The 58,159-nt window shown below is 48.8% G+C and overlaps 1 protein-coding gene across 1 annotated transcript; it reads left to right on the plus strand.

The window, feature by feature from the left end:
• The first annotated feature begins 1,153 nt into the window (after positions 1 to 1,153).
• CRKL (CRK like proto-oncogene, adaptor protein) lies at positions 1,154 to 39,397 on the plus strand. Its single transcript, XM_036758651.1, has 3 exons — positions 1,154 to 1,501; positions 21,220 to 21,685; positions 35,329 to 39,397. The coding sequence occupies exons 1-3, from the start codon at positions 1,191 to 1,193 to the stop codon at positions 35,461 to 35,463; spliced, it is 912 nt and encodes a 303-aa protein (XP_036614546.1). The 5' UTR covers positions 1,154 to 1,190; the 3' UTR covers positions 35,464 to 39,397.
• The last annotated feature ends 18,762 nt before the right edge of the window (positions 39,398 to 58,159 follow it).

The raw sequence follows: 58,159 nt of genomic DNA on the forward strand, positions 1-58,159 counted from the left end.
TCCTCCCTGAACACCCCACACATCCCGAGTGTTGGCCAGTGAAGCCCTTGGGCCACCCCAGGTTTGATTTGGGGCCCATGGCTGCTAATAAATACTGCTGCCCAGGGACAGGGCTGGGGGCATCTTAGAGCTGATCCTGGTGAGGATCGTTACTAATAAATACGGTTAAGGAGAGGGCGGGTCCTTGGGTCTCCATAGGTCTGACTACTAATATAGATGGCTGAGTTACTAGGTGAGGCCCTCAGACACCTTAGGTCTGATCTTGTTGAGGATCAACTTAGCAGCAGATGGTGGGGAGGGGGAGGGGGTCAAGGATACCTTAGGTCTGATCTTGGGGTGGATCGTTACTAATATATACGGCCGACGGGGAGGGGAGCGGGGGAGGGGGGCCAGAAACACCCAAGGTTTGATTTTGGTGCGCATCTATACTAATACATATGGCTGGACAGGGAAGTAGGAGGGCCGTCGTTACGGACCACTACGGCCCAGACGGGGGCCGCCCAGCCCCGCCCCGCGCCGCGGCCTGGACTCTCGCAGAAATTTCCCCATCTCGGCTTGGCCTTTCGAAACCCAAGGAAGAACCGGGCGCCCCGCCCCCTCCCCCCCCTCCCCCCGCCCCGCGCCGGGCACGCGCGCCGGCGCTCGCTCGCGCGGACGGGCGGGAGGGCGGTGCCGCGAATGGGCGCGAGCTCCGGGGCAGCGCGAGCGCCGATCCTCATTGGGCGCGCGGAGGCCCGGCCGGCCAACCAGCGAGGGCTAGGAGGGGTGGGGCGGGGCCGCACACGCGCAGAGGACGCCCCCGGAGAGGCTGGGGAGGTGGCCGGTCGCCCGCCATTTTGTTGCTGTGGCTCTCGGGAAGCAGGGCTGCGGCGGAGCGGTGAGGGCCGGCGGGCGGCGGGGCGGCTAGGCGGCGGCGGAGGCGCGGAGCGGCGGGGCCCGGGCCCCGGCACGCGATGGTGCGGGCGCGGCGGCGACGGTGCCGCGGGAGAGGGGTGGGCCGGGGCCTCTGAGGGCGCGAGGGCGGCGGCGGCGGCGGCGGCTGGCGGGCGCGGCGCGGGGAGCGGCCCCCTCGGCGGAGCGGCGGCGGCAGCGGCGGCGACCCGAAATCGCCCGCGGGCTTCCGTAGCCGGCGCGCGCCCCCGGCGCCCGGTGTCGCGCGGCCCCGCGGGCGGCCCGGAGCGGCGGCGGCCATGGCGGCGGCGCGCTTCGACTCGGCGGACCGCTCGGCCTGGTACGTGGGCCCGGTGTCGCGGCAGGAGGCGCAGAGCCGGCTGCAGGGCCAGCGGCACGGCGTCTTCCTGGTGCGCGACTCGTCCACTTGCCCCGGCGACTACGTGCTGTCGGTGTCGGAGAACTCGCGCGTGTCCCACTACATCATCAACTCGCTGCCCAACCGGCGCTTCAAGATCGGGGACCAGGAGTTCGAGCACCTGCCGGCGCTGCTCGAGTTCTACAAGATCCACTACCTGGACACGACCACGCTGCTCGAGCCCGCGCCCAGGTACGACCCAGCCTGCGGAGGGGGCGGGGAGCGAGCCCGGGGTGGGGGTGGGGATGGGGGGGTCCTCCAAGAGCCTCCGGGGGCTTAGGGGGAGTTCTGTGTAATTCTGCGGTTTGGATTTTGTGCATTTGAAAACGTCTTTCCGAGACAGCTCCAAGCCTCCACTAAGCCGGAAAGGCTCGGAGCGTCTTTGTGCGGCCAGGTCCCTTGGTTTGTGTGGGGGGGGCAGCGGGCTTGCCTCAGAGATCTGGCCCAAGGGGCAGGTGGTCAGCTGGTCCAGGTGCTCGGACCCCGATCCGGCCTCCGTTCCCTCCGCTCGGTGCCCCTGGGGTGACCTTGGGCAGCGGTGACTCGCCGTTTGTGCCGAGTGGGATCCCCATTTCACAGGTGGGCAGAGCCAGGCTGGGGCGGCAGAATGCTGAGAAACGCGGGGACCCGCGCCCCAGTCCGGTGTCCAGGGAGCCGCTCACGTCCCTTCTGTGCACACAGGTGACCGAGCAGGGCAGAGGCCCTGAGCCTCCTGAGCGGGAAGGGGAGGGGGAGGGGGAGGCCTCTGCTCCGGCCCCAGACCTGGCCATCTGCGTTCAGACTAGCTGACCTCTAGGAGTGCCGAGTTCTGCTCTCCTGCTGCCCCTGAGGGACCCCAGCCTGTCAGTCTCCTTGGGGCTTCCAGTCCGCCAGCGTTCATTATAAATTGCCACTCTATAGCACACACTGCCAGGCTGGAGATACAGAGAAGCAAGAATCAGTCCCTGCCCCCTAGGAGCGCCTAGGCTGATGGGTGAGGGACAAGCAAACTGAATGGACATCACATACAGGGTAAAGGGGAATTCAACTAGAGGGGGAGGCTTTAGGGGGGCTGGGAAGGTTTCTTGGAGGAGGTGGCACTTAAGGGGGGGGGGTCAGTAGTCGAGTGGACTGAGGAGGGAGAACATTCCAAACTTGGGGGAACTGCCAGAAAAAATGCCTGGAACCCAGAGATGGATGGTCTTGTTCATAGAGTAGCATGGAAAAGGCTGGAACAATGGGTGCAATGGGTGTTGGGGAATAAGGTGTGAGATGCCCGGAGAGGTCAGAGGGGGCTGAGTTATGAAAGGGCTTTGAACACCAAACTGCATTTTATGTTTGCCTGGTGTGACTGAGACAGGCAGACCCTTCCCTCCCCACCCCCAGCAGCTATGGCCATAGTTCAGACCTGAGGTGATGAGGCCTGCACCAGGGTGGGGGCAGGGTTACAGGAGAGACACTTCGGAGGTGAACTCTATAAGCCTTGGAAATGGGGGGTGAGAAAGAGTGAGGAATTGAGGTGACTCCTGGGGGGAGGGGGTTAGCGGGGAAGAGGATGAGTTCAGTTTTAGACGTGACGGCCAGTTCCAGTTGTCTAAAGAGCAGTTGGAGATTGGAGGTCAGCAGAGAGATTGGGGCAGGAAAGGTAGATTTGAGAGTCGTCGACAAGAGAGTAATAAAATTTGTGAGAGCTAGCGGAAGAGGGCCCAGGCCAGAGCTCTGAGGGACACCTGTGATCAGGTGTCATGATCTGGAGGAGGACTCAGCCGAGAAGATGGAAGGAGTGGTCAGAGAGGGATGGCCAGAAGAGGAAGAGGGAAGAGAATGCCAAGGAGGAGAGAGTGGTGGGCAGTGCCGAGGCTGCAGAGAGGCCAGGCGGAGGAGGACGGAGAAGAGTCCTTTGGATCAGGCATCTAAGAGATGGCTCGTTGGTCACTTTGGAGAGAGCAGTTTCCATTGAAGGATGAAGTTCCTAAGGAAAGTGGAAGGGGAGGCCGTTAGAGTGGGCCCCTTTGAGGAGTTTAGCTTTAGGGATGGAAGGATCTAGTGAGGACTTTTTTCAAGATGATGGAGATGTGGGCGTGTTTGTAGGCAGAAGGAAAGGAATGGGAGCTTTGAGGAGTTAGAAGAGCTGCCTTGGAGAGTGGCAGAATGAGTTGGTAAGGCAGAAAGGTTGTCTGACAGCAGTGAGGGTCCACATGAGGTCGTGTAAAAGAGTTGTAGTGAATCCAATCAGAGCAGGTTGAAGAATTTTCTCCACCTTCATTCAGCAGCACGTGTGTAGGAAAGATGGTGGCAAATGGTGAGATGACCTTTCCTCTCTTGTAAATGAGGATTTGTCAGATCTAGTCTTTCCATATCTGGAAAGGTTTTTCCCAGTTCTAAGTTTTTTGAAAGTTTTGATTTTGGAGGGCGACTTGGAAGTCCAGTGTGTTTGGACCAGCTTCCTTGGAAATGCCCTTTTCTGGTGCTGATATCTTGTCCATGGATCTCTCCTGGATTTCCCCCACTACCAGTTTTTGGAAATGAGTGAGTGAGTGATTGAAGCAAGGTTTGCTGCTTGGCCACTGACATAGATTAGATAATTGCCTGGCAATCTATGCCCTCATTTACAGGGAGGAGGTTGATTTTCAGCACCTCAGACCAGTCTCCTGGCTCCCCCCTCCAGCACTCTTTCCATCACCTGGCTTGACGTCACTACATTTCTCTGATTTTTCTTGAATGTGGGGCAGGAGAAAGAACAGTCTTTTGAGATAGAATTGAAGGGGCTGCATCAGTGCAAAGGTGCTGCTTGATGTGCTAGGGAACTGCCAGTCTTGCTCCAGGAAAGCCTTTTAGGATTTTGACCTGACTGTGGAGCCTTGGCTAAGTCCCTTAGTCTTTCCCAGCTGTGAGGGGGGGGGGGGCTCCATGGGGCCCTTCTGCCCTCTGTTCTCTGGTTCCTTGGGAGTAAGAGTGCTCCTTGAGTATTGTTTGCTGAGTGGGTTTCTTTGGGCTGGGATGGGAACGGCAGAGGCCTTCCTCAGATGAATCTCCTGCCATTCTGAAATTTGCTTTGCTGTCGTGGCCAGTACTGCTGGGATCTGAGGTATGGGTGAAGTGCTCTTTAGACTGGCAGTTGGAGACTCCACTGTCTGGCCAGTCAGCAAGCATTTCTTCAGTGCTTACTGGGTGCCAGGAAAGGTGGTGCATTGGATAGAGCGTTGTGACCCTGGGCAGATCGCTTCACCTGTTTGCATCAGTTTCCCCCCCTGTAACACGAGGATAGTAAGAAGCCCTACCTCCAAAGGTCTGGTGAGGACCAAATGCCATAAAGATTGTAAGCAGCTAAGTGCTAGATAAATGTTAGCCATTGTTATTTTTAAAGGCCAGATCCCACCTCAGACACTTACTCAATGTATGTGACCTCATCTGTGAAATGGGGATACTACTGACACCTCCCAGAGCTCTATCAGTGCCAGCTATTGTGGTTATCCTTGCTAGGGAGATAGTTAGCATACAGTTACACAGGATAGAGTGGGGAGGCCCTGACATAGGGGGGTGGGGTTTGGAAAGGCGTCTTGAAGGAAATGGCTGGACTTGGGCTGGACTCAGAAGGAAGCTTCGGGTTCAAGAGTTGGGGGGGGGAGGCAGAGAGCATTGTGAGCCTGGGGGGCAGGATGACCAGCAAGTAGAGGGGCCAGTTTGGCAGGAGGAGTAGAAGAGAGTGGGTTGGAAGCTAGGGTGTTCGATCAGCTAGGAAGGAAGGACCTGAAGACGAGTGACATCTTCTGCTCTGAAAGAGGGGAGCCTTTCAAATGGTGGTGCTGGACTCTGTGATTTGTGGCTTTGTAGTAACCAAGTAACTACTTGGTTAAATCAGATTCTAATTGTCCTTCATCACTTTCTCCATTTGGATCCCTGACTGGAGAATTTCCAAATAAAAGTAGATGTCAGTGTGCAGACACAAAATCTGGATTACCCGCTTCTCCCATCGAATTTTGAATTGGTGTCTGCATTAGGAATTTGCTCTGGGCTGGCCTGTCTGGGAAGGGCTTCCCTCTCCAGTCTTACTCCAAAAGTGCATGGCCTAATGCTGTGGCCTAATTAAAAGCTTGTTTCAGAAAACGGGGTTGTTGCACAGGGAACCTTTTTGGCAAGCCAGGTTATGGTCGGAATAGTGTAGTGCTTGTCAGCTTTACAAGACCTGTTTTCTTCACCAAAAACCCAGTGTTGTGGGGAGGGAACAGAAGGCCAGCTAAGGGACCCAGCTGGCTTCGGGGAGCATTCTGATGCAGAGGTTAGATTGCCTTGCCTCACTTGGGGTGGTTCATTTATCAGTTAGAATAGTTTGTTTCCAGAATCAAAGTTAGGTTCTTAGGGGTGGTCTTATCCAATCAGTTCCCTCCTCAAATTAGTCCAATTACCCATCTGGTGATGGGGAGCTCACTACCTCTGCATCCTCTGGGCCAGCCATTCCAGCCGGTTTGGGAGGAAGCTCTTTGTTTCAGGGAGCTTCCTCCCTGGACTTTGTATTCAATTTCAATTCAGTTCTGCAAACATTTGTCTAGCACCTGCCATGGTGAGGGAGGACACAACAAAAATGAGCAGGCCCTGGCCTCAGGGAGCTTTCATTCTACCCAGAGGAAGAACATTAACCATGTGGGGGGTGGGGATCAATTTGGGGAGGAAGTAGTTGAGACCCAGCAGCTAAATGGCAGATGAAGGAATGCCCATGGTGGAGTAGGGGGACAGCTCCTAAGTAGCTTAGTGTCTGGGGCAGGGTTGGGGGGGGAGGGTGGCAGAAAAGGGAGGTTGGAGCCAGAACATGGAGGGCTTTGAATGCTGAGCAGAGGAAGTTGGAGCTTATCCCAGAGACAATAGGGGCTGCTCTTTTCCTCTCTCCCTCACTCCTACTTCTGGCCTCTGTGGCCCTTCTGCTCTTGAAGACAGTTGTTATCCCTAAAGCTTCTCTCGAGACTCAAACAGCCCTGGTTTATTCAGGGAGACTGCAGGATCCCAGTTGGGAGCTGTCTGCCTGCTGTTCACATTGGATTAAGTATTTTCCTGACTTGTACATCTGAGTCTTACCTCCAGGCAGGCCTGGGATTGGAGCGAACCTGCTGTGGTAGTTTAATGTTACCCTGATTGTTGTCCCCAGAGCTAAAGCCTTGAGCCTAGAAAGGACTTGGACCTGGTGCAGGGAAAATATCCCAAGTTTGATGGGAGCTCAGGTGCTGTTGCATCTTTATTTCAAGGCTGATGAAGCAGAATTTTACAGAGAGCTTGTATTGCTTTGTTCTACATGTTTCCTAGATACATTAGTCAGTGAGCTAACATTTGGGTATAGAGGTGTGAAGGCCCCTCTCCTCCCTCTCACGCCATTTTAGTCTTTAAAGCCATTGCCTCAATTAGGCAACAGGCCTTTATTTATTTTTTGTTTTCAACATTCACTTCTATAAGTGTTAAATTTTCTCCCTCTCCCTCCCCCTGCCCAAGACGGCCTGCCATCCGATATAGGCTCTACATACACATTCCTTTTAAACATTTTCACATTAGTCATGTTGTACAGAAGAATTAGAAAGAATGGAAGTAACTATAGAAAGAAAAACATAAAACAAAAAAAGAAACTGGTCTGCTTGGCTCTGCGTGCAGACCCATAGTTCTTTCTCTGCATGTGGATGGCATTTTCCATCATGAGTCTTTTGGAATTGTTTTAGGTCCTTGCATTGCCAAGAAGAGCTACATCTGTCAGTCATTGAACAGTGTGGCTGTTACTGTGTACAGTGTCCTCCTGATTCTGTTCCCCTCACTCAGCATCAGTTCATAGAAGTCTTTCTAGGTTTTTCTGATGTTCACCTGTTCATCATTTCTTACTGCAAAATAGTATTACATTACCTTCATATACCACAACTTATTCAGCCATTCCCCAATTGATGGGCATCCCCTCAATTTCCAGGTCTTGGCCACCACAAAAAGAGCTGCTAGAAATATTTTTGTATGTGTGGGTCCTTTTCCCATTTTTATGCTCTCTTGGGGATACAGCCCTGGAAGTGGTATTGCAGGGTCAAAAGGAATGCACAGTTTGATAGCCCTTTGGGCATAGTTCCAAATTGCTCTCCAGAATAGCTGGATCAGTTCACAACTCCACCAACAATGTAATGTTTTCCCATATCCTCTCTAGCATTTATCATTTTCCTGTTTCGTCATTTTAGCCAATCTGACAGGAGAGATGCGGTACCTAAGAGTTGTTTTGATTTGCATTTCCTTCATCGTGATATCTTTAATTTCTTTCTCTGAAAACTGCCTGCAACAGACTTTTATTAAAGACCTACTTTGTGTGGGAGCTCTGTGATGGGGGAGTGGGGACAGAGAAAAAAGGAAATGGCCCTTGCCCTCCTTTGGGTGGGGAAGAGAATCAGATGAGATGGAACATGGTGTGATATGAATGTTTGCTATCACCTCATACGTTTACAAGGAAATAGAAAATAAACCAAATCATTTGGGGAAAGGACCTTGGGAACTGGGGAGCCAGGAAAGGCTTCGTTTTGAAGGTAGGTGTTTGAGCTGAATTAGAAAAGAAACAAGGAATCCTAAGGAATGGAGCTTCTTAAGAGAGGCGCTGCTGGCCCCCCCCCCCCCCCCCCAGGATAGCAGCTGAGGAGGGCAAGACAAAGGTGTGGTGGTGGAAGACAGAGCAGCAAGGAGGCCAGTCTGCATGGAGCGGGGATGCGGGGACGGGGGGGGGGGGGGGGGGGGGGGCCTGTGGGCAGTGAAGTAGAACATGGTGGAAAAGTTAGGTTCACCTTTTTTGGGAAAGGTTTTAAAGGCCAAAGGAGAGTTTTTGTTCCTTCCTAAAGGAGGCTGGGAGCCATTGGGAGTGAAATGGCCAAACCTTTGTTGGAGACAGTCACTTGAGCAGCTGAGGGGAGACCAGTGAGGTGATCTCACTTGTTGGGAAGAGATTTCTCAAGGATGATGGTGCCCCCTCCAAAAATAGGATGAGCCTCAGTGGCCTCATCTTCAAAAGGATACCCTCTTCCTGCTTTAAATTCCTGAATCTGTGCTCTCTCAGCTGGTATTTCTTGGACAGTTACGATGCTTTGTCTCCACTTTGAACCTCTGCAGAGAGATGCCAGAGTCTGAGGGCTACAAGATCATTACTACCACGAGGAGAAAAGGATGCAGATCGAGTTCTGAGACAACAGAGATGATTAGAACACACATGTCTGGATACCAGTCATTTCTAAGCAGCAGCAGATGGTGTTTACTTCAGGCAGGGCTGGATACAGTGTAATTCCAGCACAATCTAACAAAAGATTAGGACAGTGGCTTGGAGTTAATGAGATTCCATCTGTATCAGTGTATAAGTAAATCAGTTCACTGATTAGTGAAGGTATGTTATTATGATGGGGGTGGGGGGCGTCTATTAAGCCCCAAGTGCCAGACTCTGTGCCTTTGTATTATATACTATGCCCAGATCTTGCCCCATCAAAGGGAGAAGTTGTATGGTTTTGATAGCTGATAGGGAACAATTGTAAAAAATGGAGCGAGGTCGTTCTGCAGGTCCCAATGGCACACTGACATGAAACATTTATTAAGGGCTTAGGGCTTACTATGTCATGTTAGGCCTTGGATGCTGAATGAGCCTGTCTTGTTCAATGTTAGCAGTGATTGAACAGTGAGAGAGGCGTATTTTTGTGGGAGACACAGAACTGGAAACAGGGCTAACACGGGGGACATCCAGAAGACTCAGAATCACAATGATGCCAACAGGCTGGAGGGGAGTTCAGAGGAACCAATGTGATTTTGAAAACTCTTCTGCACCCCTATAGAGTGGGGTAGGCCTGCCTTGGTAATAGTTCTGATGGAAAAATGAAGAGGTTTTTGTGATGCACCAGTGATACGCTGTTTAAGGAGAGCCAGAGTTGGCTTTAGTCCGTCTCGTTCAGGGAGATCAGCGACGGTCGGCTGTATGTTGCTCTTGTTAAACCCCATCTGGCGGGTCCCATACAGCTGCAAAGGCCTTTTGAGTAAGGGCCTGCCAACAGTCTCTGAGGAGCAGTTCAGTGTTGGCCTTGCATCTTTGGCATCATCCTGGACTCCTCATTCCTCCCCCCCCCATGTCTAAGGTCTGTTGATTTCACCTTTGTCCCATCTCCCTAATCCCCTTCCTTCTCTCTTCTGCCATAGCCTCCATGCTCTGGTGCAGGCCCTTATCACCTTATCCCTGGACTATGGCTATAGCTGCCCCGGGTGGGGGGGGGGGTCTGTCTGCCTCAAGTCCCATCCCGTCCCCCAGTCCATCCTTCACTCAGCCACCAAAGGGATTTCCCCTAAATGCAGCTTCGGCCATGGTGTCCTCCTGCTCAGTAAACCCAGTGGCTCCCTATGGCCTCCAGGAGCAAATATAAAATGCTCTGGTTTGCCTTCAAAACCCTCCCTAACTTTGTCTCCTCCTCCCTTTCCAGTCTTCTTACACCTCACTCCCCACAATGTCCTCTTCAGGTTGTTCCATGAACAAGACCCTCTACTCTTAGCTCCCAGCTCCAGGCATTCTCTATGGTGCCCTCCAAGTCTAGACCACTCTCTCTCCTCTGCTTCACCTATTGACTCCCTTGGCTCTTTTAAAGTCCAAGCTAAAATCCCATCTTGTACAGGAAGGCTTCCCCACCCCTCTTCCAGTAATTTCCCTCCATTTCCTGTTTCTCCTGTCTGTAGCTTGTTTGTGTTTGTTTGCTTATTGCTTCTTCGGGGAGGGAGTGGGGCAGGGGTGGGGACTGTCCTTAGTCTCTTTGTATCACCAGCACTCAGCAGAGTCTGTGGCATGGCGTATAGTGGGTGCTTAATCAGTGTTTGTTAACCATTAATTGATTGGGGTAGAGAAACTGTCACAGCTGGGCTAGCCGTTAGCTTATTCCTCCTGTAAGGAATGGTGTTTGAGTTGAACAACCATTTTTAAGCCCTTCCAGGCATGGGAGGGGCCTGTGCAAAGGTTTGGAGGTGGTAGATGAAATGTGTGTGTGGGACAGCAGGAAGGCCAGAAGAGGGCTTTGGAAAGGTAGACTGGAGCCAGGTTGTGATGGAATTTCAATGCCGAACAGTGGGTAGAGTTTGATCCTGAAGATAGAGGTGAAGGATCGGGGAAGTGACCTTCCGCCCTCCACTCTGGGTAAATAAGTCCCTTGGGCCCCTGGGGGAGGATGCACTGGCTAGGTTGGCAGAGCAGTAGGCCAGGTGGAAGGTGCAGGTATGTTTTGGAGGGCCTGGCCAGACAGGGTGCCTCTGGGAATGGAGAAAGGAAACAAATCAGAGAAGACATGAAGAGAGGTTTGACAGGACTTAGAAGCTGAACTGATATATGGAAGGAGTGAGTGGAGGAGGCTCTGCCCTAGGTGCCCTCAACAGAAGGCCTTCCAGCCTCCAGTTCAGGGAGGAGGGCAGTTAGGTATCCCAGTCACTCTTCCTTTCACAGCTGAGGACACTGAGGCACAGACCTTTGTTGTGGATTCAGCGTATCCAGAGATCTTCCTACAGCACACTCAGGTGTGGCCCTACCAAGCTGGCAGAGCATTTGGAAGGAATAGTGTTGTCAGCGTAGAAGACGAGGCAGGGAATTCTGGGTTGGTAGAATCTGGCAAAAGCCATTTGGCTGTTCGATCTTGCTTGAGGGGCCTGCCAGAGATGGGGGCTTTTAGTAAATATTTATTGAATGAAGCTGGGGGTGTGGGTGGGCAGTGACTGAGTGGACATCTGACTCCCAGCTTAGCCGTTCTTTGCTTCTCAATTGATTGTCCTTTATGGGCATCTCTTCACCTCCTCGTGGATGTGCTGACGTCTGATCTTAAGCAGCTTGGAAGGGAAGGCCCTAAGTCTATCATCCTATTAATTGGATTGAAGTCCAGAGCCCCAGACAGAAGGTGCCCTCAAGGCCCAAAGGAGAAGCTGAACTTGGGGCCAGGCCTCTTCTGGGTGGAAGGAAGGGGAACCCTCTTACTGACTGGGGGCCAGCTGGTGCTGGCTATTAGAGGGGAATTGTTGTATCTAGGAAAGGGCAGATGCCCCAGTGGGGAGTCCTGTGGTAGGTGGGAGGAAAATTATGAAGGGCTCCCAGTGCTCACCTGAGGTTCAGACAGGTGAAGTGACTTCAGACAACGTCAGGGCTGTGATGAAAACCAGGATTTCCTGAATTGGTCCACTAGTCTACCCTGCCAAGAGTTGGAGAATTTGTTTGCAGACCTTTGAGCGCCTTCTCAGCTAAGAAAGACATTTATCTTTTTAAAGCTGGGGATGGCAAACTACCGCCTGCAGCCACGTCTGGCACTCTGCCCACGAGTGAAGCATGGTTTGTATCATTTCAGACAGGAGATGTTCTTTCCAAATGCAGTTTGCCAAGCCCTGTTTTTTTTTTGTTTTTTTTTTTTTTAGTAATTTTTTTTTTCTTTATTTATTTTTAGTTTACCACACACGGTTCTACATAGTTTTGAGTTCCAGTTTTTCTCCCCTCCCTCCCCCTCCTCCCCAAGATGGCATGAAGTCTCATATAACTGTCATGTATAACTTCGCATTGAATTAATTTATGCTCTAGTCAAGTCGTGGAGAAGAATTTTGACCAATTGAATGAATCATGAGAAAGAAGAAACAGAACCAAAAAAAAAAAAAAAACAAAAAAAAAACCCCAAAAACAAAAGAGAAGCAGAAAAGGCGAGCATGTAGTGTGCCTCAGTCTGTATTCAAACTTCGCAGTTCTTTGTCTCGATGAAGATAGCATTCTCCATCGTGAGTCCCCTGGAGTTGTCCTTGCCCCTTAGGTGCTGAGAAAAGCGCAGTTTGTCAAGGTTGGTCCTCACGGAATCCATATATCTGTGGCTGTGCACAACGTTCTCCTGGCTCTGCTCCGCTCACTCAGCATTATGTCGTGTAGGTTTTTCCAGGTTGTTATGAAGTCTGCATCATCCCCATTTCTTATGGCACAATAGTATTCCATCACCTTCATATACCACAGCTTGTTCAGCCATTCCCCAATTGATGGGCATCCCTTTGCTTTCCAATTCTTGGCTACCACAAAGAGAGCTGCTATAAATATTCTTGTACATATGGGTCCTTTTCCCCCTTGCGTGATTTCTTTGGGATACAACCCTAGAAGTGGTATTACTGGGTCAAAGGGTATTGCCAAGCCCTGTTTTAAAGTAGTGTGATGTCATCAGCCTGGATGTTGCTTCCGGGTTTGTACCTTACCCCTTCTCCTTTGGGGCTCTGCCCCCATTCTCCCAAAAGTTAGCCAGGTTAGCAGCACATGGCATCCACCATGGCCTGCAGAGGTGGGGAGTGGGGAGCTTTCCTGGCTTTCTCCTGACTGTCAGTCACAGGCCATGTGTCCATCTGTTATCCCTGCTTCTTGCCACCTGGCAGTCCCAACTTTTCACATCTTTCCTCTCCTTCTAGTCTCTCTTTGTCGTGTGCAACATCACGTTCTCACCACATTTCCTTCCAATGCCTGTTGTCTGGGCCATGTACATTCTCACCTCTCTGGAGATGGTAACATTTCTTGCAACAATGCAGAAACCATTGATATCTTAATAGATGCTCTTCTTTCCAGGGAAGAGATTGGGGGCCATTAAAAGAAATAACATTTTTCTAGTCAGGCACATGGTCGTTCATGGCCTTCAAATATTTGAAGAAATGTTGCCGTATGGAACAAAGATGAGATTATGCTTGGCCTCCAGACAGCTGGTTCTAAGGTTAAAAGTCACTTGGAGGTTGACTTGGGCGAGGAGAGACCTCCTGACAACTGGAGGTGTCCAGGATCACTGGAAGAGGAAGAAGGAGAGGGAGTCAGCCTCGAAGCTTTCATTGAGTGCTGACTGTGCTAAGCCTGGGACTACAAGGGAAGGGCAAGGACCCCTGCCCTCACAAAGTGGGCACTATAAAAGTTCTGAGGGGAAGGCTTGCTCCCAAGATGGTAATTCAGAGGGAAGTCATGGTAGTGAGCTCCCTGGCAACTAGAGGTCTTACATTAGAGGCTGGACAGTTACCTGGGAGAATGTTAAGGAGAATTGTGCTTTAAGAGCTAATGGACTTCTGTGGGCTCCAGGGTCCCCTGCTGCTCTGGGGTTCAAGCTCACAAAAGGGATTGGGGTAATTTGATGATGTCCAGTTTTACTTCAGAACTTAATGCTTCTGTCCTTTTACACAGAGCCGTGGTTGGGGTCTCATGTCTGTTCATTCGGGGCAAGCTTTCATTTAGAAAGGTTGGCCTGTGCTTGGGGAACCTGCCTCCTCCTTCTTAGCCTGGCCTGGTTCTTGTCCAAGGTTAGCAGTCAGGATTCTGGGGAGCTTAGTTCACCCCTTGGGCTATTAGATCTTCAGGGAGAGGTGCTATTGGTCATTCCAGGCCCGTGAGGTCTTGGAAGGGACTGCAGATTTGGGAGGCAGGACATTCAGGGATTAGAATCCCCGTGACTTAGTGCCTTGGGTGGGAGTTTGTCCCTGTATCTTCTGTCACTGACATCTAGCTAGTTCTGTTCCCTGGACCAAGCAGAACCAATCTAAGCTTCACCTTTTTCTAAGGGACAGCTTTTCAGATACTCTCTTGTATCTGTCTCCCCCTCCCAATCTTCTCCAGACTACACGTTCCCAGTTCCTTCATCCAATCCTCCTGTGCCTTTAATTTTCTCTTAAACAAAAGTTGCTATTTGCTGAATGCTGTGCACAGGAGGCCGATGGTATGATGTGCAGTCCGTTCAAGGGCAATATAGGCCTGGAATCAGGAAGATTCATCTTCCTGGATTCAAATCTAGCCTTAGACACTTTGTGTCTTTTCAGGCAGGAAGTGAGAGCCACTGATGGTTTTTGAGGGTGTGAGTGAATGTTGCTGCTGTCCTTTGCATTCCGAAGATGACTGGCTACCTTGTGAAGAAGGCCAGAAGAGAGGCTTTAGAAAGAGTCCCTGAGGAAGCTAATGAGGGCTGAAATGAGCTAGTGGGAGACATGGCCCTGGCCCTGGGAATGAGGGGGTACCCGGTGGTTTCAAAGGGGAGAAGGAAGAGCCAGAGTCCCCCACGGCTTCCCGCCTGGGGCCCTGGAGGGAATGAGAAAGAGCCCAGCAGGGGGAGATGAAACCAGTTTCTGTTCTTTTTATTTTGTTGGGTTTGTCTTGTTTTGTTTTTGTCAGTATTTTACATATTGACTTCTATTTAGCTTATTCCTAAATTAAATCATAAACTTCAATGGATTTTTTTCCAAGTGTATAATTCCTGGTTTCTTCAGATTTAGGGGGCAGATTTTCTAGTGTAGTAACAAAGTAATGAAGTTAATCATAGACTATGGATTGGAAGGGACCGTAGTGGTCAGCAAGCCCAACCAGCTCCTTCATCTTACTGTTGAGGAGACTGATGTCCACAGGAGGAGGTTGTGACTTGTTCAGGGTCACTCCCAAGAGCGGCAGCCAAGGGCCTCTGGCCTATTCCATTCATCTCTGAACTCAGGGACCCACGGATCCCGCCATACCTGGGCACCCTCTCTCCAGTCTTCTTTTCAGGATATTTTTACCTGCCCTGCTGCTGGTTCCTCTGGCTCTCCCCACTGGGTCCTACTTCTCTGGGCTGCATTCACTCTAAACATACTTGAAGACCCCACAGTGTGAGACCTGCCTTCCCTTCCAAAGGGCACATGGAGCCACATGTCCACCCGTTTGCTCCCTTTGAGTCCCAGCAGCCTTGCCCTCAATGGGCCTCAGCTGCTGGACTTGTGCTTTCACAGCTTTAAACTTCGAGGGCCCTGGGGGCCGCACGGAAGAGGGGCCCCGCCCTGGGGCCTCTCACTTCATTCCAGGCTGAGGGAGCTCTTTCAGCCAGGGCTTTCTCTTGCCCCAGCCCTCCATGCTGCTTATGGAGGTGATTCTCCATGCATCCTCCTCTGTCTCAGCTTGTTGGATGCAGCCTGTCTTAGCCTGTCAGGGAATGTGGTCTGGAATGTGCTGACCTGGACAGGAGAGTTTCCTAGAATTTAACCTTTTACGTACTAGATTTTTTTCTTACAAGAAAAAGTTATTGCCATCTTTTGTTTTTGCACCCCCTTCATTTTCTGACACCCGTATCCTCTGCCTCCTCACAATGAACATCCGTTTCCATGCTCCTTCCTAGTGGCTCAGCCCTGCTGTTGTCTCAGAGCCTCGTGAGGCCGTCCTGAGGCAGACAGCAGTACACTGTGCCGGCTCTCCTGGGGCCCTTGGCAGCTCCTCAGCTCCAGCAGTGCTAGGTCATGGTCTCCTCCTCTTCTCAGATGTTCCTCGTGTCTGTGCAGCTGTGTCCCAGGACCTGGTCGGCCCTGCCTTTGCAGGCTGCATGACTGGTAGCTTCTGTTCCCCTCAGTTCAACAAAGAACAGTGGGAATAACTTGTGATTTCTGCTACCTTCTTCTCACATCCACCCTGTTAGATATAATTATAGTCCTCTTTTCCCAGAGGCAATTGAGGGTCTGTGAGATGAGGTCCAAACCCACCCAACTCTTGAGAGGTTCGAGCTGTGATTTGAACCTAAGTCCTCCTTGAATTCAGAGCCCTCAGCCTGCGTGCTAGGAACTGTGGGATTGGCAGCAGGGGGTGGGCACAAAAATGAGAGCTCAGCGGGAGAATGTGACAAGTGCCTGAGAAGGGAGGAAAGAAAGGAGAGACAGGAAGGTGGAGTGAGTGGACTTCAGCAGGCGGGCAGGCATTGTGGCACCTCTGTAGCTGGCACACCCAGAATGGCTGCTAGCACAGGTTCTTAGATCTGCTTTACTAGGAAAGACAACTGTTTCAGGGGTCAACAGTCTCCTTTAATTACATAAAATACAAACAGAGAAAATACAGAGAAGAGAAATAAAGACCAACCATCAGGGCTCTATTGCCTGAATCAAAACAATGCTGTTACATACTTTACATCCACCACTAAATTGGGAGAGCCTGAGAAGTCAGGGAGCTCTAAACATAAGGCCACTCGACCAGGGAATCACAAGATCCTTCTCATAAATGAGCCCCCAGAGCCAAAGCTCACCTCTCAAAATATATACTCTTTCAGCTAACAGGCTCAGAGCCGGAAGGAATCACAACCCTCCTGACTCAGTGCCAAGGCGTGGAAGCTTTCTGGCAAGCAAGCAAGCTTCCCTTAATGGGCTCCACACTAGGCCTATTGATGGGTGGGGAAGGTCTTATTCCCATTATCCTTATACTCAGCTACAAAGGAAGATCTGCTTTTGGAGAGGACATTTTTTAAAATTTCATTTATTTTTACTCTCAGCCTCAGAATACCCGAGTTTAAATTAAACCTCAGGCACTACTTAGCTCTGTGACCCTGAGCAAGTCACCTTAAAATAAAAACAAACCCAAACCTGTTTGTCTCAGTTTCCCCATTTGTTAAAATTGGGATAATCACAGCATCTTACCTCCGGTTTGTGAGAATCAAGTGAGATAGTAATTGTAAGGCACCTAGCACGGTGCCTGGTGTATAGTAGGTGCTATATGAATGTTACTGTTATTTAGCCACTAAATAAAATGGGCATTTCCGTATACATAGAACTGAGCAGGAGGACTTTGCAGGTCTCTTCTGTACTTGCTTTTCAAATATGTTAGAACTTCATGTAGTTTTCAAAGCTGTCATACTTTCCTATGCTTCGTTCTGGCCTTCTCTGCTTCTTTGAGGCATCTTATTTGTTTTTTAAGATGCCTCAATAAACCACTTTTCTTTCCTTTTTTGAGGGGAGGGCCTCCCTAACCCTGTCCTCCATCTTTCCTTACCTTTCTAACCTTGCATCCCTATTGGGGAAAACCAAGGGGCCCTGCCCTGCCCCATAACAATCTATATCTGACATTGGCTGTGTCCCAAATTGCATGTGTTGTTCTGCTCCTTGAGTCCAGGCCTCTGTCTGTCAAGGGGGTGGGTAGGAGGTGTGGGGTTGGCGGTCTCACGTCTTTGTCTTTCATGTTGGTTTTTCTTTATGATGTCTGTGTATAAATTGTTCTCGGGTTCTGCTTGCTGAGACTTTAAGGGGACATTTCCAATCTGTCCCTGGGCTCCGTTGAGGCTCCTTGTGCAGTTTGTGTGTGGCTTTGTTGAGGCCTCCCAGCTTGGGAGCCCAGTGCTACTGGCTGAGGACCTCCAGGGCAGAATTGGAATCCATAGTTCCCCAACTCCTTCCCCCCCCCCACCCCCACCCCAGTTGAATGAAAAGCCCATGAAAGTTTTTGGAGATGCCCTATCACAGTCCCATTCTTTCTATGCTTTCTCCTCCCTCCTACTCTCCTCATTTATTTTCTCTCTCCACACTACATTTCTGTTAATTCTATGCCTCATCCAGCTTGGGAAAATATTCTGACGCTAACCTTGTGACCTTGGCCAAGCCCTGCATTTCTCTGTCCATTGGAGTTGGCCATGTGTGAAGTGAGGGCCTGACCTACCCCCTTCTTCTTCACCTTTGGGGGGGGGCCTGGATAGCCTGTGGATGCCTCAGAATAATGTTTTTAAATGCATAAAATAGAGGATTGCAGAGTAAACCAACTGAAGTGCAGTTACTGGAATCCTTTTAACAAGTTCACAGCCTGAACTTATATATTTTCCTGCCTGGGCTCTGTGCTTCCCCCAGGCTTGAAAAGACTGGCCTTTTATGGATTGGGCAGCAGCTCTTTTCTGGTCAGTGAAATAACCAATCCCAATTCTGGGGCGGGGAGGGAATTTTTGTTTTCTCAGTTGTTTTTATCTGTCACCCCTTGAGGTACAACTTTGTGGACCACAATGGCCTTCCTCCCTCCACTTTCCCTTTTCAGGACTTGGAACCATTACAAGCTCTTGAGGGAGCTGGAAGGCTGGGGTCCAGATAGTTTTGTTCTTACATACACCACAGCTGCTGGCCTTGATGGTGGCAAGGGAGGTCGTTCTGCCCAAAGGCGATGATAGCTGTCATCCCTCCTCCCCCCATGTTTCATACTGATGCATTGCAGCCATTTCCCATGCAGAATAGCATGCCCATTGGGTAGATTACTCATGTTTCCGTTGTCATATTTTAGATCTCTCCAGAAACATAGAATCTTATTCTCCCAAGCATGACACTAATTCTTAGATGTTTCAGTTCCTTCACAGCCCTGGATGGATGGATAGGTGGGTGACTGGATGGCCCAGTGGCCCCTTTTTGTATTGTAAGTTCAAGCTGGCCTGTGTTTGGTCCATCTGCACCGAGGCCTACTTAGTGGCCTGCTTAAAGGTTGGCCCAATTAAAAGTTTTTAACTAGGGCTCTCTAAAGAAGGACTTGACAGTTGCATTGTAATTACTCTGGTGACAAAGCCAAAATAAAGGAGCTGATTTTCATTTTAGGCCCTATTTGAAATTACCAAGTTAGTGTTTGATGAGAAGGGCTTGAAGTTTCAGTGTAGTTAATTTTTTGGCTCTTTACGAGGCTGCCTGAGGCCTTCCTATGGTTCTAGTTCTTTCTCTTACCTTTCTCCCCACCCCCATGTTGTGAGATGGCCTGAGAGTAGAAAGAAGTCTCTGCTTCACACTCCCCCCGCCCCATAAAATAGGGTTAAATAGAATCTTGAAAAGGATGTTGGGGTCTGAGCCCTCACTTTGGGGTTGTGTCTGCCGTAAAGCATTTTGTAAACAGAACTTTTTTCCTGACTCATTTTTTGTTTGAAAGATGTTCTATAACTGAATCTCTCTGGGCGTGGATTCCAGAATGGACTGAACTAATCCTGGCTTATACTTTGTAGGGAGAATATTCTCGAGGGTTCAGATTCACAAAGTACTTTGTGCCTCAGAGGTTGAGATTCTAATCCCGGGTCCCATCATTCACCCAGGAACTGGGCCTTCTGTTTGCCAGGCAGATAAAGGAGGGTGTGGCTTTGGCTTTCTAAAGAGAGCCTCTTAAATCTGGGGCCCATGGACACCAAAGGGGCCCTTGGGTGGATTTTGGGGAGGCCTAGGTGTGCTCGTTTTTCCTTGACCTGTACTGGACAGTGAGCATTTCCTTCATTTGTGAATGTGGGTAATAAGCTTTGCTTGGGGGGAGGAAGGGCATTCTTAAGCTTGGCCAGATTGTGCCTTGTCCAGGTATATATCTGTGGGCCCTTATGGTCTGTTGGCCATCTGTAAAAAAGGGAATCGAAAGTAAAACCGGAGCACAGGCTTCCAGCCCCCGGGGGAGGTGGGTGCTGTCCTTTGGTAGGCGGGAAGCTGAGGCTGCTCCTTTGTACTGACAGTGCGCAAGGAGCTGGAGACAGTCCCAGCCCAGCTTGGCCTCTGGAAACTTACTTGGCCTAAGGTGAGACCCCTGGCTCTTCAGCCTCAGCATCTTCTGCAAAATCTGGGAAATGGAGAGATTCTCTCTGAGGGCCTGTCCTCTCTCACCTCCTGATTCTGTGAAAAATGTGGCGACTTCCAGGGAGGTAGGTCGGGGTCCAGTATGGCCCATGGACTGGTCTGCTGTGGCAGCGATTTCCTCACTTTGAAGCTTTGCAGAAACACTGGGAGGAAGTAGCTCCACCGCAGTGGTCTGGCCCTTCTCTTAGCATGTCCGGCCTCTCCTCTGTATGCAGTGAACCTCCCTTTGTCCGACTCACATCCTTCGGGCCCTGTTTACCATCCACTCATCCTCTGAGGCTTCTCCTGCCTGATCCATCATGGTGTCTCCCCTCTTGGAGCCCTCCCTGTCATTCTGTACCAGCTTTCTAATGAGCTCTTTCACACATCTGATAGATACACAGGAAGTAGACAAGAAATAACGGTGCTTAAAAATTAGCTTCCTGCTCTTACATCGAGTCATAGAGTGTCCAGAGAGGGGCATCGAGGGTGGTGAAAGATCTTGAATTCCTGCCGTGTGGGGATTGGTGGACAGAACTGGGAATATGTAGCCTGGACAAGAGAAGGCTCCCTGGGAACGAGAGGCTGTCACTCGGAGGAGGGACTGGGCTCATTCTCTTTGACTTGGGGGGGGGCAGTGGGTGGAGACTGCCGAGAGGCACATTGAGGCCTATCTTGGAAAAATTAGAGCTGTCCAGAAATGGGCCAATCACCTGGAAAGCGTCCTGGTTCTTCTGCTTTTATGGCAGGGCCTCTAAGGCCCCTTTTAGTTCTCAGTATTCTGTGCTTGGGAGAAAGTAGACACCCTTTCATTATCACATTCAAATGCTTACATAGGGCATTAGAAGTTACAGACTTAATGTCGCTTGCTGCTTACAATATCCTAGGGAAGTAGACCCCATTTTAGGGCTAGGGCAGTGTAGGGTACAAAAGGTCAGTGACTTAGCAAGATCCCATGTAGCCAGTAAGTGGCGCCCAGGATGTGAACCCAGATTTTCAGCAGTAATAATGGCTAACGTTTATGTAGAGCTTACCATGTGCCAGGCACTGTGCTCAGCACCTGACAGCTCGTTTGAGCCTTCCACCAACCTTGGAAGGTAGGTGCTGTTACTGAATCCATTTTACAGATGAGGAGCCTGAGGCAAACGGGTAAAGTAACAGGATCACATAGTGGGTAAGTGTCTGAAGCCAGATTTAAAACTCATGTCTTCCTGATTCCAAGTTAGCACTTGAGGTCCAGGTCTTGAGACCTGTACCATTGCCATCATACCTCATCAGGGTGCCTAGTAAAGTCTGCCTGTGTGCGTGCGTGCGTGTGCGTGTGTGTTAGATTTGTTGTGCTTTGCAGGTAGGAAGTTACTTCATTTGGACACACCTTTGTCGATTCATTTTAAGTGTCAAGGTCAAGGTTCTCCTTGGAGGGGAAGTCCTGAGTTGAGGAGTCACAGAGAGAATTCAGGTCTTGACATCTGGGTACATGGGATTAAAAAGCTTCCTAGCTTTGTGACCTTGAATGAATAATCTTACCTCTCTGATTCTCAGTTTCTCCAAGTGAGCTTCAGTTGCTAATAGCAGTGTTTCTTATTTAGAGTCATACAGAATTCGGTTTTGCTTTGTTTTAGGTATCCAAGCCCACCTATGGGTTCAGCCTCAGCACCCAACCTGCCTCCCACAGAAGAAAATGTGGAATACGTGCGGACTCTCTATGAATTTTCTGGGAATGACCCCGAAGATCTGGCCTTTAAGAAGGGTGAGATCTTGGCCATCGTTGAGAAGCCTGAGGAGCAGTGGTGGAGCGCACGTAACAAGGATGGCCAGGTTGGGATGATTCCTGTGCCTTATGTAGAAAAGCTGGTGAGATCTTCCCCTCACGGGAAGCACGGAAACCGGAATTCCAACAGCTATGGGATCCCCGAACCTGCTCACGCCTATGCCCAGCCTCAGACAGCAAATCCTCTCCCTGCCGTCTCCAGTCCTCCAGGGGCAGTGATGAGCCCCCTGCCCTCCACCCAGAATGGACCTGTCTTTGCAAAAGCAATTCAGAAGAGAGTCCCGTGCGCTTATGACAAGACCGCCTTGGCCTTGGAGGTAAAGTAACCAAGCTTGGTTTGGGGGGGGGGTGGTGTGTGCGCTCGCGCTCGTGCTACTGGGAACCAAAGATACACAGCATTTACTTTTCCTTCCTTCCCCTACATTCTTGGTCTCCTTGATTGAGTCTGTGGGAAATTTTCATGACATCCCATAGCATTCTTGGGAGCAAACTAAGGATAGATCTTTTTATTGACCCTTTGATAAAGGCACAGCAGGGCAATAGAGGAAGAGTCAGGACTGTGTGACCTTGGGGAAGTCACTTACTTAAGGCCTCTGAGCATCAGCTTTCTCCTCTGAGTAGGGAATGGGAGCTTTAACCTCACTTGATGGTCTAAGTAAATGCTGGGCTTCAATCAGTCCTGCAAATGTTGTGCTCCAGTTTGGGACATGCCTTGGCAGCATTGGGTCCTAGAGATGGCAGTGCTTGGTCAGCAAAGGGCTTTACTGTTTGACTTTACTTTTCCTTCTTATTTTATTCACAAATTTATTTTGGGAAAGCTCTCCTTTGGAAGGCATGTCAGCGGGGGCAGGTGGGTAAGAAGAGAAGCTGGAGTGAACCCCAGCAGCCGTCAGGAGAGAGTTAAGTGGGAAGTGGTCATGAAACCATCTGTTTGACTTAGTGAAGGTGATGGTGTATCCCAGAAGAGACTTTGGGTGTCTGAACTCCCAGCCCACTGCAATGCTCCGACCCCTGGAGCCCTGCTGGACATTGCTGCTGGCTCAGAGTTTGCCTTCTCTGCCCCAGAAGGGCAGAGGGCCACTTAGTAGAAAAGAGAGGATCGGGGACCTGTCTGAGGCCAGTTAAGAGAAGCCCTTCCTGAGCGTGACCTTCCCCCCCCAGGCACTGGGAGGACTCACACCAAGTCAGAAAAGAAGGGGAGCCCTTTGACCTGAATTTAGGATCTGAGTGTAACCTGGAAGCAGGGAGAGCTCATACCGCCACGACTGCAAGGATTGGTTTTTAAGGATCTGATTTTGAATCCTTGAGACTGGCGTAAGCTCCCTCCTAGGCCCCAGGCCACATAGCTCAGAACTGGACAGCCCTTCAAAGGGGTTTCTCTGCCTCTTGTCCACAGTGGGGAGTTTTGGGGGGAGACAGGACTCAGGGAATGTAAGAGGTGGAGCCCCAAGAGTTACCAGCCTAGGGCCTGGAGGATGATGGGACTGCCTCCCAGCCAGCAAGAAGGTCAGCTGGATGGCACAGTCTACTGGTCAAAACTGACCATGAAATGTGTGGGGCTTTCACTGGTGTAGGGAACTCTCTCTTGCCAGTGTGGACCTGAAGCTTAGATGACAAGGGAATGATGTGGGCCCCAGAAGTGCTGGATGTGACTTGTCCAGGGTCATGCAGCCACTGTCAGAGGCAGGGCTGAGCCCATGTCTTCCTGACTCCAGGGACAGCTCATTCCATTTTGTTATGAGGCCTGTCTAGAAAGTTATTTTTAAGGCTTCTTTGTAATTTTATCTTGGTTAGCTTTGTCCCATTTCTCTGTAATTAGCTGTGATACTTGTATGAGGAGTCTATTAACTCGGAAGGAGACTAAAGGAGAGGTTGAGAAACTGCATCACATTGTGCTTGGGCCTGGAAGGAAAGAGACTTTGATGGGGGCAGAGGGGGTAGCAGGTGGGCCCTCCCCTCCCTGTGACTCAGAGTGCAAAGGGAGGAGGCCCCTGGCCCACATCTATATACTCAGCTTGGAGGTCAAGAGTCTGTAGTCACTGTCTACACCTGAGCCTTTCCTAGTGCAGTCCCAGTAGAGAAATACTGGGGTGGGCAGCAGGGCACTTTACCACCCACATCATGTGGCTTGGATCGAGCAAATAAAATTGCACTAGATTGCATTGAACAGCAAATAGGGGACTTGTGAGGTGTTGCTTGTGTAAGGTGAAGTGGGCACCTCGTCTTTATCTGCTGTGGATTTCACGGCACTTTGGCAGAATGGCATTTCTTCTTGCTTCAAAAGAAAAAGCCAGGATACGCTTGTATACCCTTGGGAGTGTCACAATTAGGTTACTAGGAAAACGGGAAGTGAGGTGGCAAGTAGGGCAGAGTGTGCCCCTTGAAGTCCCTGGTGCCTTTGACAGCGTTGCCCAGATTATAGCAGCTCAAGGGACTGTTTTGGAAATGACTCAAAAAACTTCATCAGAGTATTTGTGTTCAAGAAGCTGGATCGGCAAAGGCAGCAGTTCTGGAAGTGCAATCTGTTCAGGCTGTTTGTGGGAGCGTCCCTGGCCTGTTGGGCCTGGAACAGCTCTGGAGATGCAGCTCGAGCCCAGCACCAGTACACGCATATTTAAAAGTGAGTCAGGACGTGTATGTGTTAGCAGTGTCCCAGACCCTCCTAGGTAGGCTTCAGAGAAACCATGAGCAAAGAAGGGGCACCTAGGGCAGAGTTTTGGACTATAGATCATTGTCGTCATCTTCACATCCTGACAGTAAGATGCTGCCCCACTCGGGATGGTGGAACAAAGTCTGGCAGCATTGGGTCCTAGAGATGGCAGTGCTTGGTCAAGAGGTGAGATCCTGCCCACAGGCCACCCACTGCTGGCCTGCTTGTCAGCATCTGCAGAGTGGTCAGGGTTCTAGCTCCCCCACTCCAGGAGTATAGCTAGCGAGCATTCGTGTTGTGCTTCTCATTGTCTCCTCTCAGTGACCTGAGTTGTTTTCAGTTGTGTCTGACTCTCTATAGCCCCCTTTGGGGTTTTCTTGGTGAAGTTACTGGAGTGGTTTGCCATTTCCTTCTTCAGCTTATTTTACAGATGAGGAAACCGAGGTAAACAGGGTTAAGTGACTTGGCCAGGGTCACACAGCTGCTAAGTGTCTGAGGCTGGTTTTTAACTCAGGTCATCCTAACTCCAGGCCCGTCATTCTGTCCACTTGTCACCTGGCTGCCCAAACATTTTACGGATGAAACTGAAGCAGGCAGAGTTTCAGTGCTTTGCCCGGGGGCTGCCCACCTAGTAAATGTCTGAGGTTGGATTTGAATCCAGCACCACTCCATCCACTCACTACCAGGTCCATGAGCTGCCTCACTGCAAGTTCAGCACAGAAATAAGTCCGGGCCCCAAAACCTTTTTTTCCCCCCTTAACCAAATGTAATTGAGTTACCTTAGGCCTTGAGAAGTTAGCTTTCTACCCTGCCGCACCACCCCCCCCCAACAAGGTGAAATGAATGATGAGAAACCTTTTTCAGATTTAGGTCAGGTACCTCTCAGGCATTTGAAAGAGGCAGCAGATGCCTGTGCCACTAGATCTTTGGGGCCATGCTATCTTGTCCCTATGAAGTTCTCACATTCTTCTTAGTTCTCTATACTTCAGAAGTCTCCCTCTTGTTTTTATTATCTGTAAGCCATGGGCCCTTCAGGTCACACCCCTCATTATCAGAGGTTGTGACTAGCTCACCTCTCTCTCTTCAGCAGAGTCTTTTATGTCACTGAATAGAATCATGGAGTTGAGAGGGCCCTCCACTCTGACCATGTATGGCCTCTTAGTTCCCTGGACAGTAGAGGTCAATGTCCTCCTAGGGTCCCCAGCCTCGGCTTGACCATACAGGTGGTGCTTCCCTTTGGGCCGGGGAGGAGCCTAATCTATCTGTCACAAGCCAGCCCCAGGAGAAACCTCTCCTGCCTTCCTTCCTTCAACTGGTCCTCACGGCCTGGTCATCATCCCCTCCCCAGCCTGGCTCTGTTCTGACTTCTCAGGATGCTTCCACCTGACCACGATATTCTGGAGGATGGCAGGGCTGTCATTCCAGGCCACTGAAAGACCCAGGACATCACAACAATTGGTGTTTACCTGTGTTGTTTCTGTTCCAGCTGGCCAACATAAACCAGCTGGGTCCTTTTGTTAAACTTTGCCTCAGAGGATCATGGAAATGTCCCATGTTTACACTCCATCATCTGTGTCAGTGCTATCAGCTAGTGATGGAGGTTGCTTGAAACGGTACCTGAGGATTCCCACAGTGACTTTGAAAACCACATGCTGACATTATCTATGTCCAATTGTATTTTTAGCTATTTTGTTAAGTAATCTGGTTCAGACCTCCCCATGGGGGATACTGTTCCACTTCATGATTCTCAAAGATTCCACATGGCCCTGTCAGTTCATCTGTCCCAAACACAGCACGGTAAGAAGGAAGGAAGGCTGACTGAGGTAGCTGCATTTTCCTGCTGTGCATCAATTCTAGCCAGGAACTTGTGGCTCTGAGGATGCTGCGCTTCTTCCCCCCCCCCCGGCTTTAGTAAGAGACTCGTAATTCTCCATCCACATAGACAGCATTGTGCAAGGGATGAGGACAGAAATGCCTTGGACATGTTGGTCCTGCATGCTGTAGAGTTACAGCCGCCTCTAGCTGTTTCACTCTCTTGAGGCCCTCCCCATGACATGATCCGGGCATGTCAGGTGTCTTCAGATGGACTCTCTGAACTGTAGGCCAACTGTTACTGGGTGAGGAGTGGCCTTGGCCTTGCTGCTGAGCCCTGACCACAGACTCAGAGGTTCTTTTCCACTCCTCATTGTGTCTGCTCCTCAGGCTGGGGGGAGATGCAGAGCCTTCTGATCCTGTGACACTTTTTTGGGCTCATGGTCACACTCCCAGATGATGAGTCCTGTCTTTCCCCTTCCCTCCTCCCCTCTGGTTTGAATTCCCCTGGCAGCTTAATTTGGTCTCTTCTGGGATGACCATGTTCCTGTGTCTCCTGCAGTTGATCCTTCCTTGGTGACCCTGACGCCTGATTGTGCCCATTGTGGCTTCCTCCCAAAGCCCTGTCCGTTGTTTGTGATTCTCCCAAGCTCTGGGGCCCCGTTTTTCTCAGCTGTGTCAGTAGCCTGTCTCCCTCACAAAGCTTTGTACCAGATCGGGCTATTGAAAGCCATGGAAAGGATGCGTGGGCATTTCTATCGACCCATCTGCAGGGCCTCTGGTCTGTGGCTCCTGGACTGGCCCACCAGCTGCAGGCAAGGCGGGGCCTTGGCAGGGTTCTGTGAGGGAGGACTGTTGGATTCACTTTGACCTTTGTGCTTAAAAAAGTGTCTTCTGTAACATTGGCCAGTACCTAAGGTGGAACACATGCGCGTTTGGTCCTTAAGTGAGTGTTAAGTCTTGAGTCAATGAGGGCTGTGGTAAGTTTTTTATTTACTCATTTATAGTTCATAAAGAACCAGCTGGAAGCCAGGTCATGTGACTGCACCCTCTCATGCTGGGTGATTGGCTAAAAACGTGGTGGGCCTGGCAGGAAACCTGGATCCTGGTCCTGGTTTGGCCTCAGGAGGCCCTGAGGTGGGCAGGTCTGTAGCAGCGTGAGCACTGGGTTCAAACCCCAGCCCTGCCACTCAGAAGACCTTGTTCTCGCTCCTGTAGGACTCAGGTCTCTCATCTGTGAGAGTGAGATAAAGTCCTTGGCGCTGCCTGCCTTAGTTCAGTTTAGCAAACTTTGATTATGGCTCTTGAGGATGGAAGGGTCCCGGCTCTCAGGGAGCATAGATAAGGTACCAGACTGGGGAAATTGTGGAGGGAGAGAACCCAAAGGAGTGGAGAAGGGAGTTGGGGAAGACTCCTGGGAGTGAAGAAGTGCTGAAAAAGACAGGCTGGCCATGAGCAGTCCAAGAAAAGTGTTTTCTGGAAATCTCAGTGCCTCTGTTCTGTGTGGACTGTTGGGGTGATGTGCAGACAGGTGGTCTTGGTGCTGCTGCGTTGGGCTTTCAGAGTTCCTTCCGTGTCCAGGTCTGCTTGGCAGCATCAGACAGGCCTTTCTGTGGGCTCTGGGATGGTCGTGTTGTGTGGCTCAGTTCCTAAGAGTGTAGCTTCTAGAGGCCCAAGCATTAGAAACTGGGCAGTTGGAGAAGGCCACAGGCTGGGCCCCAGGGCAGCCTGCCTTGGAGGCTTCCTTTAGCACTACCAGTTGGTCCTCAATCTAGTGACATTAATTCACATTTCTGTAAGCCTTTTAAGTGGGCTTACAGCATGTTTGCCTTGTAACAGCTGTGCAGAGGACCGTGCAGTTTCTCTCTCCCTTGGGTTTTGCGTTCACTTCCAAGAAGTGAATAACAGCTTGTTTCTGGAGCCCTGTACGGTTTACAGAGGACTCTTCCTCCTAGCCCTTTAGGAGGAGCTATGATATGAGGGTCCTTATTTCCATTTCGTCCATTATGGACAAGGAAGTGAGCTCAGAAGGGTGAAGGTACTTTGTCACCTTGGAGCTAAGAAGCAGTAGACTGAGCCGGCTAGGGAGAAGATTCAAGGTGGGCCCACATAAATGATGCCGCTGGGCCCCCAGGGCCTTTCTCCCGTACTTTCCACCAGAAGTTCAGAATGTGGGAAGTGTAAGAGCTTCCAGAAATTCTTACCAGGCTAGGTCTGTGCTTTGCCCTTTATTGCTTCCAGTAGAGCCAAGGAGGCTGGGCCAGGAGAGTAATGGACGGGCCGGTTGGTGGGACCGATTCACAACTCCACCGGTGGGCTCTGCTCCGTGTGCTGGTCCTCACACAGTCCCTCCATCTACCCTCCTGCTCTGCAACTCTCCCTCGGCAGGTGTACTCACTCTTCATGCTTCAGCTTACACGGTCTCACCATAGTGGGTACTGCCTGTCCCAGTGCCAAGCCCAGCCCCTCTACAACTTAGGAGATAGCTTCAAGCCTTGTTAACAGAAAGCCATATCCCTGAATGGCCAGCACTCAGGCTGGTCCATGCACAGAGGTCTGTCTCTCGGCCCGTGTCGGGGATCTACATTGGAGGATGTCTTAGCCCTCCGTGAAAACAAAAGGAAAATAAATGAATCTTTTGAATTCCAGTGGGTCTTGGCTAATCTTTAATAACTTTTAAATCATATATTTCTTTACCTTGATGTGAATGACTTTAGATTTTTTTGTTGCCCATGATGAAACCTGTTGAGATTCCTTCAACCCTCAGAACTGTCAGAGGAGGCACAGGCCGCAGGCATTTGCCAGTGCTGGAGGACGTCTGGTTTAACAGACACCTTGAAGAGCACTTTCTTAAGAAGTTTCACTCAGTTATCCCCATGGGAAAAACCAAATGGATGAGCAGCTATTGTCAGATTATAGTGTTGTTAGACGGACATTCTGTAGAGCTTTTCTTATCTGGGGCACATAGTACAAGTGGAAAAATCAGACCCAGAATCAAATATGAGATTAGAGGAAGTATCGCATGGGAAGCAGTGGAGAAAGAAGAGGAGAGAGACAAAGAGAGAAGAAGGAGAATCACTGGCTGACGGTGAGCACGAGCAGGCTTCACTGTATTCTGTAGGGAACTTTTTGGTTGTTCTTTAGGTGAGGGAGGAGCCCAGATACTCTGGTAGCAAAACAAGGAAGGCTGGCCCATATGACCTGGGGAGATCTGGATCACTGGAAGCGGGGTGGCCCCTACTGGGAGATGATGGAGCTTGTTGGGAGAAGATGAAACCCCAGCAAGGAAAGAAGGGCTTCTCCTCCTTAGCACTGCACAGAGAGCTGGGAATGGTAAGAGCAGCAGCAGCAGGTGTAGACGAGCCTGAAGGAGCCAGTGTTTATTTTTAGGACCAAAAATGCCAGGCGCTTATAGATCAGAGCTGCAGCAGAACTGAGGTGGCATGCTGCTTGTCTAAGTGGCTCACAGGTTTTGGTGGATGTGGGCAGAAAGCTCTAGGTGAGGAGGGGTTAATTAATAGGAACTTGGGGTGGTAAAAATATCTGCAAAATGGGCTCGTGCATAGGCTTTGTCTGAAGGGAGGCCTGCTTTCTGACCTTTCCCTCCCTTGCTTAAGTCTCAGCCCCACTGATTCCAATGATGGGAATACTGGTTGCCTCCTCAGCGTTCTACCTGGTTTCTCAAATTTCAGGACTGGTCATTCTGATATTTTTTACATGTCCTCACGTGTAGGTCTGCCTAGCACTTCGCTTCTGGAAAACCCATTCCATATTTTCAGGATAAAAACAGGAGCTCTTTTACTGGAAAGTTAAGGGCTTTCTCAGGATGGTTTCAGCTCCCTGAGCCTGTCTTTGCTCTGGCCCACTGCAGGCATTTGTGGAGGCTTCCCACATGCCTGGAATGAACTCCTCGAGCTCCTCATTCCCACCTATACTTCCTGAACCTCCCGAGCTCCTCATTCCCACCTATACTTCCTGAACCTCCCGAGCTCCTCATTCCCACCTATACTTCCTGAACCTCCCGAGCTCCTCATTCCCACCTATACTTCCTGAACCTCCCGAGCTCCTCATTCCCACCTATACTTCCTGAACCTCCCGAGCTCCTCATTCCCACCTATACTTCCTGAACCTCCCGAGCACCTCATTCCCACCTATACTTCCTGAACCTCCCGAGCACCTCATTCCCACCTATACTTCCTGAACCTCCCGAGCACCTCATTCCCACCTATACTTCCTGAACCTCCCGAGCTCCTCATTCCCACCTATACTTCCTGAACCTCCCGAGCACCTCATTCCCACCTATACTTCCTGAACCTCCCGAGCTCCTCATTCCCACCTATACTTCCTGAACCTCCCGAGCTCCTCATTCCCACCTATACTTCCTGAACCTCCCGAGCACCTCATTCCCACCTATACTTCCTGAACCTCCCGAGCTCCTCATTCCCACCTATACTTCCTGAACCTCCCGAGCTCCTCATTCCCACCTATACTTCCTGAACCTCCCGAGCACCTCATTCCCACCTATACTTCCTGAACCTCCCGAGCTCCTCATTCCCACCTATACTTCCTGAACCTCCCGAGCTCCTCATTCCCACCTATACTTCCTGAACCTCCCGAGCTCCTCATTCCCACCTATACTTCCTGAACCTCCCAAGCTCCTCATTCCCATCTACACTTACTGACCTATTTCTCTTCTCTCCCAATTGCTGTGATCAGCTTCCTGAATTAAGCCCTCCCAGATTTCCTCTCTTCCCCACCTCTTACCATTCCCTCTGTTGCATTCTGCTTCTTAGCATTCCATATTTTTAATTTATCATTTATCATCAAAAGGCATTCTTTTTTAACATTGCGGACACTTCTCAGTAAACACCCAAACAATGTCTCTATCGAAGTGCATTTCCCCAAAGCCATTTACTCTTGTTACAGAGGAGGAGTGCATCCTTTCACTGGGATGGCTTGTGTTGTTGACATTGTTTGCACAGCCTTTTTGCCTCTGATTTCTTCACTCTGTATCACTTCTTCCTGTGTTTCTCTGAATTATTCCCATGTGTTTTTCCTTATTTCTTAGTCATGTTCGGTCATATTTATCCACTGTCCGTTTTGCTCGTTCATTGAACACATTTTGCTTCCAGTTTTTCTTGTCACAAATAGCATGCTGATATAGATGGACATACGTGATCCCCCCTATCGGATTGAAAGTTCTTTAAGCGTGGGGATGATCTCGTTTCATTTTTATGTCTCCAGGATTGAGCTGTCTGCGTTCCGTCTCAGGGCTATTGGGTTGCCTCCATGTATTCTGTAGTGGTTGTTAGAGATATTTGTTGCCCTGGACTGCAAAGCAGGCTTCGGGCCCAGGTCATGGCTCAGCTGTTGTCCCTCATTAAGAGGAGGAGGAGGAGGACAGGCTGATGATGGTGGCGCTCATCTCATGGGTCAGGCTGTGTTTCTGGAACAGTGTGGCTTCCCTTTCATTGTGAGTGTGACACCAATAGCTAATACTGCCCTGCTTAAAAGCACAAAGTGCAGGCTGTGCAGGGGTGGAACAAGGAAGGACCTGGCACCTTTGGAAATCAAACGTAGACCAAGGGCTTTTCCATCTCTGAGACTGGTTCTCTAGAGTTCAGGAAGGGTCAGTGGCATGACCGTTTGGGAAGTAGGTCTGCCCTCTGACAGGCCTCTTCACCCTGCACCTCGTTGGGGGCCTTCCTTTAGGTCATTGCCTAGGTGATGGGCTTTTTGGTGGTTTTGCTTCCTGCCCATTTTGACCACATGTGCTCTTGAGGGTGCGCACATCACCTTTCAGGAGTGAGTCACGGCAGTAGGTTACCATTGGATAGATGGATGAGGACAAGGTACCTGTGTACGCCAGTGGCACAGACAGTACCGTTGATAGACATTTGAAAGTGGAAGATCTGCTTATAATAAGGCTGAAAGAGTGCCACCTAGTGGTGATAGAGAGCAGCTATGGCCTTAGGTGGAGAGGAGCCAGTGGTGTTCCTGGAGATAAATGCCTGTATTTCTGTCTTTGCCACATCTACATGGTTTCCATGAGCAAGACCCACCTTTACTGGATAGCTGAAGGAAGTGGCATGTTGAGTAGGCCTTGTCAAGCTCTCCCTTAAAATACTAAAACATAGGTACTGGAGCATGTTTGAATCAATCAGGTTGGCAACTGCTCTTTCTGCTAGCTTACCTGGCCCAGTTATTTCTTAAGAATTAATGATAACCAGCTCAGCATTTGGGGAATGGATGAACAAGTTGTGGCATAAGATTGTGGTGGAGTACTATTGTGCTAATAAGAAATGCCTGGGGTGGGGTGGGGAACTTCAGAAAACCGTGGCAAGACCTATATGAACTGATCCAAAGTGAAGTGAGAAGAACCAGGAGATCGTTGTGCAGTGAAATTGTAATGACGACCAGATGTGAAAGACTTGGCCACCCTGAGCCTGCAGTGATCCAAGACAATTCCAAAGGACTCTTGGGGAAAAAGCCATCTACCTGCAGAGAGAAAACTCAGGAAGTATCATTTTCTCGCTTTCTTCATTTTTTTTTTTTTGCTTTATTTTGCTGTGTGGCTAATAAGGAAATATGTTTTACATGATTTTACATGTATAATTGATAACATATGGTTTACCTTCTCAGTGAGTAGGAAAGGGGTTGGAGGGAGGGAGAGAATCTGGAACTCAAAATTTGAAAAGAAAAGAATGCTAAAAATAAATGATGACAGAAAACAAAGGAAAAAAAAGAGTTAATAACCAAGCCCTTGCAAGGGAGGACTGTAATGGCAACCATATTAAAGAGTCAGACACTTGTGTTGGAAGCTGGCCACTGAGCCCGAAGAGTGTATGAGATTGTCCCGGGAATCATGACCATAGACTGTTAGAGTTGACACTGTCTGTGCCTGCCCTTTCATTTTACAGAACAAGAAATGGGTCCAGACATGGATCCCAGAAAAGCCAGAGACAAAATGAGAAGGGGGCCAATTTCTTGAAAAAATTTAGCATTTAATTTTTCCCAGAAAAGAACTGCTATAACTATTTTTGTTATATATAGGTCCTTTTCCTTTTTGTTTTTTTATGTCTTTTGGGATACAGACCTAGTAGTGGCATTGCTAGGTCAAAGGCTATGCCTACTTTTATAGCCCTTTGGACGTAGTTCCAAATTGCTCTCCAGAATGGTTGGATCAGTTCACAAATCCAACAACAATGCATTAATGTTTCATTTTTCCCACATCAGGGGGCCTATTTCTTGAAGCATTTATGACTGTACCTTAATTTGTAGCTGCATAGAATTAGAAACAAAAGTAAATGCCCACCAACTGTGGTATGGGAATCAGTGTAAAGACTTGTACAAACTGAGGCAGATTGAAGTAAACAGTATACACAGTGACTAATTATGTGGCACCTACTGTGTACCAGGCACTGTGCTAAGCACTTTGCAGTTATTACCTCTTTCTGCCCTCACAACTATGGCAGATAATTGCCATGACTAATACTGTTTACAAATGAGGAAACTGAGGCACACAGGTAAAATGACTTGCCCAGGGTCACATAGTAAGTGTCTGAAACTGAGCTTGGCCCTAAAGAAGAGAGGGGAGCATATATCTCTCTCCCTTCTTTGCAGAAGTAAGAAACTGGTAGGTGTAGAACATAACATTTAATGTCAGATTCTGTTGGCGTTTTGATTTGTTTTGCTGGACTATTTAAAAAATGTTTTTATTACAAGGGATGACAATGGGGAGGGGAGGGGACCTTTTTTTGGAAACAGGTTCTAGAAAGTCAAAAGGTAAGAATTTAAAAAAAAATAAGAGTGGAGGTGTTACACAGTAATAAGTGTATTCAAGAAGATTCATTCATCCCCTGCTGGTGTCACAGAAAGAGAACTCAGCTTGCATTGGACTGTCACCTGGTCTGCAGCTTAGTTGGGACCTAAGCAGCATCCCCTTGAGTCTCAGCTTGAAGACCCTCCTGTGAAGGAAGGCTTGGAACCTTGGAAGAGAGCTCCTTCTGCTTCAGAACAGCTTTTGTAACTGTCTCTCATTGCTGCTGGTGCTGGTGTTCGCATAAAACACACACATGTGCACACACACACGACCAGCAGCATGCGCATGCACACACAGAAAGGCCCAGCAGCACACATATACACACGCGCACCCAGCAGCATGCATGCACACACACACACCCAGCAGAGTAAGTTGAGTTCTTCAGCATGTTGCCAGTCTCACTCCTTCAGATACTCAGAGAAAACTATGGCCTTTTCCCCTTCCCCACCCTTCCTGTGTGTGTGCCCTCTATCACCCTCAGACTCAGATTCGGGCTCTCGTTGCCTAGCTTGTCTCTGTGGATTCTAAAACAGTGACGGATTTGAAGGGGAAACTGTGTGAAAAGTTCCTACCCCAGGACTGAAGTTGATGGTCACCAGTCTAAGTAAGAGAGGGGGATTCTGGGTGTACCATGGCCTGGGCTTCTCATTGGCAGGTGCAAAAGGTCAGCTTTACCAGGTCACCAGCAATCATAAGAAGCATATTGCTTAAGAAATCATGATCAGATGAATGCTAACTTCCTGGCTACAGTTATGCCTTCCACATCATGGGGATTAGGGGTGTGGTACCCCTCACCCCCTGCAATCTGGACAATTTGACCCTTCCCTTTGTACCAGAAAAGGTCTCAGTTCTTATGATATTAAAAGTTAAAATATGTTGATATGATACAATACTGTGCATATAATCTATGCATTTCTGAGTTTCTAAACTTTTGCTCTGCTCTCTTCCATGTATTTTTAAATGTTTCTTTGATTTGTTTTTCATTTTTTATCGCTGCTTTCCTCACAAACACCACACCCGACCCCATCCTTCCTTTGTAACAAACAAGTAGAGTCAAGCATTCTGTCCATGCACGTCACCTGCCAAGATGTGGGGATCATCGCCTTGATCAGTCAGTGAATTGTCTTTGCTATACTAAAAATCTTAGGATTCATTCGAAGGTTAATCTGCTTATTAATGGCCTAAGTCAAATAGGATGGCACTGTCTTTGTGTTTAGCTGAAAGCCTGCAGGAAGCAGCTATTTAATCACTTTTTTCAAAATAATTATGATTGTATTTTTTTTAATTTCACCTTTTATAGATTTTCTTAATGTTCAATATAAACTTGATGAAGAAATAAACTCAGATCTACCCCTGCTTGTATTTTCCTCTTTCTATTTAATTCTTTTCTAGGAATTGTCCTGAAGTCAGTATTGTTGAAAATTTGCTTTCCTCAGCTCTTACATGGCATTTTGTCCCTCTTATACAATGATGTTCTGTTCCTATGTATTCCTATCTTCCTTGCCTCACTGAGGGTGGGGTCCATGTTGGATTAGGTCCAAGTGTTCCTTGGGCCCTGCACCTAGGAATCACTTAATAGAATAATAGTTGAAATACGTAGGAAATTGTAACTTTATTTCAGTTAGTCTATTTATTGAAGAGAAAATACTGACGCTCCCTTTCTCCTTTCTGAATAGGTGGGTGACATCGTAAAAGTGACAAGAATGAACATCAATGGCCAGTGGGAAGGAGAAGTCAATGGCCGCAAAGGGCTCTTCCCTTTCACACACGTCAAGATCATTGACCCTCAAAATCCAGATGAAAATGAGTGATTTCTGTTACCCACCGTCTGCTGCTGCTGCTACTGCTTCATGTTCTGGCTCTCATTAGTAGCATCCTCTGAAATGGGGTTCCATTTTCTCTCATAGGCAAGCTTGGGAGCCTGGCCCAGCTCTCCAGCTTGCTGCCATTTGGTGGTCTTTTCTGCACATCTGGAATGCACACAGCTGGCAGCCTTCAGGCATTTGTATTGTTGCTGGATTGTCTCAGACTTAGCCAATTGTAGAACCTTTTTGGATCTTAAGCTGGTAAGCCCGAGTGGAAGCCCACAAGTAAAAGGACATTGAAGAAGAAAGGGTCTGTTTTGCCCCCACTTTGATGCTCTCTTGGACTCATCCCATGAAATTCAGTTGGAGAAAGAAAGCATTTGGCAATTAAACTTGAACTTGGTGCGTAGCTCATCCTCAGAGTGATTCTTGGTGTGCCATCTTCGTCATCTTTTTGAGGGGAAATCATGAACTCAAGGAAGAGGAGAGAATTCTTTCTGGTCACAGTAAAAGCTGAATTGGGACTTGGGGGAAGAATCATTGTAATGTGTATTTTGAACATTCATAAATGACAAGTTTTCTCGATACGAGGGATTTTGCCTGCCTCTGAGCTTCTGAAGTGAACTTTCTTTGACTTAAGGAGAAAACTACATTGAAGCCAAGACCTGTCTTTATATCATGTCTTCATTGTTGTAAATGGTAACCTGTTTTGCCACGTGCTAAACAAAAACAAAAAAAACATCCTATTTAATTCCATCTTTCCAAGAGCTAAAAACTGTAGAAAACAAACTTCAAGGAAGAATCCTACCTTTTACTTTTTCCCCAGTGAAACCATCCTGAAATCTACACACGCACACACATACACAGAGCCGTTTCATTTTATTTTTTTGGTCTGCTTTCAATGAATGCCCACTCTAAAGGTGAACCAGCAAAAACTTTCCTAAGGGAGATTGTTCTGAAAACCTAGGCATTGAATCCACCTCCACAGAAAGCGAGTGGTTTATGTCCTTGCCCTTTGAAGAGGCTGGAGAGAGCAGTCAGGCTTCAGGCTGTATGGAGGCTGCATTATCACCAGCTAGAGAAACCCAGGGCTCGGGCTCCCTCTTGGGCAGGCTTGAGCAGCCCAGGAAAGGCAGGGCACTAGTTGGCCAGACCCACTGGCAGAGCTTTGTTATGCAGGATGATCTTGTTATAGTAAAATAAAAACCCCTTGATTACATGTGGCAATAGGAAAAGGTCTTCAGACTTGGTCTCTTGCAAATAGGAGGCTTGGGAAATTTTAACACACTTAAAGAAATTCAAACTTTTAATATTGTTATCTGCCAGATACTAGTAAAGGGCAAGGCAAAAGTTCAAACAGAAAATTAGCACTGACTACAAACCTAGAAAGAGCCCCTTAATTAGTGCATTTGGTCTGCCCTTCCTACAGACTTTTTTTTAGCCTTTATATTTTTACAACTTAGAATGTGTTCTGTGTTTTTGAGCCAAAGCTCATAGACTCATAGAATGTTAGAACTGGAAGAGATGCAGCATAGAGTCCTCAGATACAACAAAACAAGGTCAGTTTTATAGATGAGGAAACAGGTCCAGAAGGGAGACTTGAAGGGATTTGCTCACGGGCCCACCAGGCTGGGCCTCCCTTTGTACCACACTGTACCACACCGCATGCCTCTCTGAGCGATTCCCTGTGCTTTCCATAGGACGAGAAGACGAGGCTGCCAAGCAGCCGGGTAGAGCACGAGATGGATGTGGGCCTGGGTGTTCCATAGGCTGTGTCTGCAACGACCTACTTCAGCCAACATTTCCACAACTACTTGAACCTATTTATCAGTCTGTCCTACTGAAAATATGCTCTTTGGTTACACTCATTCTACCATTAATATTAATATTCCACCAAAAGCCAAGGTCCAGCATGGTGTTCTCATGGAATGGCCACAGGATCAGCCTTTAATCTACTCATTCCTTTTGTGCATTCACTGCTAGACTTGGCCTTGGTCATACCTTCCAAAGAGAGGTCTCCTTACTGATCCTGTTAGTCTGAATGTGGTCAAGCCTGCCTGGTTTCTGAGAGACCAAAACTCCTCTATGGGCCACATTTAACTCCGTTTAGCATCGAGACAGTTGGTCCTCTTGAGAAGTCAGAGGGCATGCTTGCATGCTGTGTATTGAGATGAGTTTTCCTTTGACCTGCTCTTCCTAGGACTCATTTTCTTTTCCTATATGAGTTGATGTATGTAGGTCACTGTGGAATAGATCAAAACATGTAGGAAAGCAAGGGGATTCCCCCTGTATTCTTTACACTAAAATGTGTGGATTCCCAGAAGGGGGCCACACGTTTCTAGTGCTGCTGAGAATGTCCCAGAGCCCAGAGAGGATAATCCAGTATCAGTGAAGAGAAGGCTTTGCAAAGTCACTTTTCTCTCCCTCTTGTAGAATCCTAGAGGCAAGGACCCTTACAGCTGGAATGAACTTGGGAGATCATTCTCCATTCTGGAGAAGCAAGGCTGTTGAGTGGAAAGAGCTTTGGATTTGGAGCCAAGTCTTGGGTCTGAGTCTTACCTCTACTACTCTTTGGCTTGGTGACTTGAGGCAAGTCCCCTCCCCTTTCTGGGCCTTGATTTCCTCACCTGTAAAATGAGATTAGACTGTGGATAACCTCTTAGTGTCCCTTCTAACTCCTAAACAGCCTATGAGCCTAAATTGCCACCGCATTATACAGAAGGGAGCTGGGTCCCAGGAGGTGTGTGAGAGAAGATCAGAAGATCAGACCTCATGAGTCTCCCATGGTCTGGCCCGCTTCCCAGCTCGCAGGCTAGGCTTCCCGATGGCTGATGGCCCTGACGATCATCTGGGGTCCCATCTGCTGTGAAGTCTGTTCTCTGCCCTGGGAGGATTGCATGTGCTCCGTGGGCAAGCATTTCCCTTTGAGCTGCTTGGTGTGCTGCTTGCTTCCCTTCCTGCTTTGTCTGTCACCCCAAGCTCTGGATTTTCCTTGAGCCATCACTGTGGTTTATTTATCCTTTGGTTCTGTCAAGACTTGATGGTCATGAGGCTGTTTAATTCAATGCACTGTTAAAGGGCTCGTGCTCCACCTCTCATTTTTCTGTCACTTGTGGATTGTGAAGGTAGTCCCTGGGGTTTCCAGCCTCAGCAGACTCCCTGGTCCAAGGAGTTGAGGAGGGTGGTGTCTTCTGACTTGGGTAATTAGCCCCACGTGCTGGTCTTCGTGCTTCTGGCTTGGTCCGAAGGGGGACTTCTCTCCATGCATGGCTGCTTGGGTCCATGCTCAGTCATGTACACACTGGTTGGGCACCTGCTAAAGACAGTGAGAGCGTGGGAGGAACACAGAAATGGTGGATCCTGAGGCCGCCGACGTGATGCTTCCTGGCTGCATCTTGGGAAGGAGACAGCTGTTGACTTTGGTTTTAACACAGTATTCCTGGCTAACGCTTCCCGTCAATGATGTGGGGAGAGCTGCCTGAAGTCCCCCCAGGAGCCCAGGGGAAGGGTGTTCTGTGGTGCTGATTTCAGGCCCCCCACCCACCCACCTCCCCACTTCTGCCAGAACATAGGAGGTCCCCGTGCACGAGGGAGGGCAGCCTGGCTTCCGAGACAGACATCACTGTGCGTTCTCCAGCCCCCAGCAGGACAGATGATGACTCTTTCAACCTGTAACTTAAAAATCATGAACTTCAGGCAATAATATTTTCTGTGTAAGCTTTTAAAATTATTTTTGGGGGATCATAGCTTGTTTTATTTTGTGCTATAAAATTAACAGTATTAAATGACTTCTATTCTTAGAATACATCGAGTGTCTTTTCTTAACAGATTAGTGCCTTTTTATTTTCCTACTCCATTGATTCCATAGTACTGGGCCTGACATCAAAGCCAGTGTTTTCGGTGGCCTGTTTGTACACTGTCTGAATAAATCTTGCATCAACCTGCGGCACTTTGGTTTTTTTTTCCTCATTTTAGTGTCCTCGCTGATTTCCTGAGGCTCCTAGATAACACACACACCACTCTCAACCCTTCTGCAGAGGTGGCAGAGAGTGCAAGGCCACCTGGGAGGCTTGAAGACCTTCAGAGCTAGACCCTTCGCTCTGTAAAACAGGGATGGTGAGACGTGGGGCCCTTCAGGGTTGTGACACTGCCATGAACTGCTAAGACCTCAAGCCTTTTGCAGATTGACAGCAATGTCAGCTGCCCCTCATTTCCCAGGCCTGGCACATGGGAAAAGGGTGGAGCTGAGTGAGGAGCCTTGAGCTCTCACCTAGGCCGCTTCACTTGTTTCTTTCAGGGATCCCTCACAAACTCCAGAAGGTTTCCAGCTCTTGCCTCTTGCTTGTGTTCCCAGCCCCACATCTTGACCTGGAAATCATCACAGACTGGCCATGCCCATGCATTCAGGCCCACCCCTGCCTTCCTGTGGCCCTCTGGGTGCTTTGTAAACTGAAGCTCAAATATGTCTCTTCCTGCGGGCTCTGCATGCTCCTTCCTGCTCCCAGTCTCTGTCCTGGTCCACCCTGCACATGGTGCCAAATGGATCTTCGTGAATTGCTATGGTAAAAACCTCACTGGCTTCCCATTGTTTGTTTCCTTCCTCCCTGACAGAGGAGATGGAGCTCTGAACTGGAGGGTCAGGAAACAGGGTTCTGTGAGTGAATCGATTTGGGGGAGTCTCTCGGAGATGCCAGTGCTGGGAATTAAGTGAGACTGTTGAAGGAGCGAATGGGATTTTGTGAACAAAGTGCTGCTTGTATGTCAGAAAGCAGGGTTGGATCAAGTCCGGGCTATTCCAGACCCTGGATCCCCCCTGATCCCTTGTTTTTGTCCCTCACCTGGAGGGCCTTCAACCCTTCCAAATGTGACCCCGAAACACCAGCTAGCGTTGTTGATGACGTCTTTTAGTGGTCACAAACACCCCATGACGGGTAAAATTAACGTCTGGTCTGGGAGACAGAGGTGACAGTGACTTGGGAGGATGACGAGTCCTGAGGCCATTGAGTGCCGGCTCTTAAGCGATCACTGCTGGTGATCTTGGCAGGCCTTCTCAGCTCAGGGTTGGTGATCTTGGGAAATGGATTTTACGCTGCTGGCCCACATTTAAGCTTTTCACATACACTCATTGGATCGGTGCAGTAATTACCCCATTTTAAACTGATGAGACGCCTCTCAGAGAGCTCAGGTGACTGTCACAGAGCAGGGAAGTCTCAGGTCTCCATCATCTAGAGCTTCCTAGAGGCAAGTTTAGCATTTTTTCTGTTTGAAAAAGCAGTCAGTGTGAAAGCATCCTTAGAACCCTCATGGCACGGAGCTACCTTAATTTCTTTTTTCCTTTTTTGGGAGGAGCCACTTGGGGTGAAGTGACATGTCTCAGGGTCACACAGCTAGTAAGTATCTGAGGCCACATTTGAATTCAGGTCCTCCTGCCTCCAGGGCCCTGCTTTATCCACTATGCTACCTGGCTGCCCCAGCCACCCTATTTTTACAGAGTGGAACTGACCTGAGGCTTCTATCTTTCTGTGAATCCATTACAGCAGCCTGTTTCTGGCTGTCAGTGCGCTTTCTGAGCGGTTATGTTGTGTTCATTAGAAGATGTGAATTCCAGCACATCTCTGCAGTTTGGGTTAGTTCACCACAGTCTGAGCCCTCAGAGGCCATGCCCTGTCCACTTTGATGTAGATTGAATCATCATGGGACAAATGAAGCAGTAAGTTAGGATGGGATTCCTTGGTAACCCTAAGTATTTTAGGCATTTAAAAACTTGTGAGAAGTCGCCCCTAGGCTTCATCAGGCTACTATAATAAGAAAAAGGGTTAAGAACCCCTGACCTATATCATTGGTCAGATGAGATAATATAATCAACTTAATTAGCATAGGGTCTCCAGCACTGCCTCCAAGGCACACAGTCATGATAGGAACATAGACTTTTTGTGAGAGAGAGCTGGTGGTAAGCCCAAAAGAACCATCCAAGCAAAGTAACTAATGTGGAGGGAGAAATCCTTTCTGGCTAGGCATAAGGCAAACCTGGAGGAAGGCTGGGAGAGAGCGGAGGACTGGGCCACGCATGAGGACAATGTGAGCAAAGGTAGGCTACCAGAAGCTGCGAATGTGTCTGCGACATCTTGGGGAGCTTGGACTGAAATTGTGAATCTTTGTAGAGAAAGTCCCCCAGACATCCAGTGAACAGGGAATCTGAGACTCAAACGAGAAAATACCAGGTGCTCTGTAAACATTGAAGCACATTGATATTTCAAAGTAGAGATTCCCTTCCCAAACCACTGTGACTGTCCCTTGAGCATGGGAGGGGGAGCTATGGCTGCAGTCAACATAACCCTGACTGGGGGTGGCTAACGTACTGAAATATTGTCAGCCTGTGATCAGGCTCTGGAGAGGGCTCAAGTGCTAGAGCGGTGTAAGGGGAAGGGACACGGAGCTGAAGCCTCCTGGGAAGAAGGTGATGTTGGCTTCTGAGTGTGGGTGGGTGTACCCAGATTGTTGGAACTCCTGTCTTCCGGCATTAGGGTTAAGACTCCTGGAGCGGAGATGTGGTTGGAGCGGTTTGCCATTTCCTTCCCTGGCTCATTTTACAGATAAAGAAACTGAGGTAAACAGGGTTAAGTAATTTGCCCAGGATCACTCAGCTAGTAAGTGTCTAAGGCCAGATTTGAATTTAGGAAGAGGAATCTTCTGGACTGCAGGCGTGGTGCTCTGTGACGACACACGGCTGTAGGAGCAGAGACTACAGGGAGAACTACAGCTGCAGTTGCTTCCAGCTCCAGGCCCACGTGGTGGGAGGAATTAAGCGGTGGATCAGAGCAGGAGTGCAGAGCCTGCTTGGATCTGAATTGCTGTCCAGGTTGGCTGTTCCCGGGGGAAGAGGAGAGCTGGTGTGGCAGAGCTTGCTGTGTAGAAATAGCTCTGAAAACAACAGTGCAGCCCCTCAAGCTTGGGACAAAGTACTCTCTACAAGCAGTCATACTCTTACAAAAAACTCAAGGGTCAAGTAGTTGGCCGGGAACATGGCCGGGCAGCAAAAATGGACTCAGATTCAGACTTAGACTTTGGAATCTTTCTTTGGTGACAAAGAAGACCAAAACATACAGCCAGAAGAAGAACCTACATCAAAAGTCTCCAAGAAAAACATGAACTGGTCTCAGGCCATGGAAGAGCTCAAAAAAGATTTGGAAAAACAAGTTAGAGAAGTAGAGGAAAAACTGGGAAGAAAAATGAGAGTGATGCGAGAAAACCATGAAAAACAAGTCAATGACTTGCTAAAGGACACCCAAAAAATACTGAAGAAAATAACACCTTAAGAAAAATAGACTAACTCAAATGTCAAAAGAGCTCCAAAAAGCCAATGAGGAGAAGAATGCCTTGAAAGGCAGAATTAGCCAAATGGAAAAGGAGGTCCAAGAGACCACTGAAGAAAATACTACCTTAAAAATTAGATTGGAGCAAGTGGAAGCTAGTAACTTTATGAGAAATCAAGATATAAAACAAAACCAGAGGAATGAAAAAATGGAAGACAATGTGAAATATTTCATTGGAAAACCACTGACCTGGAAAATAGATCCAGGAGAGATAATTTAAAAATTATTGGACTACCTGAAAGCCACGATCAGAAAAAGAGCCTAGATATCATCTTTCAAGAAATTATCAAGGAGAACTGCCCTGATACTCTAGGGCCAGAGGGTAAAATAGAAATGGAAAGAATCCATAGATCGCCTCCTCAAAAAGATCCCAAAAAGAAAACTCCTAGGAATAGTGTGCCAAATTCCAGAGCTCCCGGATCAAAGAAAAAATACTGCAAGCAGCCAGAAAGAAACAATTTAAGTATTGTGGAAACTCAATCAGGATAACACAAGATCTAGCATCTTCTACATTAAGGGATTGAAGGGATTGGAATATGATATTCCGGAGGTCAAAGGAGCTAGGATTAAAACCAAGAATCAGGCTCAGATTCAATCTAGCTCAGCTCAGATTGATCTGGCCCGCTTGTGAAAACAAAGGGTGGGATTTCTTAAGATAACCCATTATGTCGAATCCTTAATAAACTTTCTTTTTCCTTGGAAAAAACAAAACAAAACAAGAATCACCTACCCAGCAAAAGTGAGTATCATGCCCCAAGGCAAAATATGGATTTTCAACAAAATGGAGGACTTTCAAGCTTTCTCAGTGAAATAGTGAATAGAAAATTTGACTTTCAAACACAAGAATCAAGAGAAGCATGAGAAGGTAAACAAGAAAGAGAAATCTTAAGGGACTTACTAAAGTTGAACTGTTTTGTTTACATTCCTACATGGAAAGATGATGTGTATGATTCATGAGACCTCAGTATTAGGGTAGCTGAAGGGATTATACATACATACATACATACATACATACATACATATATAGACAGGGCACAGGGTGAGTTGAATATGAAGGCATAATATCTAAAAAAAAATAAAAGCAAATTAAGGGATGAGAGAGGAATATATTGAAAGAGGGAAAAAGGGATAGATTGGGGTAAATTATCTTGCATAAAAGTGGCAAGAAAAAGCAGTTCGTTGGTAGGGAAGAGGGGGCAGGTGAGGGAGAATGATTGAATCTTGCTCTCATCAGATTTGATCTGAGGAGGGAATAACATACACACTCAGTTGGGTATCTTACCCCACAGGAAAAGAAGGAGGAAGGAGATAAAAGGGAGACGATAGAAGGGAGGGCAGATGGGGAAGGAGGTAATCAAAAGCAAACACTTTTGAAAAGGGACATGGTCAAGGGAGAAAATTGAATAAAGGGGGATAGGATAGGAAGGAGCAAAATACAGTTAGTCTTTCACAACATGAATATTGTGGAAGGGTTTTACATAATGATACACATGTGGCCTTTGTTGAATTGCTTGCCTTCTTAGGGAGGGTGGGTGAGGAGGAAAGAGTGGAGAGAATTTGGAACTCAAAGTTTTAAAAGCAGATGTTCAAAAAAAAAAGTTTTTGCATGCAGCTAGGAAATAAGATATACAGGCAATAGGGCATAGAAATCTATCTTGCCCTACAAGAAAGTAAGGAAAAAGGAGATGGGGGGAGTGGGGTGACAGAAGGGAGAGTTGACTGGGGAACGGGGCAATCAGAATATATGCCATCTTGGAGTGGGGGGGGGGTAAGAAATGGGGAGAAAATTTGTAATTCAAACTCTTGTGAAAATCAATGCTGAAAACTAAAAATATTAAACAAATAATAAGAAAAAATCACTTATTTTAATGTAATCCTTCATTAAACATTTATTCAGGACCTATTATGCACCATGAAGGCACTGTGCTAAGCGCTTGGGGTTGGGGGGGAGTACAAAGTCCCTGTCCTCAGAGTTTACTTGCTAAGAGAGATAATGTGTCCTCCTAACAGATGTGAAGGGATACATGTAAGGGTGGGAAATCTATTGATTCAAGCAATCCAATCATCCCACCCCTCTTCAGGTACCTGAGAAATTGCTTGGTCAGGTGAGAACACTTCCACTGAGTCCACCAGTCAGAGGTATCAACAAGCCACCCTACAATCTCTATGGAATCAGTAATGATCAAAGCTGTGAAAAACCCTGGATAAACTTAGGAGTGCTTGAAATCCATTGGAAGTCTATTTGGATTGGCTGAGGAGGCATTGCCGCCTTCTGGGTTTTATACAAGATGGAGAGATGGTCAATTCAGAATCCAAGCAGCTCAGTAGTGGAAGCCATTCTAGCCCGGTCCCTGAGGAAGACCTTATGAACCTTGTCTGAAGGTTTTGGATTTCTCATCGGCATCCACATTGGCTAACCTTAGCCGGTGAGCCTGGACCAGCTAGAGTCATGTGTCCTTAGACTCTCTTCGACCCTTGAGAGAAAGGAAAGTTTTGCCTTTCTTTGTGTCTGAGACACTTAGCACAATCACTGGTACACGAGGACCCCAATAACTGCCGGTTGACTGCATTGGAAGTTGAGGACGAAGCAGACATGCCCAGGAAAGCATCTTCACTATTCTTTTTTTTTTATTTAAATTTATTTATTTAACATATTTGGTTTTCAGCATTGATTTTCACAACAGTTTGAATTACAAATTTTCTCCCCATTTCTACCCTCCCCCCCACTCCAAGATGGCTTATATTCTGGTTGCCCTGTTCCCCAGTCATCCCTCCCTTCTATCAACCCCCTCCTCTCTCATCCCCTTTTCCCTTCCTTTTTTTGTAGGGCAAGATAAATTTCTACGCCCCATTGCCTGTGTATCTTATTTTTTAGTTACATGCAAAAACTTTTTTTTTTGTTCTTGAACATCTGTTTTTAAAACTTTGAGTTCCAAATTCTCTCCCTTCTTCCCTTCCCACCCACCCTCCCTAAGAAGTCGAGCACATCAACCTAGGCCACGCATGTATCATTATGTATAACCCTTCCACAATACTCATGTTGTGAAAGGCTAACTACATTTTGCTCCTTCCCAACCCATCCCGCTTTATTGAATTTTCTCCCTTGACCCTGTCCCCTTTCCAAAGTATTTGTTTTGATTACCTCCACCCCCATCTGCCCTCCCCTCCATCATCCCCCCCCTTTTATTTTTTTTAATCTTCCTCCCTCTTCTTTCCTGTGGGGTAAGATACCCAACTGTGTATGTATGGTATTCCCTCCTCAGGCCAAATCTGATGAGAGCAAGGTTCACTCATTCCCCCCTCACCTGCCCTCTCCCCTCCTCCCACAGAACTGCTTCCTCTTGCCACCTTTATGCGAGATAATCCACCCCATTCTATCTCTCCCTATCTCCCTCTCTCAGTATGTTGCTCTCTAGTCCCTTAATTTCATTTTATTTCTTTTAGATATCTTCCCTTCATCTTCAACTCACCCTGTGTCTGCTCTCTCTCTTTTACATATATATATATATATATATATATAAACACACACATATATATACACATACATACACATACATACATATACATAGATATATACATACATATACATTCACTTATATATATATACATAAACATATATATATATGCATATTCCCTTCAACTACCCTAATACTGAGGTCTCATGAATCATACACATCATCTTTCCATGTAGGAATGTAAACAAAACAGTTCAACTTTAGTAAGTCCCTTGCAATTTCCGTTTCTTGATTACCTTTTCATGCTTCTCTTGATTCTTGTGTTTGAAAGTCAAAATTTCTTTTCAGTTCTGGTCTTTTCACTGAGAAAGCTTGAAAGTCCTCTATTTTATTGAAAGTCAATATTTTGCCTTGGAACATGATACTCAGTTTTGCTGGGTAGGTGATTCTAGGTTTTAATCCTAGCTCCATTGACCTCCGGAATATCGCATTCCAAGCCTTTCGATCTCTTAATGTAGAAGCTGCCAGATCTTGGGTTATTCTGATTGGGTTTCCACAATACTCAAATTGTTTCTTTCTGGCTGCTTACAGTATTTTCTCCTTGATCTGGGAGCTCTGGAATTTGGTGACAATATTCCTAGGAGATTTCTTTTTGGGATCTATTTGAGGAGGTGATCGATGGATTCTTTTAATTTCTATTTTGCCCTGTGGCTCTAGAATATCAGGGCAGTTCTCCTTGATAATTTCTTGAAAGATAGTATCTAGGCTCTTTTTTTGATCATGGCTTTCAGGTAGTCCAATAATTTTTAAATGATCTCTCCTGGATCTATTTTCCAGGTCAGTGGTTTTTCCAAGGAGATATTTCACATTGTCTTCCATTTTTTCATTCCTTTGGTTCTGTTTTATAATATCCTGATTTCTCATAAAGTCACTAGCTTCCACTTGCTCCAATCTAATTTTTAAAGTAGTATTTTCTTCAGTGGTCTTTTGGACCTCCTTTTCCATTTGGCTAATTCTGCCTTTCAAGGCATTCTTCTCCTCATTGGCTTTTTGGAGCTCTTTTGCCATTTGTGTTAGTCTGTTTTTTAAGGTGTTGTTTTCTTCAGTGTATTTTTCAGTATTTTTTTGGGTCTCCTTTAGCAAGTCATTGACTTGTTTTTCATGGTTTTCTCACATCCTTCTCATTTCTGTTCCCAATTTTTCCTCTACTTCTCTAACTTGCTTTTCCAACTCCTTTTTGAGCTCTTCCATGGCCTGGGACCAGTTCCTGTTTTTCTTGGAGGTTTCTGTTGTAGGCTCTTTGACTTTAGTAATTTCTTCTGTCTGTATGTTTTGGTCTTCTTTGTCAGCAAAGAAAGAATGCAAAGTCTGAGACTGAATCTCGGTGCGTTTTCGCTGCCTGGCCATGTTCCCAGCCAACTAACTTGACCCGTGAGTTTTTCAGTGGGGTATGACTGCTTGTAGATTACAGAGTTCTATGTTCCACGTTTGGGGGGGAGGTGCCAGCTCTGCCGCAAGAGCACTGCTCCTTCCCCAAGGACCCCCAACCCGAGCTGGGCTTAGATCTTCAGCAGGCTGTGCACTCCTGCTCTGATCCGCCACTTAATTCCTCCCACCAGGTGGGCCTGGAGCCGGAAGTAACAACAGCTGTAGCTGCCCCACCTCCGCTGCCCCCGGGGCTGGAAGCCGAACCGTGAACTCCTTCCACTCCCGAAGCTTTTCCCACTAACCTTCTCCACAGTCTTTGTTGTTTGTGGGTTGAGAAGTCTCGTAACTGCTGCAGCTCACTGAATCAGGGCGCTAGGGCCCCCTCCGCCCGGCTCCTGGTCTGGTTGGTCCGTGCTGCTCACGCTGGGCTCTGCTCTGCTCCGCTCCCAGCTCCCAGCTCCGAGCTCCGTGTGGGATAGACCTCACCCAGAGACCATCCAGGCTGTCCTGGGCTGGAGCCCTGCTTCCCTCTGTTTTATGGGTTCTGCCGTTCTAGAATTGGTTCAGAGCCATTTTTAATAAGTTTTTGGAGGGTCTCGGTACAGAGCTCAGACTATTCCCTGCTTACGAGCCGCCATCTTGGCTCCGGCCCCCCCCCCTCCCCATCTTCACTATTCTACAAAAGCCTATGTCCTGAGTACTCCACAGGGAAGAAAGGCATTCCCAGCAACCAGGATCTGAGTTGTCTGTATTCTCTGAGCTTGAACCCTGGACTCCATGTGCTGATGTATTCTGGCGAGAGGGGGGGGTCCCACACTTTGGGGAGCAATGCTTTGAACTATATTGAGCATGTCATCATAGTAAATGCCCCTTCCTAAATGCTAATTAAGTCTGGCTGATGAATGGGTGTCAACTGACAATCTTGGGGAGAGGTGCACTCTTGGGGGCTTGGAACTATCATGCTAGAATACCTTCCCCAGCAACCCCCAGGATGTCTAGAGCCCCATACTCTGGGGCTGCCAGTACGAGAATGGCCCTAGGCACATATCCCATCCGTATATACTGAGAACACCTCAAGTCAGTACAAGATAGTTTGGGGGCAGAAGGCACCAGCAGCTGGACAGGAAAAAATTCCAGAGGGCTTCCTGGAGGAGAGGGCATCAAGTCTTGAGTCATGAAAGAAACAGGGAAACCCTAAAGGGGGAGTGGGAAAGGGAGAGCACTCCAGGTCCTGAGGCTGGCTAGAGCAGAGGCCAGAGAGGGGAGTGTCCTGAGGCAGCAGAGTCCGGAAGGCTTCAGCTCCCGTCTGACCTCCAGACACTTTCTAGCTGGGTGAGTGGGCAAGTCATTTCATTGACACCCCCTCGACTTTCTCAACTCTGAAATGGGTGTAGTAATAGCGCCCACCATGAAGGGCTGTTAAGAGGCTCAAATAACATTTTTTAATATTTTATATATATATGTGTGTGTGTGTATGTATATACACACACATGTACTCATTCCCTTCCTTACACACACATACATGTACTTATTCCCTTCCTTAGACACACACATACATGTACTTATTACCTTCCTTACACACACATGCATGTACTTATTCCCTTCCTTATGCACACACACGCATGTACTTATTCCCTTCCTCACACACACATACATGTACTTATTCCCTTCCTTACACACACATGCATGTACTTATTCCCTTCCTTATGCACACACATGCATGTACTTATTCCCTTCCTTATGCACACACATACATGTACTTATTCCCTTCGTTACACACACATGCATGTACTTATTCCCTTCCTTACACACACAGATACATGTACTTATTACCTTCCTTACACACACATGCATGTACTTATTCCCTTCCTTATGCACACACATACATGTTCTTATTCCCTTCCTCACACACACATACATGTACTTATTCCCTTCCTTACACACACACACATGTACTTATTCCCTTTCTTACACACACATGTACTTATTCCCTTCCTTACACACACACACATACATGTACTTATTCCCTTCCTTACACACACACACATACATGTACTTATTCCCTTCCTTACACACACATACATGTACTTATTCCCTTTGTTACACACACATACATGTACTTATTCCCTTCCTTACACACACATGCATGTACTTATTCCCTTCCTCACACACACATACATGTACTTATTCCCTTCATTACACACACATGCATGTACTTATTCCCTTCCTTACACACACAGATACATGTACTTATTACCTTCCTTACACACACATGCATGTACTTATTCCCTTCCTTACACACACACACACACACACACACACACACACGCATGTACTTATTCCCTTTCTTACACACACATGTACTTATTCCCTTCCTTAAACACATACACACACCTGTACTTATTCCCTTCCTTACACACACACACACGTACTTATTCCCTTCCTTACACACACACACACACACACATGTACTTATTCCCTTCCTTACACACACACACACACATGTACTTATTCCCTTCCTTACACACACACACACACATGTACTTATTCCCTTCCTTACACACACACACACACACATTCCCTTCCCTCCCCCCACTTTGCCTTTGCCCCTGTGTGAGCACTAACAAGCAGCACATTTTGTCTGCACTATAAAGTGGAGAGTCACGTAGAAAGATGTTGGAAAGGTAGGAAGGGCCAAGATGTGGAGGGCCTTGATCCTGGAGGTTAAAGGGAACTGGGGGTCCCTTAGGAAGGGGGGGATGGAATTCCTTTTAGGAAAATGGCGGCTGGTGGGGGAGGGTAGATTGGAGAAGGGGGAGACAGGAAGCAAGGCTGTGGGAATAGTCCAGGGGTGATGGGAGAGAAGGGGTTGGATGTGAGCTCTGCTGGAGGTAGGAAGGCTAGACCTTGGCAGAGGGTTGGTTGGGTGTGTGCAGTGAGGGAGGGTGTGGTGCTGTGGATAGTGTTGGGGATACTAATGAAAGCGTGACAGTGGGTCAGTCAGCATGTATGAAGCACCTACTATGTGTTCAGACACTGCTAAACACTGGGGAGACAAAGAAACCCCCATAATTAACTATATTATTGCCTTTTATTGTTATTTGATTATGAAATTCATTCGTATGTAAGTTATTAACTGTTATAAAAATATTTGTTGTTAAAGAACATAGGCAGTACCGTGCAGTAGAAAGAACCCTGGCCTCAGAGTCTTCAAGCTTAAACATGGTTCTGCTTAGAAGCTGATGAGATCTTGGACAAGTCACTGCAGTGTGGTGTGGGCAAAGAGCTCTGGCTTCAGGGTCAGAGGCTTCTGTTTCAACTCTGGGTCTGAGATTCTTCATCTGTAAAATGAAGGAAGGAAACAAGCATTTATTAAGCACCTACTGTGTGCCTGGTCATATGCCAAACACTTTACAAATATTATCAATGTTGATCCTTCGGGGTGGGCGCTATTATTAACCCTTGTTTACAGTTGGGGAAACTGAGGCAGTTTAAAAAAATTTTTTTTAGTGATTTGCCCTGATGATAGTGACTATCTGGGGCTGGATTTGAACTCAAGTCTCCCTGACTCCAGGTGCAGAGCTCCGTCCCCTTTCCAGTGGAGCTGTACCTAGGGACAAGGATCCTGTGGTCATTTCCTCTTCCCCGTGCCTTATTTATCTGTAGAATGAAGGAGTCCGACTGAGTGGCCTCTAAGACCCCTTCCAGCCCCAGCTGCCCTCTGAGCCTCAGTTTCTCCATCTATAAGATGCTCTCCCTCCTGGCCAGTACTTTGGGAACGTCAGAAGGCCGTAGAAAGGCGAGCCCCCGCCCCAGCCCCTCGCCCCTGCTAGATGGTCTTGTTCAGACCAACCCCTCCCGCTCCCAACACGGGCCACTGAGGGTCGTAGGTCGTCTGGTCCTGATGCTTCTTATTTCCGCCACCAGGTGGCAGCAGTGTCCCACTGCCAAGAGATGGCACGGCCAAGTCAGCGAACAAGGTAATTAGAGGCTTATAACCGGTTACCGGCGCTGGGAATGCAGACACAAGAAGAAAGACCGCCGGCGCCTGCCCGCGAGCAGCTTCCACTCCAGCGGAGGAAGACAGCCCGGGAAAGGCGGCCGGGGCCGGGGGGCGGAGGAGACACAAAGACCGCCGCCTGGCGCCTCGCGGGCCAGGGCTGGTCCGGGCATCGCCCGGAGGATGGAGGCTCGGGCAGAGACCCCCAGTCTGAGCGTGGAGGGGGCGCCTGCTGCGGGAGCAGGTTTCTGGGGCGCGGTGGTTCCAGCACGGGCGTTAAGGGAAACGCGAAGAGGCAACACGCAAATGGCCGATGTAAGGGACCGAGCCAGGACTGAACAAGGATGGGGAGGCGGACTCCGCGCCTCCCCCCAACCCTCTCGCCACCGGGGGCCGTGGAAGGAGTCCGATGGGAGAAGGCCCTCGGGCCCTTCGCTAGGGCTTCATGGTCTTCGCAGAAGGATGAAAAGGACGGGGAAAGGAATGTCCCGGGAGGGGGTGGCAAGAAAGGTTAGGTTACTCGTAATCGGGCAGGGGGAGGGGCCGACACCTCACTCTCACCTGAAGCGGTCACAGGAAGGACACACACTCGTAGTCGGTTACAGAAATACATTTCACTCCACAGAGAAATCGGGGAGAAAGGGAGAGACACTGGAGAATGGATTGGTATTGGGGGCAGGGGGACTGCGGGGGGAATTGCGTTAAGGGAGGGACTGACTAGTTCTAAGCAAAACAAACTCTAAGGATGTGCACAATCTTTCTGATATGGCAAGGAACGGTAACACGAGGGGGGCCCATCAACCGGGGCATGGCTGAACAAGTTGTGGTCTGTGATTGTGGTGGAACACTATGGTGCTGTAAGGTATGAGGAGCGGGATGATGTCGGAAACCCTGGGAAGACTTCCATGAGCTGATGCAGAGGGAAGGGAGCAGAAGCAGGAGAACAGATCGTACAAAGAGAACACGGCAAAGACCAATGGCTGTGAAAGGTGTGCGGACGCTCATGGGTGTAACGACGGCCGCGTAGATAAACACCCTATCCACCGCCTAGTGGAGGAAGAACTTGCGCAGAGTGAGAGAGGTCATTTTTGGACATTGCCAATGTGGAAATTTTATTTGCTTGACTACACATTTGTAACGGGGCTTTTTTTTTTTCATTCTCGATTGGGTGGGTTGGGGGAGACGGATTTTTTGCTGATTGAATATATATGTGTGTGTATGTGTATATGTACATACATATGTACATACATAAATACAATTTTTTTTAAAGAGAAAGAGCTGCTGTCCAAACTCCTCTCTCATCCTAGCTTGACCCCAAAGTGTAAGGCTTTAACGTTTCTCCCTGATGAAGTTGGTTTTATTAGATTCAGCCCTTCCATCTCTTCTGGCTTCTCCAGCCAGGTGCCCCCTCTCCTCTCCATCCTCTCCCTCCTGGGCGCTTCCCTTCTGCTGCAGCCATAAAACCCTTCCTTTAATGATAGCAGCGCCGCTGACCGTTGGCCTCTCTCTCCTCTCCTGCCTTCCCTTGCTGCTGACCCCGATCCCTCTTTTGAACCCTTCCCGAGTCATCACTCCATGACGCTGACTTCCGAGTCATTGATCTCATTGCCAGATCCAATGGCTTCCCCCCCAACCCCCCAACCTCCATCTCTGCCCTCCGAGCAGCCTTTGATATTCTTACCGTTTCCCTCTGTAAATCTCTCCTCTCTAGGTTTTGGGGACCATCCTCCCACCTGGCTGATCTTGCCCATGTCTCCTGTTCGTTCTTCCTCCGTGCCGCTGCTCTGGGGATGTCTCCTCTCTCCTCCCCCTGTATCCTTTCACCTGATGATCTCATCAGCTCTCCTGGGTTAATTATTGTCTCTATGCGGATGATTCCTAGGCCTAACCCCTCCCCCAGCTAGTCACCCATTCCACCTGCCTCTGAGGACTCCATTCCAAAGACTGTTCGCCCCTTCCCGTGTTTCCCACGGTCCCTTTCTCTCCACTCACAATCACCACAATCCTGGACAATTTCAGAATTTCAGTCACCTTCTAACTGGTCAGCCGGCCTCAAGTCTCTGCCCACTACAGTGCCTGGAGGACATATGTAAAGTGTCACCACCCAGCTCAAGGACCCCCACTGGCTTCCTATTACCTCCAGCCTTCTGCTCCCCCACCTGACTCCCCTCATGTACTCTGTATTAGCTGTGCCCCCTACCTGGCATGCTCTGCCCCCTCTCCTGGCCCTCTTACCTAGGAGTCCTTCAAGGCTTACCTCAAACTCTACAGTCTGCAGGAGGCCTTGCAGGCCCTCCAGCTGGCTGTGAATGTTTTCCCCTTCCAGGTTACACTGTCGACTTTGTGTCCGCCTTCTGTGTACCTCAATATGCTGACTCCCTGTTGGAATATGAACTCCTTGGGGGAAGGGGCTGGGTTTTTTCTTTTCTTTGTATTCCCAGGACTTGGCACAATGACTGGCACATAGTAGATATTTAATATTTGTTGACTGATGCTCCCACTGTGTGCAGCCCACTGCCTCCTAAGGCAGCCTAGCTCATTTTGGGACTGTTTGGATTGTAAGGTTTTTTTTCCTACTGAGCTGAAATCTGCCTCTCTATAGCTTTTACCCATGACACCTAGTTCCCTCTCCAGAGCAGGATGGAGATCTTTTGCCATGTCAAAAGCCAGTCCTGGGGATGGGGAGAGGGGAGAAGACTTCATTCTATGAGGATCTGTAAGCTAAGACTGCCAAGGGTTAGTTTAGTGCCGGGATGGGTGAGACGCCCCCTTCCCCTATAACCTGGAGCAGCCCCCAAACAAGGGCCATGAGGCTGCTTTGTTCCTGGGCCTGGAAAGGCTGGACTAGATTCCCCCCAGCCCTTCCCCCATCGTTCCCTCATATTAGGGGGCAGCAGACCACATCCCCTTCCCTCCCAGTCCATTCAGCTCCCGTCTTGGCATCCCCTAGCTGAAGGTTTGAGGAAAAGCAGCAGCCAGGCCAGGCCCGTTTCCTCCCAGGCCCATTGCTGACTTTAGGGTTGGGTCTGACCCCCCCCCCCCAACTGGAGCCCTGACACCCTATGGTGTCCATTTTCAGTCAGGACAGACCAGCCTTGGGCAGCAGGGCCCTGGACGCTCCTTCTGTTTTCAGGCTGCTTATGGTAGGTGTTTAATAAATGATTGTTTAATGAAACACTGAGGTTTGTGCCCCATGCTTTAGTTACCCACCCCTTCCCCATCAACCATTTATTCTGCCCAAGTGGTCAAAAGCATCTCCCTAAATTGCATCTCTGGCCTAGTCACTCCTTTGCTCTGAAGCCATTTGTGGTTCCCCATGGTCAGCAAGATAAAAATCTAACTTCCTTATAGGCCTCCATGAATGGGTCCCCAATGCTGGGCCCATTGAGCCCACCTCATCTCCCTGAATTCAGCCAGACCGCCCTCTCAGGACTCCAGGCCTCAGCCTCTGTTTCAACAATCTGGCTAGCAGCTTCTGTGGGGGTGTAAGATCCACCCACAGCCAGCACCCGGAAAGCTGCCAACAGCACTGGTTCTTTTGATCTGCTTAACAACATCTAGGTTCAGCCCGGGAGCTCAGAACAAGGGCTGGCCCAGAGTCTCAAGCCACCAGTGGTGTAAGGAGGAGCTCCAAGGAACAGAAAGCCAACCCCTGGTTTTTATATCTTTTTCAGCGTCAGGGGTGAGTCACACATGCGACTCACCCATGTGACCTAGAATTGTCACAAAGAGGTGACTTAAACCCACGTGGTCTAAAAGCCTCTGCTGTCCCAGACACATAAACTAGACCCTCCCTGGAGTTAGCCCTATCTTGGGCCCCACTTTAGTTGCCAATCCACACCCACTAAGGTTTTACACCTAATAGGGGTTTGGGCCTGGGGCATAGCACCTAGCCAACAGGACCCACCCAATCGAGCAGCACAGTTTGGTTTATTATTATCATTATTAGCTACAGACAGAGCAGGGTGCCGACGAAGGAGGGGATTGGGTCCTACCAGTGCTGGGTGTCTGTGGATTGTGTGATTGGGGCAGCAGTGGCTGGGATCCAGAAGACCCCTCCACCCAGAGAGAGCAGTGTTGGGGGATGTGAACGATTCCCTAACTCTGAGTCTCCTCCAAGGAGAGGAGGGAGGACAGGGAGGGAAGAGGGAGAAGGAGGAAGACAGGAAGAGATGGGAGAGGAAGACAGGAGAGGGAGAAGGAGGAAGACAGGAAGAGGGAGAAGGAGGAAGACAGGAAGAGATGGGAGAGGAAGACAGGAGAGGGAGAAGGAGGAAGACAGGAAGAGGGAGAAGGAGGAAGACAGGAAGAGATGGGAGAGGAAGACAGGAGAGGGAGAAGGAGGAAGACAGGAAGAGGTAGGAGAGGGAAAGAAAGGAAAGAGGGGGGAGAGCCAGGAAAGAGGGCGCTTTAGTGGAGGGACAGACAGCCAGGTGTGGGAATGGCAGAATTGCTGGGACTCGTGGTGTGGCTTAAACCAAACCTGTTGAACCTTGTCCCAACACCAGTTTCCTATGGACTAAGACAGCCCACCTCCTCAGGCTGCCGAGGCCTCATTCAAGTCAGACACATCCTCTTCTCCCCTCCTCAGCCCCTGCCTCAGCCTCCCTTTCTAGGTGCCAGGGCTATCAATAGACAGGGAAGCAGCCATGGGGCTATTATTCTTCCTTCCAGGCCTGAGTCCAGAGGGGAAGAGGACACTGCCACTCTCACCAGCAAGCATAGGAAAAGAGGGGACACTGGCCCCAGTCTGGGGTGCCCCCATGGGCAGCACCATCCAGGGAAGGAAAGGGCCGGGGCTGTCCGTGAGCAGGGGTGGGGACCAGCCACTGGCTTGACCCCACCTCCGGGCTGTAAGGAGGGTACAGGGGACCATGGGGGCCAGCCTTGTCTGGGGGAGCACAGACCCCAGGAAGCTGTCTGAGCTCTGGCTCAGCACCAGATAGCATAGGACCCGGAACCACAGGCCTGGGCCGTCGATCACTGCCGGGAACAGCTTCCCAGACGCTGGGACCACAGTCCTGGAACCTGGAAGAGAACAAAGGGGAAGTCTGAGCATGCAGAAGCCACAGGCTAGTAGTTTTGTCCCAAGTCTGAAGGCTGAGACCATTCCTCTGCATCCTCAGCTGACCTCTGGCTATCTAGAGGCAGCAAGACAGGGCTGGGTTCCTGATGGGCTTTCCCTTTCAGGTCTCAGTCTTCTCCTCTTTAAAATGGGAGCATGAGTGAAGCACTGTGGTCCGGTAGAGGGAGTGCCCATTGTGGCTGCATCAGACTACTTGTAGGGGAGACCTTGGCTAAGTCTTCTCCCTTTTCTGGACCTAGGTTCCCTCCTGGTTGGGCCAGATGGCCCTGAAGATCTGGGTCCCCTCCAGCTCCAGATCTGTGCACAGGATCCTTCAGCCAAGCCTCTCTAGACAATGACTTCTCCCCGTCAGGAGCCATCCTGCCAAACTGGCTGTCCTGTCAACCCCCGGGCTGACCTCCCCATGTGTGGTTTGGTAAAAGTCATGAGCGCACACCACCTGATTAGAAGGACCAAGAAGCTTGGGCCCAGAGAAGGGTCAAGAAAAGTCCCTTCCTGCCCTTCTCGATGGAGGTGGGGGACCACGGGGACAGAACACTACATAGTGGGCTCTTGGGCTTGTGGATGTGTTGGCTGGCTTTGCTAATTTTTACGTTTTGAGTCTTTGTTAGAAGCCCTTTGGGTGGGGGAAGGAAGGGAGATATTCATTGATGTGGGTGGAATAAAAACACTTTGTCCAGGCAGAATTGTTTTAGAGGGCTCTGTAAGCCTAAAAACTTGGGAGAAATCGGCTTGGAGAGAACTTGGGGAGCCCTTTGAGACCCTCCTGGGAGCCCCTCAGAGCTCTGTGCCCCAGGCCTCCCCCTCCCTTCCTCCCTCATGGTGTCCTCAGACGTGTGTGAGCATCAGCCTGGAAGTGTCCAGAGGGAAGGCCCCTGCCTGGCTGGCCATCCCAGCATCCCCGGCATAGCTTGGCACCGCGTCACGATCATCAGAATGGCAGCCGTCATTTACGGCACTTAGAGCTGGCAGAGCGCTTTACAAACATGATCTCACAGCAACCCTGGGAGCCCCGTGTTATGGGAAACTGAGGCAGACAGGTGGAGTGATGCGCCCAGGATTACATGACTGCTAAATGTCCAAGGCAGGATTTGAACTGAGGAGGAGCCCAGTGCGCTAACCACTACACCACCCGCTGCCTCAAGCAGTCAGTGTATTGTGGATTGAGTCTAAGCTCCTTCAATCCAAGTGTTGATCCATTCTCTCTTCCCCTAAGCTGCTGAACCTTTTCTGGGGAGGAGGCCGGGGCGGGGGCAGAAGTGCCAGGGGTCCCTACTCGGGGCTTCTTCCATCCCATCTGCTCTCAATGGCCTCCCACTGGCCGAATCCACAGGCCTGTGTCCCCGGGGTCCTGCTGAGC

This window comes from Trichosurus vulpecula, chromosome 1, assembly GCF_011100635.1.
Source record: "Trichosurus vulpecula isolate mTriVul1 chromosome 1, mTriVul1.pri, whole genome shotgun sequence".
Taxonomy (NCBI): Eukaryota; Metazoa; Chordata; class Mammalia; order Diprotodontia; family Phalangeridae; genus Trichosurus; species Trichosurus vulpecula.

Excerpts from the sequence above, each read along its gene's own strand:
- CRKL (XM_036758651.1), top strand. The coding sequence starts at position 1,191 with ATGGCGGCGGCGCGCTTCGACTCGGCGGACCGCTCGGCCTGGTACGTG. Across the intron at positions 1,502-21,219 it reads CTGCTCGAGCCCGCGCCCAG|GTATCCAAGCCCACCTATGG; the intron begins GTACGACCCAGC and ends GCTTTGTTTTAG. Across the intron at positions 21,686-35,328 it reads AGACCGCCTTGGCCTTGGAG|GTGGGTGACATCGTAAAAGT; the intron begins GTAAAGTAACCA and ends CTTTCTGAATAG.